Source organism: Cupressus sempervirens, chromosome 3 (assembly GCF_028749045.1).
Source record: "Cupressus sempervirens isolate cs-2001-9-10 chromosome 3, ASM2874904v1, whole genome shotgun sequence".
Classification (NCBI taxonomy): Eukaryota; Viridiplantae; Streptophyta; class Pinopsida; order Cupressales; family Cupressaceae; genus Cupressus; species Cupressus sempervirens.
The window spans coordinates 367,964,382-368,036,470 of record NC_143120.1 but is presented as its reverse complement, the minus strand read 5'-3'; positions in this window follow the sequence as shown (position 1 = coordinate 368,036,470).

Below are 72,089 nucleotides of genomic sequence, written 5' to 3'. Positions count from 1 at the left end.
AAAAATAGACTATTGTAAATCAAATTCTATACTTAGACAATTTTTTGATAACCAAACACTAAGTTTCTTTATTTCTAAGGTTTCTTGTCAACATGTATATCATGTGTTACCATTAATGACAACAATTACATATCACTATTAGCCAATTGTCAACATAAAGTGACTAAAACATCAAAGAACATGGAGGAGGACCCATAGTTAGTTGAGATCTTGGGGGCCAAGATCATAAAGGAGCTAGCTTCATTATGGATCTCTACTTGTTTTGAGTATTTTTTATTTTGTTAATTAGGTCTATTTTTTTTTCTTTTTTCTTTTTTGTTGGTCTCTAGTTTTAGTACATGCTAGAAATTTCAATATTTTATCTTTTGCTACCATAGTTGTAAGTTTGGACTTCGTAATTTAAAACTTTGTATTTTGATATTTTTTAGGTTTTGGGTCCTTGTAAAACTTGCTTTTCCCTTAATCCAAAAACATCAACATGCAACATGAACAAACATAACACAAGACTTTTAGTCTTATACAACCATTGGTTAGAGGGAAAATTTGTGATGGGGATGATACCCACAACTTATCACATTAGTAATAAGGTTGTCATGTTAGGAGTTATGTTGAGGTAACGTTTTCACCTTCTATCTGACTTTCCCTATTAGGAGTGATTGATACCTCATTAAAAGTATCTTCAATCATATTAAAGACTATAATGTTAGAGGATTTACAATTACCACAAAAAAGAACTTTCAGTCCTATTAAGAACTACTTGATCACAAACTTGTTGTAAACTGTTAACTAAGAACAACAAGGGTATGACCTATAATTGCTTCCTCAAAAATTTGAGATCCTTCATCTACATTTGGTTTTCCATGTGTTGCATCAAATAGATATTTTTATTCTTGGGCTAGTAACTAACCTTATTTCCATTCACAAAACCTTCCTCCAAATCATCACTTGAATCTCTTCACCAATCTCAATAAATCATTTCCTTTGATTCCTTAATTTGTGTGAAATGTTTTATATCCTATCCAGATTTAATGTATCTTTCCCCTTCAAGCTCAGACATTGATATTAGCAAAACTATTATTCATTTACCTATTTACTTCATTCTCTATTTACCAATAATACAAGTTTCCCTTTATATTTACATGACTTGTTTTCTAGTTTACTGGTAGCACTTATACGTATTTCCTTTACCCATAGTGTTTGGTGTACCTATATATTTATGTTCATCGATAAGTATATTAGTTTACCTATTGTCTTAGTATGTTTAGTTGTTGGTCTATCTTCTTAGCAATAATATTTACCTCTTGAGTAATTTCCCAGTAATGACAAGCATTCTCCAAAATCTTCATCAATAACCACATATAAGATTCACAATCTACAATCCTCCCCTTTAGCATTGATGGAATAAACTTAAAGTTTTTAAAAATTCTCCTCCTTGACCAATTACTCCCCCTTAGGTCATATTATATCTATTTTACTATACTTATCCTCTTTTATTTTACCTCTCCCTCTAGATCTAATACTCTGGTCTCTGGGGATATCACAAAAACATTGATGCTTTACTTCTCTACATCTTTTTTTGGCAATAATTCTGAAAATGATAATGAAAATTTTATGGCAGGGTATGCACATATTCATATCTTATCAAAGATAGTTTTAAACTTATCATTAGTATGCATCAAAAGTTGACCCCATGATTTCTTTAGTTCAATAAGTGCAATAATTTGTGCATGAAGATTTAGTCCACAATCAACCATTCTCTCTATAATATTATCCTTTGGGGTATCGATAAGATCTTCACCCTTCTTTAACTATTTATGCATTATATCCATAAATGGTGTTATCATACCTTGTAGTTTAAGTAATTTCCTCCTAATTGAAACTTCTTCATCTTGTAGCTCATGTACTGTATGAAATAGTCCTCTTACATTTATGTTTTAGTATTGGTGTATTTGCAGGATTAAATTGATTTAAAATTGTAGTTACTTAAGCATTTACTTTGTCTATCTTGGCATTGATTTCTATAATGCAATGAATAATGATGAATGTCTTTTTGTATGAATTACTTGCATCCAAGAGGTTAGTGATTAATTCTTTACCCAATTTAGAAAATAAATTTGTAGTTATGCAACACTTTACATCAAATTTTCATTCATAATGTTTAAGCTTTATTTTTCTCAATCTTCTTACTTAACTCAATTCTTAAATCATTTTAGAGCTCTTTATTGCATCAATAGATACTTTCAATTGTTCAATCAGTGGCTCATCTATATCAATAGATTTTTTGGCAATAATTTAACAATACTTCAATAGTTCCACTCAAGATTCTTTTATTTTTCTTCTTCCTTCTTAGTCTATCATTTGTGTTCTTTCTCTTCAAATTTATGTGCATATAGGAATTTATCTTTGTACTTTATAGTTTTAGGATTCTTCTTTTAAATCTCATATTGTGGATTATTTTCATCCCCCTCTTCTCTATCATTAGTGTCTTCATTCTTCTTTCATTTTTTAACATTACTAATGATAATTAGTGCTTGTGAGCTATTAATTATTTCAGCTTTTTCTGTTAGGGTCACATGTTTGTCTTCTATGTCTTCTTTGTTTTCCTTTTTCTCGACTTCCTTTTTTCACTAATAATAGATTCATGTGTTGGATCTAGGACCTCTTCATTACTAATAAAGATATCATATTATTCTACCCCTCTTCTAGTGGTTGTTTTATATATTTACGTCACTTTTTTTCCTCTTTCTATTGTTGATCATCACCTTGTGTTTCTTGGCTGAATCAATAATCTACAAACTTTAGTCAACAACTGGATATGATTACTTACTTTAAACCATGCATAACAAAGCAATAAAGTAATGTTGAACAGTAACAATAGCAATGCAAAAAGATAACTCATAACACCATATTTGGTTAGCGAGGGAAACCCTGGCCAAGGGAAAACCCTGGTAGGGATGATATCCACTAGATAATATACTGATATATATGTTCCTTGTTAGAGGATAGACCCTATTAGGAGTCAAAGAGAAAATTCAGTATAAGCAGTCCCTATTAGGAGACTTTGAATCCCTATTAGGAGTTGTATTACAATCTATGCAAGAAAAGCCCACTGCCCAAACATGCAATTTCAATGACAAGAAGAGCTCACTGCTAAAACAAGTAATTTACTATTATTTCTCTTTCGGGTATGTGCAGGATCATGGTGTGCCAAAAAGTGGCGATCTGAAAAATATGTAGTTCTGAAATGCCTCAAAGAATTTCAAAATCTATTCCCACTTTTTTTCCACCCATCCAGATACTAAATGAAAATAATTAATACCTTTATAATTCCTACTATATCTTTCAATACCAACCTTATATGGTCATCTTTAAAACATCCCGAAAATGTGTTTTTGACATGTTCTTATGTGTTTTCTACTTCAAGCATGTAGCTGATGACTTTTTTTTAACCAAAATTTGATGTAATGAAAATGGTTTCTTAAGAATGTTCTTAGATTTTCATAAATGCAAGTTTTGTCAAATTACGAGTTCAGTAAGTAATTATTACTTATTTTCTAATGGAGTTAGCTACAAAGTGTTGATTGACATACTGGTTGAAAAATAGCTATCACTTTCAAACTGTATAAGATTTGTGAAATCCAAAAGATGTGTCACATTCTATGCTTTGACTAGTATAAGAAAAAAAAAAAAACCTTAATTTTGATTTTTTTTGAACTAGTTAAGGTGGTCAGACACGGGAGTTTTTTAATTCTGAAAATAGTATAGTAGAAAATTCATAATTAATTATTTATTTGAAATAAAAATTGCTAAAAATATGCATCACATCCAAGCACGAGTCTACTTTTTATATCTCAAATTATATTTAAAAATATTATCATTTGATTATGATTAAGGTGGTCAGACATACACCTACTTTTTATTTTTGCCCTGAAATTTTTGTAGTACTGCATTAAAATCCAAACTTTTGACCAATCAAAAAAAAATTTCTCCAAATACGGCCTTGTATTTTAGAAACTAGATTCAATTTCCTACAGATTATTTTCTTACAAATTTTTGATATAAAGTCTAGAACCACTTTAAAATTATGTGTCAAGTTGACATAAGCCTGATTTGCTAGTTTTTCACTGCCACTTAAGGCCATAGTTTTGTACACCATGATCCTGCACATACCCTTCCTTGTCTAATCTTCTTCTTGATCTCAGATCACTACATAGCTCATACAAAACTTCACATCTCATACTTCTAATATCTTCACAAGCACATATAAGCACTTTTCTTCCTCATAACATCAAGATACCACACTTCTTATTGCAAGAAGTCTTTACATAAATACCATGCCTTCACATAAATTGTTGTTGGGTCAGCTAAGAACATGATTCTCTTTTCTAAGTTTGAGTAAACATCTAGGTTGTCAGTCCTAATTGGACAAGTAATTATTTTGTAAAAAAAACAATTCCTTCCTTCAATTCTATGTCCTATATCATCAAAACATGATTATATCTATTTGGTACAGTCCATAGTAACTTCTAAGGTTATACAAATCATCATTAACAAGTATACTATCTCCATGTAACATTGCTTGTCATAATATGAATTTTGTAACATGTTATAAACAAAACAATACACTATTGTAAACCAAATTCTGTACTTGGATAATTTTTTGATAACCAAACACTAAACATCTTTATTTTTGAGGTTTCCTATCAACATGTACATCATGTGTTACCATTAATGACAACAATTACATATCACTATTAGTCAATTATCAACATAAAGTTACTGAAACATCAAAGAACATGGAGGAGGACACAAAGTTAGCTAAGATCTTGGTGGCCAAGATCATGAAGGAGTTGGCTTAGTTATGGATCTCTACTAGTATTGAGTATTTTTATTTTGTTGGTTAGGTTTGTTTTATTTTACTTTTAATTCTTTTTTGGTCTCTAGGTTTAGGACATGCTAGAAATTTCAATATTTTACCTTTTCCCAGCATAGTTGTAAGTTTGGACTTTATCGTTTAAACTTTTATATTTTGATTTTTTTGGGTTTTGGGTCCTTGTAAAACCTGCTTTTACCTTAATCTAAAAACATCAACATGCAACATGAACAAACATAACACAAAATTTTTAGTCTCATAGACAACAGTTTGTTAGAGGGAAAATTTGTGATGGGGATAATACCCACAACTTATCACATTAGTAATAAAGTTGTCGAGTTAGGAGTTATGTTGATGTAATGTTGTCACCTTCTATCTAAATTTCCCTATTAGGAGTGATTGATACCCCATTAAAAGTATCTTCAATCCTATTAAAGACTACAATGTTAGAGGATTTACAATTAGTTTCAAAAAGAAATTTCAGTCTTATTAAGAACTACTTGATCACAAACTTGTTTGAAATTGTTAAGTAAGAACAACAAGGGTATGACCTATAATTGCTTTCTTCAATATTTTAGATCCTTTATCTACATTTGGCTTTTTCTGTGTTGCATCAAATCTATTTTTTTATTCTTGGGCTGGTAACTAACCTTCTTTTCATTCACTAAACCTTCATCCAAATCATCACTTGAATCACTTCACCAATCTCAATAAATCATTTCCTTTGATTACTTAATTTGTGTAACATGTTTTATATCTTGTCTAGATTCAATGTATCCTCCTCGTTCGTGATCACACATTGATATTATAAAAATTATTATTCATTTACCTATTTATGCCATTCTCTATTTACCAATAATACTAGTTTCCCTTTATATTGACATGGCCTATTTTCTAGTTTACTGGTAGCACTTATACGTATTTCCTTTACCCATAGTGTTTGGTGTACCCATATGTTTATGTTCATCGATAAGTATCTTAGTTTACCTATTGTCTTAGTATGTTTACTTGTTGGTCTATCTTCTTAGGAGTAATATTTACCTCTTGAGCAATTTCCCAGTAATGAGAAGCATTCTCCAAAATCTTCATTAATAACCACATATAAGATTCACAATCTGCAATCCTCCACTTTAGCATTGATGGACTAAATTTAAAGTTTTTAAAAATTCTCCTCCATGATACATTACTCCCCCTTAGGTTATATTAAATCTATTTTACTATACTTATCCTCTTTTATTTTACCTCTCCCTCTAAATCTAATACTCTGGTCTTTGGGGATATTACAAAAACATTGATGCTTTACTTCTGTCCCTCTTTTTTGGTAAAAATTCCAAAGATCATAATGAAAATTTTATGGCAAGGTATGCACATATTCATATCTTATCAGAGATAGTTTTAAACTTATCATTAGTATGCATCAAAAGTTGACCCCATGATTCTTTTAGTTCAATAAGTGTAATAATTCATGCATTAAGATTTAGTCCACACTCAACCATGCTCTCTATAATATTATCCTTTAGGGCATCGATAAGATCTTCACCCTTCTTTAACTATTTATGTATTATATCCATAAATGGTGTTATCATACCTTGTAGTTTAAGTGATTTTGTCCTGATTGAATCTTTTTCATCTTGTAGCTCATGTACTTTATAAAAGAATCCTCTTACATTTTTTATGTTCTAGTATAGGTGTGGTTGTAGGATTAAATTGATGTACATGTGTAGTTAATTTAGCATTTACTTTGTCTATCTTGGGATTGATTTCTATAATGTAATGAATAATAATGCATGTCTTCTTGTATGTATTACTTGCAACCAATAGATTAGTGATTAATTCTTTAACCAATTTAGAAAATAATGTTGTAGTTATGCAACACTTTACATCAAATTTTCATTCATATTGCTTGAGCTTATTTTTTCTTAATCTTCTTACTCACCTTAGTTCCTCAATTATTTCAAAGCTCTTCATTGCATCAAAAAATACTTTCAATTGATCAATTGGTGGCTTATCTATATCAATAGATTTTTTTAAAAATAATTTTGACAATACTTCAATAGTTCCACTCAAGATTCTTTTATTTTTCTTCTTCCTTCTTAGTCTATCATTTGTATTCTTTCTCTTCAAACTTATGTGCATATAGGAGTTTATCTTTTTACTTTAGAGTTTTAGGATTCTTCTTTTAAATCTCATATTGTGGATTGTTTTCATCACCCTCTTCTCTATCATTAATTTCTTCATTCTTCTTTCATTTTTTAGCATTACTAATGATAATTAGTGCTGGTGAACTATTAATTATTTTAGCTTTTCCTGTTAGGCTCACATGTTTGTCTTCTATGTCTTCTTTGTTTTCCTTTTTCTCGACTTCTTTTTTCACTAATAGTTGATTCATGTGTAGGATCTAGGACCTCTTCATTACTGGTAGAGATATCATATTATTCTACCCCTCTTCTAGTGGTTGTTTTATATATTTACATCACCTTTTTTTGTCTTTCCATTATTGATACTCACCTTGTGTATCCTAGTTGAATCAGTAATCTATGAACTTTGGTCGCTAACTGAATATAATTACTTACTTTAAACCATGCATAACAAAACAATAAAGTTGTGCTAAACAATAACAATAGCAATGCACATATGTTGTTAACTAGGGAAACTCTGGCCAAGGGAAAACCTTGGTGGGGATGATACCCCCTAGATAATATACTGATATATATGTTCCTTGTTAGAGGATAGACCCTGCTAGCAGTCAATGAGAAAATTCAGTATAAGTAGTCCTTATTAGGAGACTTTGAATCCCTATTATGAGTTGTAGTACAATGTATGCAAGAAGAGCCCATTGCCCAAACATGCAATTTCAACTACAAGAAGAGCTCACTGCTCAAACAAGTAATTTACGATTATTTTTCTTCCTTGTCTGATCTTTGATCTTCAACTCAATCTCAGATCACTACATAGCTTATACAAAACTTTGCATCTCATACTTCACATAACTTCACAAGCACATACAATTAGTTCGCTTCCTCATAACATCAAGATAGCACTGTTCTTATCACAAGGAGTCTTTACATAAATACCATGCCTTCACATAAATTGCTGCTAGGTCAACTAAGACCATAATTTTCTTTTCCAAGTTAGAGTAAACATCTAGGATGTCATTCCTAATTGGACAAGTAATTGTTCTGTAAATAAAAACAATTCTTTCCTTCAATTTTGTGTCCTACATCATCAAAACATGATTATATCTATTCGGTATAGTCCATACAAACTTCTAAGGTTATACACATTATCATTAACATGTATACTATCTCCATGTAACATTGCTTGTCACAATATGACTTTTGTAACATGTTATAAACAAAACAATACACTATTGTAAGCCAAATTTATACTTAGATAATTTTTTGATAACCAAACAATAAACATCTTTATTTTTGAGGTTTCCTATCAACATGTACATCATGTGTTACCATTAATGACAACAGTTACATATCACTATTAGCTTATTATCAACATAAAGTGACTAAAATGTCAAAGAACATGGAGGATGACCTAGAATTAGCTTAGATCTTGGTGGCCACGATCATGAAGGAGCTGGCTTAGTTATGGATCTCTACTTGTTTTGATTATTTTTATTTTGTTGGTCAATTTTGTTTGTTTGTTTGTTTGTTTGTTTTTCTCTTGGTCTCTAGAAGGATATGCTAGAAATTACAATATTTTAGCTTTTGCCAGCATAGTTGTAAGTTTGGTCTTTATCATTTGAAACTTTATATTTTTATTTTTTTGGGTATTGGGTCCTTTTTTTGGGACTAAAAATTGCATCGTCAAATTTTAGTCACATATTGAAAATTTAGAGAAATCAAGCCCTATATAACCTTTTAAATGCACATGTTCTTGGCTATACCTTTGAGTCTCATGAAGTGTTTCATGTTTCTAACACCTTTAATTCAATGTGTATACTTGTTCCATGAAGTTAAATTGTCATTCCGAGCCATTTTGTGAAGTCCTATTTTGAGTAATTGCCAATTCTGCATTTTCACCTAAGTGTCAAACAATGACAGGAGCCTATGTTTACAATTGAATATCTCACACACAGTAGTGTTTCATGACTTATCACTTTTGGATATCTAGTGTCCATACCTGAGAGCCTATGTTTTAGATTTTGAGTTGTTCCAAATTTGTTTGACTAGGTTTTGAATCTCTCAAAGTTGGTTATTTATCAATGTCACGCTGATGCATTTTGTTCTAAATTCTGGAAGGCATTGTTTGACGAGTTATAACTTTTGACCAGTTAACCCAAATGAGAAATTTCCTATTGTTCTGCATTTCAAAGGTCAGAGACTTACTATGTTTCAAGTTTGAGCTTATGACGAATCTGTTTGATCAATTTTCAAATGCAATTCCAAATGCAATTTCTAACTTTTTGCTGGTGTCAACATATGTAGATTTGTCAGTACCCCTATTCATGATGTTATATCTTTAAATCCATGATTGGTGAGATTTAATGTATTGTACCACTATGTTGTACTCTGAAAAGACTTTAAGTGTGCCAATTTTCAAGTCTTGATGAATCTGTCTGCACACTTTTCTAGGTCAATTCCATTTGCAAAAAATGTTTTTCTGACATTGTTTCTAGTCTACAAATTCTAAGTAGCTCACTTTGACTGATTTCCATTTGCATCATGTTATTCTTCATGAGCCCAATTCATAGATTTATATTCTCCCCGTGATATTGAACTAATGTCCCAATTTTTGTCTTCCCAAGTGTCAATTTGCCTAGTTTTTGAAGCCATTTCCAAATGAGATTTATTGCTTTCTGACATGCTTTCTTGCAAGCAGTTCAGAAAGGGTAATTTTGATGGTCAATATTTTTTGACTCCAAATTCATCATAATAAGAGATTCAAAAGGGTAAAAGTATGTGGAACAAAGAATCAGTATGCCAGTTTTTAGAGCCCAATGAAAGGTTCAGATTAGTTTTTAAGGCTAGTCAATGGACCTTCTAGCACAAAGTCGAAAAACTGCAAAAAAGTGATAGAATGAGTTTTAACTAGCAATGCAGTGATTGAATTTGAATTCAATTAATGTCGAATGATTTAGTAGGCCACTCTAAGATTCAATTGTTTGAAAATGAAATTTTTTTAGCCAGACCCACTTAGGGCCTGACTAATTTCACCAAGTTATTAGGACATCCAAATTTCTTCAAATATGGACCAGTTTAAGGTGGCATTTGTATGGTTATATGAAATATTTGAATTGATGCTAAGATAAAATAATTTCGCTTGAGGAGAAACTTGTAGAACACAAATGGAAACAAGCATTTGAGTGCCTTTTTACTAGAGAAATGTATGGGAGCAAGAAGAATAAGGTTGTGCAACTCATTACAAACCTTAATTTAGAAGAGGAAAAGAAAAAGTGCTTCTTTGACCAAGTTGAAAAGCTTGATGCTAGTTACCTAGGGGGCTTGCATGCATACATTCATAATGCCAAACAAATTTGGGCAGATTCAAAAGATGGAAAAATCCATTTGATGGATTTACCCCTAGTATACTAGCTAGGAAGGTTTTGTTACATGGTGAAGATGACTTTGTAAAATTTGAAGAATATGGGGTCAGTGAAGTATGCTATGTGGTATTTGTCCTTATAGTAGGTGGACTAGGTCAAAGCCTTGGTTACAGTACATCAAATTGCACATTTGGCTTCTTAGACTATAAAAGTTTAACAAATAAGTTGAGCTTTGCTCATGAACAATGGAGGAACAACACTACTCTATTAATGCAAGTGTCTCCTTGAGATCATTTTGAGGTTCACATTACTCTCTTAATAAAATGGTATATCCAACACATTTCCTCCTAGATTTTGATATTGCTCATAATACAATGACACTCTTGGAAGTGTGAAATCAGAGCCCATGCAAAGCTAATCAAAGGTAGAAGGATTAAAATCATAAGAACATGCAAGCTATGTAGTCCAAGCAAAGTGAAGCTGTGGAGAGACATAGGGCAAAGGCACAAAGCATGAATAAAGACCAACCAGTAAAGGAATAGAGGAACACACCAAGAAGGAATGCTTGAGCACAATGATAAAAGAAAGATGCACGAGTAAAGGAGAGAAGCCGCTGGTTGAAGCAATAGGCTATGGAAATGTTTTAAAAAAAGAGGGCAATCCACATAAGAAAGACCCATGCAAATAGAAAATGTCCATAGCCAATAAAATCCACAAGGATACCCATGAGTGTGAAGCAGAGAGAGATGTCAAAAAAGGTTTCACGTGATGGGCAAGGGAAGTTGTCTAGAGAGGCCAACACGATGAATAAGGAGGATGAATTAATGGAGGCACAGAAAAGGCTCTCAGAGAAAATGAAAATCATTGCCTGTGGTGAACTTGATTATTGGGCTATATATCCCATATTCATCATGGGAGGGATTCCAAGTTGTTTAAATACAAAAACAAATAGTATGTGTTATGTATTAAGGGACACACCTTTTAAAAAGGGCAAGTGTGTGCTAAAGGGCCCCACTCGTAGTGGACAATGCTAGCTGGGAGATTACATAAGTAGTATTTTGAACAAAGATTAATGTGTGATGATGTGGCACCAAAAATGGGGATGCACTAAGATCGTGCCATGTGTCTTGATGCAGTGGACAATGTAAGCCCGCAAAATAGAAGTGCTTGAGATTTAAGAAATGCAGGTATGCGAGCATGCACCATGTGGTAGTGGGTCCTGGCTAGTGGTGAGGTGGTGCCACAAGAGCAGATCAAGAGAAACACACTAGATCATGACATGTGGCCCAGATCAATGGCCAACACATACCTGCATTACAGAGATGCTCACTAGATAAGGAATGCAGGATTTTGGGAGAGTGCTACAGGGCAGTGGGCTTGGGGTGGATGGTGATGTGGCAAATGCAACAGGAAAGAAAATCAAAAGATGACATGTGGCACCTAATGGCAGGGGTCGACCAATCAAAGGCTGCCAGATGGCACCCGATCAAAGGAGGGTGGACCCCAAAATTGAAGGATGAGGCAAAAAATAAAATAATTTTGAAATGTCAATTTAAAAATTTTACCTCAAAGTGGCACGTTCAAACACATGTAAATGCACATAGGTATAAAGCTAAAGTTTATACTTTAGGACATTTTAAATTTTTGAAAAATGAGTTTACAAACCTGAGTCATATAGCAGGGGGGCATATTTTTCAAATTATGATTTAGGGGGCTTCTGAAAGGTGATTACAGGCATATTATATATTGGTGGAATCAGAAGAAGACAAAATTTCTAAATTTGAGGTGAGTTTTCGCACAGGAAGTAGCTTATTCAAGCTATAGGAGGTTTTTTTCCCAGATTCCTAACTTGCAATAACATTCAAGTATCAAAGTTTAGTTGTGATTTCTAGTAAGATAATGACTTGAATATGGGTAAAACATGGTAAGAATGTAGTTGGGGTTGATTTTGGTCACTATTATTCAGTTTAAACCCAAGTTTTTACAAGCATTTCATGATGCAGTTTAGATTTTGGTGACACAAATTTTGTTATCATTTCAGTAGGGATATTTTCAAATCAATTATAGGATGATGATGAAAACCATATCAGGTCAAATGGGAAGAAAGATGAAAGAGGTTTTCAATAGCAGAAGATGGAATTTCAAGTGGACACATGTCATTTGAAGATTAGATCTAGGAATTCATCTTTGTCTATATCTTTCTTTCTTTCATCCATTGTAGGTGTTGACCATTTTCTCTATGATACCAGTAGGGTTCCAGTGTTCTACTATGAAACCAAGGTTGTAGTTGGCTTTGCTTCATGTATATTGAGTTGAGCTCTAGTAGTGAAGGCCACACATCCATTTATGTGTAGATTTTTAGTTCATTTTAATGTTTTGTTATGCTGAGATAAATGGAGATTGATGCTAGATTATGTGAAGTATCTTGAGTTACATTCAATTTTACCAGTTTATGTATTCAGTCTTTTCGTGGATAAATATACAAGGGGATTTACATGTATTATTTGGGTTTTCTTATTCTATCTCCTAATTCTTCATATGCCATTAGCTTTGAGATTGAGTGAATAAGGTTCATTTGATTTAAGACATCTTCGATGAGTTGTGTATCATTTCTATTGTCGCTTTTAATTCAAGGAGTAAAGTAAATGCCTTAGTGTTTTGATAGGGTTTCTGGGCGTATGAAGGGGATATTTCATAAGAATGGGATTTGAAGATTTCAATTAAAAAACTTAATTGTAAGGCAATCAAGTTAGGTCATCCTACCAGTAATGACTCTATGTTTCAATGGATAAGGCACTGATCACTAAGTCAAATGCAAGTTGATATGAATGTCATTTGCAGAAATTATTTTAATCAAATAAATTTAGTATTTCACGTTTTGTAGTGGGTTGAAAAGAATTAACCCTCACTTAGATTATCATTTCATAGGTTATGATTTGTAGCTATTTCATTCCTATGTCATTACATAAGTATTAGAAGATAAAAGGGATTTTATCTACTACTAATAGGTTCAAATTTATGTTTGATTGAACTAGTACCATATACTAGAACTTGAAGGTTAATGTGCCTAGGTATGACAGAGCTTGAAGTGAAGAAGGAGTTATGCCTTATAGTTGGCCCAAAATTGTAGTCGAGTGTATCCATCATAGGAATTTTCTAGCCTTAGATGCATTGGTCTAGCTTCTTGGTTAATTTCACACTTTTAAATCAAGAGCCAACACCTTGTAAAACCTACTTTTACCTTAATCCAAAAACATCAACATGCAACATGAACAAAAACAACACAAAATTTTTAGTCTCATAGAAAACCATTGGTTAGAGGGAAAATTTGTGATGGGGATGATACCCACAACTTATCACATTATTAATAAGGTTATCATGTTAGGAGCTATGTTGATGTAATGTTGTCACCTTATGTCTGACTTTCCCTATTAGGAGTGATTGATACTCCATTAAAAGTATCCTCAATGCTATTAAAGACAACAATGTTAGAGGATTTACAATTAGTTCAATCAAGAACTTTTAGTCCTATTAAGAACTACTTGATCACAAACTTGTTTGAAACTGTTAAGTAAGAACAACAATGGTATGACCTATAATTGCTTTCTTCAAAATTTTAGATCCTTCATCTACATTTGGTTTTTTCTATATTGCATCAAATCTATTTTTTAATTCTTGGGCTGGTAACTAACCTTATTTACATTTACTAAACCTTCCTCCAAATTATCACTTGAATCTCTTCACCAATCTCAATAAATTATTTCCTTTGATTTCTTAATTTATGTAACATGTTTTATATCTTGTCCAGATTCAACGTATCTTTCTCCTTCAGGATCACACATTAATATTATCAAAACTATTATTCATTTACCTATTTACTTCATTCTCTATTTACCAATAATACTAGTTTCCCTTTATATTGACATGACTTGTTTTCTAGTTTACTAGTAGCACTTATACCTATTTCCTTTGCCCATAGTGTTTGGTGTACCTTTATGTTTATGTTCATCGATACATATCTTAGTTTAACTATTGTCTTAGTGTTTTTACTTGTTGGTCTATCTTCTTAGTAGTAATATTTACCTCTTGAGTAATTTCCCAGTAATGAAAAATATTCTCCAAAATCTTCATCAATAACCACATATAAGCTTCACAATGTACAACCCTCCCCTTTAGCATTAATCGAAAAAACTTAAAGTTTTTAAAAATTCTCCTCCTTGACCAATTAGTCCCCCTTAGGTCATATTATATCTATTTTACTATACTTATCGTCATTTATTTTACCTCTCCCTCTAAATCTAATACTTTGGTATCTAGTGATATTACAAAAACATTGATGCTTTACTTCTCTCCCTCTTTTTTGGCAGCAATGGAAAAGATCATAATGAATTTTTTATGCCAAGGTATGCACATATTCATATCTTATCAGAGATAATTTTAAACTTATCATTAGTATGCATCAAAAGTTGACCCCATGATTCCTTTATTTAATGAATGCATTAAGATTTAGTCCACACTCAACAATGCTCTCTATAATATTATGCTTTGTGGTATCGATAAGATCTTCAACCTTCCTTAACTATTAATGCATTATATCCATAAATGGTGTTATCATACTGTGCAGTTTAAGTAAATTCCTCCTAATTGAATCTTCTTCATCTCATAGCTCATGTACTCTATAAAATACTCCTCTTAAATTTTTTTATGTTCTACTATAGGTCTAGTCATAAGATTAAATTGATTTACAAGTGTAGTTACTTTAGCATTTACTTTGTCGCCAATAGTAGCATGTTGTGATGGTTAAGTTATTGCATTGTTATATTTGCCATCAAGGTTCAAATCCCATGGGGATGAGGTCCCCTATTTGTGGCCTCACTGGTTCATAGCTCCAGGTCAAAGTGTTTACCCCTTTCATGTCTAATTTAGCATTTACTTTGTCTATCTTGGTATTGATTTCTATAATGAAATGAATAATAATGCATGTTTGATTTTATGTCTTACTTGCATCCAATAGGTTAGCAATTATTTCTTTAACCAATTTCAAAAATAAAGTTGTAGTTATGGAACACTTTACATGAAATTTTCATTCATATTGCTTGAGCTTATTTCTTCTCAATTTTATTACTCGACTCAATTCCTAAATCATTTTAGAGCTCTTTATTGCATCGACAAATACTTTTAATTGATCAATAAGTGGCTCATCTATATCAATAGATATTTTTGGAAATAATTTTGACAATACTTCAATAGTTCCACTTAGGATTCTTTTATTTTTCTTCTTCCTTCTTATTCTATCATTTGTCTTCTTTCTCTTCAAACTTATGTGCATATAGGAATTTTTCTTTGTACTTTAGAGTTTTAGGATTCTTCTTTTAAATCTCATATTGTGGGTTTTCTTCATCACTGTAATGATCCCATCTTTTGGCCTTCACGTTCTCCAAAGTCTAAGTGGAGGATAAGAAGAAATTAAATTAATTTCTTATAAAGTCATTCAATTTAAAGGTGACTTTGTATTTAATTAATTTAATTATTAATTACAAGGGAGTAGCTTTTAGGGTATGTATTAATTATTGGAAGGACGGAAGCCTCTCGTCATTTAATTAATTATTGCTAGGGAGGGATTTCTAGAGAATGCATTAATTATTGAAAGGAGGAAGCTTCTAGCTCTTGCAATTAATTAATGTTTTAGTTCCTTCTAGAAGGATGAAGAAAAGGATAAATAGGGCTGAAAGTCTCATTCTTGAGCATCGGATTATTGTATTGGATGATTATGACTTGCATTTGATAAGAGCTTGGATGTGTGAATCACACTCCCTTTTGGCAATAGAGGACGTTCATTCTCTGTTGTAACATTCTAGACTTCATTCTCTTAGAGTTTGGCCTTTGGAATACATCTCTTTGTACTTGATTGCAGCATTTTTAGAATTAATATAATTTCAGCAGTTGATTTAGCTTTTGGGCATTCCTGGGTGTCCATTACAGTGGTATCAGAGCTATAAGTCCTGCCATCCTGTGGAGATCATATAGATAGCCGGATAAAGGGAAATGTGTTTGAAAAAATGTATATTAGTCTAGATCAAGATGTGATGTTCAGACAGTCATTGGGTACATTGGAGAAGGGGCAACGTATGCAACAGGAGCAGAATAGGCGAATGGATATGATGTTGCAGCTTATGGCTAGACAGATGGGCATCAACATTGATGATTTGTATGTTGCTCCAAAGCAAAAGGTAGTTGATTCCTCAAGTGGGATCGAGACACATATAGAGTGACCTAGCTATGATGCTAGTGATATGGAGTCCATCGATGTCGAATTAGGAGAATGCGAGGATAATATCATATCAACAACCACTTCTGTATCAATTGAACCATCCAACAAGGAGTTTAGTAGTATGCATGCAGTTGTAGATGTGTGCTTTGATGATAGTACACCTGTTATTGCTAATGAGGTGAGTGATATAGTGACAGAGTCATATTATACTATCAATCAACAAAGTGTTAATGTTCACTCTTGGGATAGTACTATGTTCAACATAGATACAACATTGTCTTATGACAATCTGATGTTTGAGGCTGATCATTCGCCTAAGTGGAGTTGGGCTCAGTTTTCACCATCTGCAAAGATTCAGTTTTGTGTTGCAGCAGTTGGGAGGAAGAGGTTTCATAGATCTTCTATGGAGCTGCCTTCTGGTGACATCGAGACTTATACTTCATTAGCACAAGTTTTGGGAGCTAACTTGCAGGACATGTGGTTTGTCTTAATGATGTTCATTTGCAGTTTGTTTAATATGGATATCACATATTACTTCAATTGGGATCTAGGTGGAGGTTGGAGTTCATTATGTTACTTAATTGCTTGAGGACAAGCAATTTCAAGGAGGGCGGATTTGTAATGATCCCATCTTTTGGCCTTCACGTTCTCCAAAGTCTAAGTGGAGGATAAGAAGAAATTAAATTAATTTCTTATAAAATCATTCAATTTAAAGGTGACTTTGTATTTAATTAATTTAATTATTAATTACAAGGGAGTAGCTTCTAGGGTATGTATTAATTATTGGAAGGACGGAAGCCTCTTGTCATTTAATTAATTATTGCTAGGGAGGGATTTCTAGAGAATGCATTAATTATTGAAAGGAGGAAGCTTCTAGCTCTTGCAATTAATTAATGTTTTAGTTCCTTCTAGAAGGATGAAGAAAAGGATAAATAGGGTTGAAAGTCTCATTGTTGAGCATCGGATTATTGTATTGGATGATTATGACTTGCATTTGATAAGAGCTTGGATGTGTGAATCACACTCCTTTTTGGCAATAGAGGACGTTCATTCTCTGTTGTAACATTCTAGACTTCATTCTCTTAGAGTTTGGCCTTTGGAATACATCTCTTTGTACTTGATTGCAGCATTTTTAGAATTAATATAATTTCAGCAGTTGATTCAGCTTTTGGGCATTCCTGGGTGTCCATTACAATCACCCTCTTCTCTATCATTAGTTTCTTCATTCTTCTTTCATTTTTAAACATTACTAATGATAACTAGTGCTTGTGAGCTATTAATTATTTCAGCTTTTTGTATTAGACTCACATGTTTGTCTTCTACATCTTCTTTGTTTTCCTTTTTCTCGACTTTCTTTTTTTCACTAAAAATATATTCATGTGTTGGATCTAGGACCTCTTCATTACTGGTAGAGATATCATATTATTCTACCCCTCTTCTAGTGGTTGTTGTATATATTTACATAACTTTTTTTCCTCTTTCCATTGTTGATCCTCACCTTGTGTGTCTTGAGTGGTTAATTCTTGTTCTTTGGTGTCCTCACATCATCTTGTTTCTCAATAGGATTAACTTTTACCGATGATCATAATGTCTTATATTCAAGTTCAATGGTGTTTTCTTCAATAGGTGTATTATGTTCTATAGGAACATTGTCAATTTCTTCATCATCCTATTACCTAGTAATTTTGATGAGTACTTCATCTCTTACAGTGTGACTAGATATGTCACCAATCAAGTTGCTCATAGTATACATGTGTCTCCAACTTTTAGTTTTAATGCAATCTCTAGTTCTTGGGGTAAAACAATATTGAAAACTCATTTACAATTTTGTACTTCTCCATAGTCTCATCAATTTCTTTAACATCCATCTTAGGCATTGGAATCATCTTTGTTACTTCTCATCTCTCCTTTTCTTAGATGGATAGAACATCCTATCTTACAATGATTTCGTCATATAACTACTTAGGGATTTTGTTTTTCAGTTGACTAGGAAATCTACAAAACTTGTGAAAGTGAAATATGATTGCATCATCAATAATATTTATGTCATCCTAAGAGATTCTAGAAAACTAAAATTCTATAGTAATTTGAATAGATCCATAGTTCTTTATTACTTCTACAATTTCAATTTCCATCTTTGACAATTTGATATTGTGATGTCAAATTTTCTTACCTCTATTAGTTATACCTATTTTTATTTGATTCTTTCCTCGCCAATTTTGATCTTCTTTGTTTTTATGCTAGTGCTAGATGATATTTTCTTCTAGTTATCCTTTGATATTGTGGTGTAGAAACCTTAGTTATTTTTTCGCTTTCCTTTTTTCATATGTTTTTTCTTATCAAATATTTTTTGTTAATTACATCCAAAAACTTTCACTAAATTGATGTATTATTATGTTTATATTATTAAATATAACAAATTCATTAATATAAAAATGGGGGTAAACTGTTGCATCAATAATCTATAAACCATCCAAAATGAAAATACCAATATATTTCTATTTATTTTATGATCAATTAAATTATAATGATTTAATGATTTAATTGATTTATTACAAGCATGAATGTCACATAAAATATTTATTTCAAAGTAAACATCAGAAACTACAATAGATGAGTGGATGATTTGTACTAATGCATATAAAATTGTACACGTGGGACGGATTGGAGTTCTATCATTACATGCACTACGCTTGGCCTAATTTGAGAATTGTAGGTATTATTTACTTCAATCTTTTACTAATTAAGACAATTATAAGTACTCTTTTGCTTTAAACTTTTCTTCAAGTAAGACATGCACATAATCTTTTAACTTGTACCTTAGGCTAGTGAAAATATTTGAGGATTTTATATTTTATTGTAGCTTGGTTGAATGGGTACATTATAGACATAATGCTACCATTATTTGGCCTAATGAAATTACTTGTAGGATTTTTAACTTAATTCTTGACCAAGCTAAAGAGTTTCTATAGTCTTGCTCCAAAGAAATTATTTTTATGTATTCTCTATTCTTAATCTTAGCCAAGCTAAGGTGTTTGTAGGCATTGTTTCACCTTAATCTTGGCCTATCTAAATCATTCCTTAGTATTCTTTTCTTTTACTTTGGGTATGATTTAAGCATTTATTGGTGTTCTTCTACATAAATTTTGGCCTAAACAATACATCTATAGGAATTCTTCATTGATCTCTCCTAATTAAGTATATATACGCACATTTTACATTAGTTTGGTTTAATGATAATGGTTCTAGACATCTCATTACTTCAATCTTGGCACCAACTAAGAATATGTTGGATTTAATTTACTGAAATTTTGGATTAACTATATTACTTATAGGCATGTTTCAATATTGTCCTAGTAAAATCATCTCTTCACATTTCTTTGGTATAAGATTGGCATCATTAAAGCTTTTTCATACATTATTTTACTTAAATCTTGGCTTATGTAGAGCATTTCTTGAGGCCCTTTCACCTCAAGATGTCTATGAATATATGATGATAATTTGAATGAAAGTTTCATATTCTTTCTTTTCTTTTCTTGAGTTGTTGGAATAGTAAAATTCAATGCACCCAACAAAAATGTTCATGGATACATTGTTTAGGACCATGTTAGATGTCTAGCTTGTACTGAGGACCAGATGATGTAGATGAGTTCATTCTGAAAACCATGTTTAAATTACCAAAGAAAATATATGTATCAATATTTAGAGAGTATATAGATTCACATGATTGGAATTAGAGACATATTAGAAGATAATGACCAATCGTTACTCTATCCAAATCATTCATCAATTATATTTTAAATTAAATAATTATATATTAGTTGGTTTTGTCATGTTGAAAGTATATTTTCCTACATTTTCTCCATTACTAATATAGGATGATAATTTATAAAAATTACTCATATTCTTAATATTATTTAAAAAAATTCAAAGATCATAACAAATGGTTTTAGTTGCTAGAGTTTTTGGAATAGTTGAGTTATGTATACCCAACAAAAATGTTTATTCAAATAATTGTACAAACAATGTTATGATGGAGTGCAAAGAATAAGATGATAAACTATTATATTTTTAATTGCAAGACAATAATATTCATTAAATGAATAATATGACAAAATGTTGTATGTTTAATATTGTGAAGTGTTAAAATTTTGATTTTAGCCTAATATTTATGTTTAATTGTGCAAAAAAGCATTACATGCATGGCCAAATACAATCAAAACTAAAACCTATTTTAACATGAATATTATTCTTGCTAATCAATCTAAACCACTTCCAGCATTGGGTTGAGTTCTTATTTACTAATCTTATTTGCTACCTCTAACAATATTAAAAATACTAGAACCGCAACATATGTGGGACTTGCAAAGTTTTATGAAGAGTTAGAACATAAAACTTTGAATTAAATTATCAACCTTATCCTTTTATAGGCTTGTACCAATTCTTTGATAACTTTCTAATAAATACATGTACATTATAATTAGAAGATTACCTCATTTCTTTCAAAATAAAATATATATATTATGTTTTGTTCCAATTAATGATAGGAATTGATGTTATTTTTTATTTGTGGCATTGTAAGAAATATAAAAGATTTACTTTTTATTGTTCTTTTAATATTTATCTAGATTTATATGAGTAATTGTTCTCATAGTTTTAATTGTATTTTCTTTGCGCGTTTGAATGATATTTTGTGTTTCATTTAGCATTTATTTACTATCAATATTAGGCAATAAATCAATGGCAATTTTGACAAATATTTGAACAAATAAATATAGCATGAAACCTAACAAGTAAGGATTGTTAAACGTCATTTGTAAAATTATTTTTCACATATAATTAATGAATAATTTTTCCCATTTTACAAAAAAACTATGTATGGTTTTTAAAACAAAATGCACCTACAAAAAAAGTGTTAGGGGGTAAAATTTTGCATCAATAATACCCTCTTTAAAAAGGAATAAAGACATTAATTTTCTCTGATTAATTAAAATGGGAAGGCCCTGAGACGATAAACATAAAGTAAAATCAAGTCTTAGAGAAGAAAAACATAATATATCACATGAAGTGACCCTACAAAAGACTAACTAACTAGAACCAGCTACTAACAAAACAACTAAAAACCAAACATCACAACCATGTTGGGTTTTAAAACAAAACCAAGACCAACTAAAACATTTTGAAAAACTAAGTTGCCACAACCTAAAGTAAAATTTAAAATAATTATTAATACGAAGGTCCAAAACATACTAAACCAAAAACCAACACCAAGCACTATGTCACACAAACTAACAACCAAGACAAAACAAAACTAGCATTCAGAACCACTAACATGAACTAGTTGCCTACTTCTACAGCTCTTTGAGCTGGTCTAGTAGGGAGAACTTAGGGTGAGATAGCTTGAACTCACTAAACCCCTAAGGAGTCTCCTCTTGGCCTTCCTCTTTCCTCACAGTCTGGCCATTTTGTTTCCTCTTTGTCACTCTCTCCTCCAAACAAGCCTTCAAACTCTCAATTTTCCCTTCCTTCTTTTTAATGCCCTCCACCCATTCCTCCATTTTTCCCAACAATTTAGCTTGTCTCCCAACTCCCATCCCACTTCCCACTAGACCTCCACCTTGTGGCCAACTATCCAATCCACAAATTTTCTCTCTAATTTTGTAATGGCCTCTAGTTTGTTAATCTTCCTTCAAGAAATGTACATTTGAAATAGGAGCTAGCTAGTCACCACTTTCAACCTATTGTAACATGAAGTCATCTTCATAAAGTGGAGGGTCAAAGTATCCAAATCAATAGTTCCATCCTCATTCTTTTGAACCGAACCAACCAAGGGCTCTCTAGACACCCTAAGGTCATCATGGTACATTAAATCTAGTGTGGGAATGGGTGGGTACATTGTACAACCTAGGAAAATAGGGGTAAAAACCTAGGATGAAGTCTTCGGTGTCCAATCTATTTTAGTCACTACAACATTTGGGGGCAAATTGTGACAACAATTTATGATGACGGTGTAATTTGTGGTGATTTTCATGTTTTTTTACAATTTTCCCCAATATCATCAGAATGCTAACATTAGTGTCATAATTGTGACAACCTCATGAGTATAAACAAAACAAGAGAATGCAATAATCATTTTTCATTTGATTTTGATTGTGAAGAATTGCATGTGAAAGAGGTGGAGTGAGCTAGGCACAAAAGAGATGTAGTGCAGTGAACGTTGTCATGGCCCTTGTGATCAGTACATTTGGATGTTGCGTCATCATGATCTCTGTATTTTGTTGATGTGTCCTTGCTCTATAATTTTATTGTTGTGTTGTACCCTTGCTCTATGATTGCATTGTCATTTTCTTCTAGGGAAAGAAGAGGTACCTATGTAAATTTTCTTTTCCTTTCCTTCTAAAAATGTATGTCTTTATATTTCCTTCTATACATGTATCAATTTATAATTTAGAGAGATCTTTTTAAAGTTTTTTATTACATATTATCTATACAATACAAAACATAATCTAGCTACATACATATTGCAAAATCCAAATAGTAAAACAATAAAACTTGCTCAACCGGTGCTAAGTGACTTACCTCAAGATCTTGCACAAAATAATGTAGATTAGGAAACATGGGTACATTTTGCAAGAAATTTTACAAAAGCATATCATAGTAGATATCTTTATATATTTAGAGAGAAATTTCTAAAGGTTCCTATTACATATTATCTACACAATAGAAAAAAATGATCTAGCTACATATATATTCCAAAATCCAAATAATAAAACAATAAAGCTCATTCAACCTGTGCTAAGTGACTTACCTCAAGATCTTGCACAAAAGTAATACAAATCAAAAAAATGGGCAGAGTTTGCAAGAAATTTTACAAAAAACATATCATAGTAGATATTACAAAGTACACAAAATGATTTTTTTACTATACAAACTCTTCCTATTTTATTTAATAGAAAATTAAATGGAGTTGAAAGAATGAGCTATGCAATAGTTGTTCAATTTTATCAACCCTAAACTCTTTTCTTAGCTCCACCAAATGCTAGGTGATCTTCTACTTCTAAGATATACTTAATTTTTTGTTTTCTTAAGCCTTTGATTTCTTCGGTCATTTTGGGGTATAGATGAGTTCTTACTCTTAGCTTATTGATGTTGATCAAGAAACATATTCACTCCAATAGTTTCCTCTGTAATCATAAAAAATGAATTCCACCATTAATAAAAAGAATTGCAATGATCTCAAAGTTGAATGTAATTGATTCTTCAAAGGCATGTGGGCACTAAGTCTTTTTGCTGATTTAATCAAAGAAGAAATAGAATGTACTTGGTTGACATCCAGGATAAGATAAGGCTTAGAGTACTCATGGGTTGAGCATGATAACCCAAATTCTTATATGATTATTTGAAACAAAGAGATCTAATGGTAGCAACTTTTTAATTGGGTGTTAATGAATATCCACTAGGTCTATGAAGTACAATTTAAGGAGTTGTTTGTGCTTTTCCTAATACTAATTGGATAGAAAACATGCTATTCCCAATTCAAGGGGATTACTTCCCAAATTCATAAAAGAAAATTTGTATTGAGTAACAAAAAGTTTGTATAGTAATTTAACAAGGTTATTTGTTTTGGTGTGGACTGAAAAAAATACACAGAATGATATTACATTATAAACAAGGTTGTATTTGATAGTATGTTTAATTCATAATTATTTTTAGATACTATATCACTCCCTATTTGAATTTTTGCCCTTTATTTTTTGCTGAAATTTTATGTAACAAGATCTTACTTTGTGCATACTTTGATCATTATTAAGTATATGATGATTAGCTAGTTTAGTATTTCATTAAATAGCATCGAACACACAAATTATTTATTTAATTAAACTCCTTTTTGAGTTCTTTATTCATATATTTGCAACCACTTTCCTTAGTGTTATCCTAAGATGATATGGGTTTTTCTATGCATCATAAAAACATGGAGAAAGAAATTAAAAATATATTATAGAATATATAACAATAGAGAAACAATATAGTTGGGACAAGCAAGGATTTAGGTTACTTGAAGATGGAAAAATAGTTTTTCAATTGAAAATAATTTAAACAATTAGCTATTCGCAGTTAGTAGGATCAAATATAGTTTTTCAAGGTGATAAAATTGCATAAGAAGATGCATCACTTGCATGCTAGGCATGAAGTGTATTCCCCAACTTATAACGAATGGTTGGATATAAAGGCTCCATATGTTGGCCCAACAATGGAAGCCAAGGATGTAACCATGCATGTATTGGAATAGTCTCCCTATGAGGATCCCAAGTATCTATTGTTGTTGTTAATTTGGGAATCACTAGATGATCCAAAATGTTTTGAAGTACATAATCTAGTAGTAACTTCTCTAATATCTCTATAAATTTTGCAGAGGTTCAGGATCCCTCAGCTCCCAGGAATTTGTAGTAGTTATTCTCACTACTAGAAGAATAACTTTAGTGAAGAGTTGAGGGAAAGGAGCTGAAGAGGAAAGTTCTACCTCTATGTAAATTTCATAATCATGAGGCTCATTCCCTTGTAGAAGCCTCTACCACAATGACATTACCTCTAAACCATGAAAGGGATGTTGAAGTGGTTGCCAAACTTGAAACACTCTTATAAGAAATGGAAAAGAAAATGTAGATGCAATACATGAAAAATTCCAAGGTGATCATGACAAATCCTAATATCTTAATATCTTAAATGCAATAAATTGGAGGGCAAAAATCTTGTGGGAACTGTGTTTTCTTTAAGGATCCCATGCACACAAGCTTTGAAAGGAGAAAGAAAATAAAGAACATACAGAAAACCTAGAAAAAAGCTTCAAATAAACAAATCAAAGAAACCAACATTTAAGACATTAGGATATGATGGTTTAAGGAAATGCATATGCTATTTCCAAGGTGATCATGATAGAACAAGAATGAATTTAATTCCTACTATAGTGTGGTCAAACAAAGATGAAGTTTTGATACAATAATGACTCATGTTTAACACCATTCACTTGGACATGGATAAACCAATAGATGACTATGTTGAAGGAAAAAAAAATTGATTGAAATATGAACTAATGAGGAATCATGTGAAAATATCCCTAAATGTTCAAGAAAACAAGAAGGCCAAAACAAGAAGAAGAATGGAGGGAGTGACAAGGAGTTACAAACAAGAGGAATGAAGAGGAAGGGGATAGAGGACAAGGGGCATAGGTGTTAGATCCTTGATAGCTTTCAACTTCACACTATGTTGTAACTCTAGCATAGGTGTTTGATCCTTAATAGCTTTCATTTCAACATTCAAGTTTTCAAGATTGGTCAACACCCTCACTTGTAGAACTCTCATATCAAGCACTTTTTGTACTATTTCAACACCATGTTCTTGTTTATGAGCTAATAGTTCTTCAAGTGCATTTTCTTGTAAAACTTTATGTGCTATTTCAGCACCTTGAATGTTTCTTTCAAAACCATATGTACATATATAAACATTAAGTACAACATGTCCAATATTTTTATAGATGGACATATTAATTGCACCAAATGTTTATGTCAAATCCATGTGTGTAGATATAAACATTAAGTACAAAATGTCCAATATTTTTTGTAGATATACACATTAATTACACCAAATGATTCTTTCAAAACCATATGTGCATAAATAATCATTAAGTACAACATGTCCAATATTTTTGGAGATATACATATTAATTACACCAAATGTTTCTTTCGAAACCATGTGTAGATATAAATATTAAGTACCAAATGTCCAATATTTTAGTAGACATACACATTAATTACACCAAATGTTTATTTCAAAACTATATGTGCAGATATAAAACATTAAGTACAACATGTCCAATATTTTTACAAATATACACATTAATTATACCAAATGTTTCTTTCAAAATGATATGTGTAGATATAAACATTAAGTATGTAACATGACCAATATTTTTGCAAATATACACATTAATTACACCAAATGTTTCTTTCAAAACCATATGTGTATATATAAACATTAAGTACAACATCTTTAATGTTTTTGTAGATATACACATTAATTATGCCAAATGTTTCTTTCAATACCATATGTGCAGATATAAACATTATGTAGAACATGTCCAATATTTTTGTAGATATACACGTTAATTACACCAAATGTTTCTTTCAAAACCATATGTACATATAAAATTAAGTACAACCAACTCAATAAGGGTACATGAATAAATCATTCCTGCAAAGAATGATCATGTTAGATAATACAAGGTAGTTTGATCAAAATAGGGAGACAATCACTAGATTTTTGTTTAACTTTCAAAGACAAGGTGATGACATATGTTATTGTCCTTGTAAGCATTATAACAACTTAAAGACAAGAAGAATCAAAATCAAAATAGATAAGAGACATTATTGGGATAATGGTCACATTGAAGGGGGGTTTTTTAGAAAATATAGTCCACCACGATAACTAAGAGGGGGGTGGGGTGGAGGGGGGGTGGGGGGGAGGGGAATCAGTTATCCAACAATTATTATATTTATCAAACTTAAACAATCTTATTCATTCAACCAAAGTAAACAACAACCATAACAAGATGCACATAGACAATTATACCAAATATGATAACTAGGGAAACCCTTGATCAGAGGGAGACCCTAGTGGGAATAGACCCTATTGGGAGTCTATTACAACATTTAGTAAATATGAATCCCTATTAGGAGACTTTGAATCCTTGTTAGAAGATTCTAACCCTACAGGAGTTGTGCCAACCCTATTTGGAGTTGTAGGAGATAGAAAGACCCACTATCCAAATAGCTCCTGGGACAAGATCACCGAACTCACTGTCCAATTGACATCTCAACTATTCTTTGTAGAATAATTGTATGTATTGTACTTTAAATTCTTTCCTCTATCTTGTCAATTGGACCAATCACTGTCAAGACTTGTAGACCAAGTCATGAACCTCGAATCCAAGTATCCAACATTGAATCACACATTTAAACCTTGGCAATGAAGTTTCCTTCACCTTCACTTCTCTTTGCTCAACTTCAAATTCTGCTCTTTGTGTTGCTTATAATCACTTCACTTGCATACTCATGATAAATGAAAATTTCATTCATTTATATCAAATCCATAAAATAATTCCCTAAGTCGTCTATTATACCTTTTCAATTAATTATTTTAGGACCACATTAAGAATACATTACACTTAGTGATAACACTAATTTTCCACCTTGTAACTTGAATATCTTCTTATACATGCGTAAAATTATAACAAGAAAACTTAGCCACATCATCATCAACATGTCTTCTTTACATCTTTAACTTTGGCTTCTCAAAATAACAACTTTGCTAAGAGATATAACAAGTTTACTAGAATATGCCTCTGTAAACTCTATCTCAAAGCAATCTTTACCAAAACTTTTATAAATTCTTCCAAACTTAATATTTTGTGCTTCCAAGGTTAGCTATATATACTAGACACTTAGTATAATATCCCTTTAACCTTGCTACTAAATGTATACAATGATTTTTCTATACCACTTTGATCTTTCTATCGTTCTTTGTTAGATACAATAGAAAACTGCTATGTTGACATCAATGACAAACACAGTCATGAATGTAACATATCATCATGATAATGATCTAATCATGTTTCTAAAATACTCCCTCATAGGAATATCATTAGCATTCATGCTTCCAACAATCTTCCCCTTTGTTATTGATGGAAACATAAATGAAAAACATCTAGTTCCAAGAATACCAACTACAAAAGACTATTAATATTTCTTTTTAAATCCTCTTCATCATTCAATCTCCCATGATGTAATTCTCCCAAATTATTTTCCATGATAAATTTCCCCCTTCAATGTGCTCAATTTTTTTTTCATGCTAAACTTCTCCCCTATTGACATCAATGTCAAAGGTTTTAGAAACCAACAATCTCTGTAATAACTATTTCTAACTAGCTCGAGTGTCCAAAGACACTATTTAAAAACAATATCCAATAAGAGTCCTAGATGACTTTGTCCATCATATATACTTCCTTTTACATGAAGTATTAGTATATAGTCCAAACAAACAATAGTGTTATGTTACACTACACTGATGCACTCTTGCATTATCTACTCTAATGTAGGAAGGGGCATAACCCCTAGCATACCTTGCAAATACTCTAAAGTATCTTTGTGAAGAGGCTTAGTGAAAATATCTACAATCTTCTCTTTAGTGCTCACATGCTCCAATCTAATTTCCTTTTTTGCAACTTTATGTCTTAACATGTGATACTTGACAGAAATGTGCTTAGTCATAGAATGCAACTCTTGATTCTTAGAAATATTTACTATGCTTGTGTTGTCACAATGTATGACAATAGGCTCACTAAATTATATCCTTATATCCTTCAAAATCTGCTTCATCCAAACAACTTGATTACAATTTTTTAATGTTGAGACATATTTTTCTTCTATTGTATTTTATGTGCTACAATCCTATAATCCTACTTCTTGCTTAGCCAACAAACCAATCTTCCTCCAAAAAAGAAGACTCCACCACTGGTGCTCTTTTTATCATCCATATTTCCTTTCCAATCAACATTATAATAAGCATTCAGAGTGAAATCATTCTAGATCTTTCATACCACAATCCAAACTCTAGTGTTCCTTTCAAGTATCTAAATATCCTTTTGACTGCTACATAATGTGTTTCTTTGGGATTGGCTTGGAATATTGCAACAATTCAAAGTGAATTTTATATATTCAGCCTTGTTTGAATTAGATGTTGCACTCCTCTTAACATAGATTTGTGCTTCTTCTATTTAGTACTAGGTGTCTCATCCTTTATAGATAACTTGTGTCCAGTTACCATAAGAGTTTGAACAGGTTTACATGTTTCCAAACCAAACCTTTTTAGTAAATCTTTCAAATACTTAGTCTAAGAAATAAATATTCATTCTTTATCCTACATAATTTGTAATCCTAGAAAATATTCCATCTCTCCTATCATGCTCATTTCAAATTCCTTCTTCGTTTCTTCTGCAAACTTGTCACTTTCATCATCATTTCCTCCAAATATGATATCATCAACAAATATTACCAATATCATTAATCCATCATCAATTTATTTGCAATAGAGATTACTATCTTCCATACCTTTCTTATATCCAAGCTTTGCCAAATGCTTTTCCAACCTTGCATACTAGGTTCTGGGTGCTTGTTTCAATCCATACAACGCTTTCTTCAGTCTACACACTATGTCCTTGTCATATATCAAAGGAAAATCTTTAGGTTTCTCTATGTATATCTCATCTTTGAGTTCTCCATTTAGGAATGCTGACTTGACATCCATCTGATACACTTTGAATTTCTTATATGTTGCATATGCTAAGAATAACCTTACTGCTTCTATTCTTGCCATGGGAGCATAGGTATCATCATGGTCTATTAATTCTTGTTATGAGTAACCTTTACATACCAATCTTGCTTAGTTCCTTACAACTTCACCTTGTTCATTCATCTTGTTTCTGAATACCCATTTAGTTCCTATTACATTCTCGTATGCTGGTCTGGGGACCAATTCCCATGTCTCATTCTTTACAATATTATCCAATTAATCTTTCATAGATTTCTTCCAATAGTCATCTTTACATGCTTCATCTACATTCTTAGGTTCAACTTGAGATATCAGACATAGTTCCTCATTGATTCTTCTACTTGTCATCACACCTTTATCTCTGCTTCTGATGATTTGTTTGGGTGGATGATTCTTTGTCATATTCATACCCAAAGTAGGAGTTTCTATCTCAACTCTTAGCTATGTTGAAGGTTTCAATGTCTATTCCTACCTTGGCTCTCCTTCATTCAAAAAATTATTATTAGTCTCAAAGAATACTTCATCATTCCTTGGTTTAATAACAACATCACCATCTGAATTGTAATCAACTATTCTTTCTTGTATCCTAAATTTCTCATCAATTCTCACATTTTTACTTTCCATAATAGTCTTCAAAGTTATTTCTTCTATTTCTTGCTCTTCATTAACCAATCTAGACTTATTATCATAATCTTTCAAAGATCTTTCCATACTTGCTCTAAATTCTTCAACTTTATCAGAAAGTAAACTCTTTCTAGTTTTTCTTATCCTCTTAGGACATCTAGTCAAAAAATGACCAAATTCTTTACATGTGTAACAAAAAAAAAATTTCATACCTTCTAGTTCACTTTGGATAAGTAGATCAATACCTTCCTTTATATTTATGTCTTCTTTAGATCTGGATTTATCTTTTTTTGTGCTTCTATTATCTTGAATACAATAGAAGGATTTTGGATCTAAAAACTGAATGGTTTTCTCTTTACACAAATTTGATAACTCACCAAGAATTTTCATCTTCTAGGTGTCAAAATTTCCTCTCTTAGATGTAGGACTATCTTTCTTGAACATGTTCAACATGGATCTCCCAAAGTTGTTAAACTTTATCTTCAAGGACATGATGCTCTGATAACAATTGTTAGAAATAATAGTCCACCAAGATAATTTAGAGGGGGGTAGGGCGAATTGATTATTCAACAATTATTACATTTATCAACCTTAAAAAATCTTATTCATTCAACCTAAGTAAACAACAACCATAATGATGCACACAGATAATTGTACTTGATATTTTAACTAGGGAAACCCTTGATCAAAGGGAAAATCCTTGAAGGAATGATGCCCACAAGATGATCTACTAATATAAATATTCCTTGTTAGAGGACGGACCCTGTTAGGAGTCTATTACAATATTTAGTACATATGATTCCCTATTAGGAGACTTTGAATCCTTGTTAGAAGATTCCAACCTTGTTAGGAGTTGTAGAAGATAGAAGGACCAATTGTCCAAATGAGTCCCTATTAGGAGACTTTGAATCCTTGTTAGAAGATTCCAACCCTGCTAGGATTTGTAGAAGATAGAAGGACCCATTGTCCAAATAGCTTTTGGAGCAAGATCACCAAACTCATTTTCCAACTGATCTCTCAACTATTTCTTGAAAAATAATTGTATCTATTGTACTTTAACTTCTTTCCTCTATCCTATCAACTGGACCAATTAGTGTTAGACCTTGTAGACTAGGTCGTGAACCTCAGATCTAAGCATCCAACTTTATATTACACAATAAAATCTCGGCAATAAAGTTTCCTTCACCTTCTCTCTACTCTTCTCAACTTTACATTCCAGTCTTTGTGTTACTTACAATCACTTCACTTGCATACTCATGATAAAGGAAAATTCCCTTCCTTTATATCAAATCCATAAAACAATTCCTTGAGTCAGTTGTTACACCTTCTCAATTAATTATTATAGGACCACATTAAGAATATGTTACACTTAGGGATAACATTAATCTTCTACCTTACAAATTGAATATATTTTTGCACATGTAATATTATGACAAGAAAGCTTAGCCATGGCATCACCAACATGTCTTTTTCACATTTTTAACTTTAGCTTCTTAGAATAACTAACTTGCTAAGAGATATAACAAGTTTACTAGAACATGCCTCTATAAAATCTATCTCATAACAGTCTTTACCAAAACTTTCATAATTGCTTATGGACTTAATATCTTGTGCTTCTAAGGTTAGCTACATATACTAGACACTTAGTATAATATCCTTTTAACCTTACTACTGAATGTATATAATGATCTATCTATACCAACTTGATCTTTCTGTTGTTCCTCTATCAGATACCATAGAAAATTGCTAATTTGACATCAATGATAGACATGGTCATGAATGTAACATATCGTCCTAATAATGATATGATCATGTTTTGACAATATTCCCCCCATAGGAATATCAACAACATTCATGCTTCCAACAGAGTTTGATTATCATGAATTTGAAATTTGTTTGTTATATTTTTTTACAATTAATATACTTATGAAACACAGAATGGGGGTTTTATTATCATCATTTTTATATAGGTTGATCTCCGTAGGGTAGTGTTTGATATGGAAGATGATGACCGTGCACAAAAAACACATTTGAAGATGATTTTATAAATGCATTGATCCATGACACCTTTGGTATTAGTGCTAATACTACTACTATTGAAGATGATGATGATGATGATAATGATGATGATGAGGATGACATTGAGGTCCTCCATGATATACCTCTACTTGAGAAGGCAAACATGACCCTTTATGAAGGATCCGAATCAACTCTTCTCTCTGATGTATTTTTGTTGGTGTAATTAAAGGTTATGAATGGTTTATCCAATATAGCAATGTCACGTATGCTAAGGTTTGTGATATGCATCATTATAGTCTATAAAAGGTGACATTTATACCATTAAAATTGTTTATGCTAATGAATAATATTTTTTTCTATGGATTGATAGGTGACTATTTGTTACCACCATCAAATGTTCTCCCTTGCTTGTACCGATAATTATGTGCCACTATGAGACATATTGGAATGGAGTATCAATAAATATATTCTTCCTCAAGATCATGTAATTTATCAAAAGGAACACAAAAATGCAATAAAATTCCCTAGATTCCATACAAGAAGATATCAAGATGATCAAGTGACAAAAAAGGTGCCTTATAAGGTTCTTCATTACAACCCCATCATTCTATGTCTTAAACAATTATTCAAGTGTAGCAGCTTGCAACAATTTATGGATTAACATGCATGCAATAGAAGTCAATATGACATTATTTAGATGCCTATAGATGGTTCAGCATTTTTAAGGACATAGAGGAAAAGTAGCCACACTTTAATGAAGAACATTGAAAAAGTAGTCTTTCTCTAGCAACTGATAGTGTCACTCCATATGGAGAGATGTGATCTGTTTACTTGGTTTAGCCTATTTTTGTTATCAACAATAACCTTGCTCCATGGATGTCAATAAAGAGGCAGAACATTATGTTGGCAATGATTGTTCTAGGTATTTTATTATTTTATTGTTACCTACATGTAGTTATAAGTCTTGTAGTAAAATGACCATAATAATTATTTGATGTTGTTCATTCAACTAGGTAAGTACCAAGTGAAAGATATTAATGTATATATTGCACTTCTCAGTGATGAGTTGTTGGTGTTATGGAATGGTTTAACTGTGTATGATATCTCTAGACCAATTGGACAAAAACAAGTTTAGTTACATGCAATGCTTGTGTGGACAATTCATGATGCCCCAGGGTTGACACATTTTTGTCGTATGTTATGTTGAAATCTAGTCCTACAGAATAATACTAATTCCAAAAATGATCATATTTAATCCAATTGTATCATTATCTTGTAGGTCTTCAAACAAAGAGAAGATTTGCATGTCCAATGTTTGGTCCAAAGATGGAATCTTGTCATTCCAAAAGTTTAAGAAAGTAGGTGTTTGATGAGAATAGACACTTCCTCCACAAAAAACATAAGTTCCAAAGTGTCAAAAAAAATCTTTTCAATGGGAAAGAAGAGACTACATCAAAGCCACAAAGAATGACACTCACCTATGGAAATTGGAATATAATAGAATTCAAGGTCGTCAAGGCATCAATATTAACCACCTTCCAAAGGGACAAAAATATTATCTCATAGAATTTAGTAGGCTGCCCTACTACATGTAGCTATAAGTTGTGCATTTGTTTGATACCATGCATATTGGAAAGAATGTAACAGAGAAGCTATGGAAAATATTGGATGGAGGGCCTAACAAAGAAAAACTTGATAAAATATGTAGTGAAATTCATGATTCCAATTATGCAATGAAAAATATCATTGAATCAAATAGCACTAGAGACTTGATCAATGCAAGTTCCCTCCATTGGTTATTAATAGAACAACAAAGTAATGTAATAAAAGCATTCATACAAAAAATATGATTTTTCTATAGGATTTGCTATGAATATAAGCATTCTCATCAGAAAAATGAATTTGGCCTAGGGCTGAAAATGCATGGTTGGCATACCTTCATCAAGGTAAGTCACGGTCTTTTGTATTTAGAATATATTTGTGAAACTGCATTCACTTTTCATTGTATTACGTTAGAAAATAATGAAATGATCAGTTGACAATTGTTGTACTTTTTGCTACCCCTATCACACCCAAACAACTTCAACAATATCAAACAAGTGATATATGATCTTGGAAAATACATGGAGTAAGAAGTGAAAAAATTTCAATATATCAAACAAGTAATATATTGTAAAGTCTCATATTTATATGTTTTTATGTCTTGAATCCCTTGTAGGTAGTTTTCATCTAAAGAAATTCATAAAGAAGATATAAAATATTGGAAGAAAAGAATTCGTCTACTAATATGTGAAATGCAAAAGTTTTTACCTTCAATTTTTTTCAATGCACAAGAACACTACCTCATACACCAAGTTGAGGAGATTGAATTGTGTGGACCTATACAACCTAGGTCAATGTGGATGGTTTGAGAGACACTTAAAAATTTTGAAGAGTTTGGTTTGATAAAGAGCATATCACAAGGCTTCTATGATTAAGGGATAAATGACATACTAGATGATGGTGTATGTTACTCAATATCTTCCTAATCTTGCAACAAAGACCCATATAAATTACATTTAGGATCTTGATTCTATTAAAAACTTTGAAGGGGAGTGCTTGGTGGGGAAAGGGAGCTTTAGAAAAGTGAAAGGTAAAAAATTATGGGATGATATCATCCTTAATTAATTTTTAATCTTCAAAACAAATCTGTTCTAAGTGGGATGAAATACTTTTGTTTATTGCAAACAATCAAGATTGGATGACGATATGGATTGAACAATGTCAACATTTTGGTTATGGGTTAACATGGGAATTTGTGTCTTCATTGGTTAAACAAGATCATTTTAATGGAAATCCCAATGTTACACAAAAGGAAATAGATTTAGCATATTGTTTAAGAGATCTCCAGGTACTTAGAGTTTGTTAATGAACCATATGTTTTTGAACTCGTAGTGGAATAATTTATACATGTTTGACATTATTGTAGGTAAAACACAACAAGACTATGTTCTACAATGGTTATAAATTTTGTATCAAATATTTAAATGACACAAAGAGAACATGTGATTCTGGGATAAGTGCAGTCTTTCAAATGACTAGGTTTTCATCTAGAAATGACTTACACCCTCGAAAATCTCAAAATTGATATTATGGCATTTGTGTTGATATACTTGACTGTGACTGTAGGGTAAGTGCACCAAGTTGTGGTGCCAAAAAGATGACAACTTTTTTTTTCTAATTTTGAAAAGTGTGTATGCACTAGACTATGCATGCATTATAGCTTTGGTATCCCAAGCCATAGCTTGTATGCGCTATAGTGTGTACACACTCTAGCACCTATGCGCTTTTCAAAATATTTTTTTTTATAAAGTGCATACACGCTATTAAGAATTAAATTTAAAAAGCTTTAAATAGCATGTGCATGCTACAGCTCGCACACACTATAGGGAACACACGCTATTCAAAGCTTTGCATTCTACCAAGCCTAGGTTTGATTTTTCCTTGGGGATCCAACCCAAAGGTGTGGAGTCTATAAACTGGTCTGAGACGTGTTTTGCTACAAACATGCAAAAAATGATTGATTTTTTCTTGTGTGCTCTCCTTCAAGTTTCCTCATGGTTGAGCATCAATAAAATCAGGTTACATGACATTGTAGGTCTTTGTGTTAGCTATATAACCATATAATTTATTTTTTATTTGAACTATTTGAATCCTTTCATCTATAATTTCTTTTGAATGTATGTCCATTTTTTGTCAAAATCCAACATGTACTAATTAGGTTGTAGATTTTAGCTCATTCATCGAATTTTGTAACAACTTAGTTTTTTATAAACTAGACTCCATTCTACATACTTTGAAAAAATGAAGTTTTTATTTTAGATTAGTTTTCAATCATTTCTAGGGGGAGCACACATATATTTCACATTTTTTGGATGTGTCTAATTAAAAAATTTATTTTAAAAAAATACACATTATAAAATTACCTGAATAATCTGGGATAAACTACATAGTATTAGGTGACTTTTGACCAGAGTGATTAAACAATTTCAAAAAAAAGTTACAAATTTAGGGGGGCCACACTTTGTACTATGTTATGTTTTTTTGGAATAAATAGGACCACTTTCTATGGCCCCCTTTCTTGAGGACCTAAAATTAAACCATTTTGAAAAAAAAACTAGTAGTTTAGAAACTAGATTCAAAGGACTACTACTTTTGTTTTTGTCATAGCTTAAAATTTTGAGCGTAACTATCTTCAAATTCTTGTTGAAGTTCAGAAATTGTTGATTTCAGAAAAAAGGTGTCCACTTATACCCCCTTTTGGCACCACAACTTGGTGCACTTACCCTGTAATTCCTTCAAATTAGTTCTCTTTGTCATCAAATGGTACATAGTATGACTCAATAAAAATGATCCTGATAGAACTATTATTGAGCATGAGAATGGATTTCCAATGATTGATACTAGGTTGTTTGAGCCAGTTGGAGATGAGCCCTATGTTCTTCCAAGCTGATGTGAGACGGTATTTTACTCAAAGGTTCCACATAAACTAGGTTGGTCAATTTTTTAAGAAATGATCCAAAGGGAAGGTCAATAAAGCATATGTGATGGAAGAAGAAGATACCAGGGAAGAGGAAGAAGTGGATCTTGATCAAGAGTTAGTCGATGATGATTTTGAAGAAAATGATATTGCTAGTAATCATGACAATGATTCTTGTACTAATAATCATGAGGAGGAGGAAGAGAAGGAGGATGATGATGATGACAATGATGATGATGATGACAATGATAGTGGTGGTGACAATGTCAATGATAACAATGATCTTGATGATGAGCTGGATGAAGAATAATATCAATGTATATACAAGTAAACATTTTAAATTGAATTTGGTGTAGTAATGGGTAAGTGCACCAAGTTGTGATGCCAAAAAAATGACACACAAAATGAATTTTTTAAATTGTAAAGCACGCACATGCTTTGGCTTGAGCTCCACAAGCCCAAGCCAAAGCGCATACATGCTATAGCATGGATGGGCTTTTTAAAATCCCAACATTTTATATATGGGCTGCAAACCCACAACCCATTTAATTTGTTTTTGTTGTTGCATTATTTCTCCTCAATAGTGCACACATGGGTTGCAAAACTTGAAGAAATTTCTCACCTTTCTCCTCAAAATACCTCCTCATCATCGAAGATCAAGATTGCGATCACATAGTATGTTTTCTACACTTGTTTTTGCATTTTTTTATATGTTTTTGCATTGTCTTGTAAGTTTTTACATTACTTTGTAGGTATTTTAAGTTTTACTTTAAATTTGTTTATTTATTTAGAATGCAATTGGTTTCTTATTAGGAAATGTGAATAATGAACTACCAAATCTCTAGCCTAATCAACAAAATAAAAATGAAAGCTCTCCACAAGATCCAAATCAAAAACCTCACCAAGATGAAAATGAAAACCCTCCACAAGAAGAGAAAGAAATTTTCCAACCTCCACCAATTGAAAGACCTCCTCCTAGCACCCACGACAACATAATGAATGAAATAGAAAGAGGGAAAAATGAATTAGAAGCCCTCATTGGTAGGTTGAAATCTTTCAAAAAAACCAATCCTATGAGAGCACAATTGGCATCCTACCTTGAGTCCATTATCACCCATGTAGCTTATGTTAGTGGTCAGTTGGATATTTGACATGTTAAGAGGGATTAAAAAAGAAGATATTATGCAAACAAATTATCCTATAAAGATGTAAGAAAAAATAAAATAGCAAGAGGTAGCATTTGTGCATTGTTTAAAAATCCTAGAGAACAAGACATTGTTAAACATAGAACTAAAAGGTTCTCTATCCATTGGTGCATACATGGTGATATTAGAAATAAATTTTGGGATATATGGTGGATGCACTTTGATGACCCTCCCTACAATAATCATGAGGTCCCAATGTATTTCTTAAAGAAATTGTATTGTGAATTTGTCCTTGGGGAGATCCATAATTATTTTGATATGTTCGAATCTTAGGGTAGAGGTGGGGGGTCATCATTTGAGAGGTCAGAGGAACATTGTGATCCTAATGTAGTTCAAGCACTTATTGTCAAGCCATAGGGTGAGCATTTGATTATTCCTTTAGTTGTGAAGGAACACGTAGAGACCAGCACTCTAGGGACTATCAATGCTTTGACATAGACCCTCATTCATTGTGCTAGTCCATTAGTTGAGGAACCTTCTATACATCGTGGTCACATGTACACATCATGTGGATCCTTATGCACATTTGGCAATCATGTTGGAGATAGTATGGATGATGGTCTAGTCACTAATGAGTTTTTGAGTGACACAATTGTCATTGACACATAGGTAAATTACAATTATAATAAACTAATTTGATCACATTTTGTATGTATAGTAAAAGACTAATTAATTAGCATGTATTGACATTGTTCAAAATTCAGGGTAAGAGTATAGATTCCCCAACCCCATTTTATATCCCATCGACAAGTCGAGAGGTATGTATTGATTTAATAATTTAAATTAATACATATATTTATTAAGTAATCATATGAAGGATTGACAAAATAATTATCCATGTGAATTAGTTCTCTATTGGACCATGGATATTCACAAGGGACTCTAAGCCTAGGCATGATATGAGCTTTATAGAGGTGCATTTGTTTGATGTTAATTTAATTTATTTAATTATATTTCTTTCATGTTTCATTTTACATGTAAATTGTATTATATGACATATAGTTGTTGACATTTGAGACTCCTCCTCATCTTTGCTAGTCCATCAATCATGGAGTTGCTACCATGATGGCTAGTTCAAAGACATTGACTAAGGTATGAAAGAATTTTCTTAGTTTTAGTAGTTGTTTATAATATTAGTATTGAAATTTCAAATTTTATTTATAGGTGATTATATTGATTGAATTGTTGTAGGGCCCTAGTATACCCGATCATCCACAAGCCTTTGAGGTGGACATATAGATTGACTATTTGATGATAGTAAGAAAATAATTAATTGTATATGTACATATATTTGATTTCAATGTATAATAATTCTTGAATCATATCTACTTTTTTTGGTATTAGCTCTAGTTTAAGAAGAACCTAAATAAGAGGACGAGCAAGCATGTGAGGAAGATCCCATCATCCCCATCATCTCCCTCCACACAATAACCAAAGACCTCTAGGGATTTGTTTTCTCCCCTTGTAGGAAGGAGAAGATATAGAGATAGACACACATGTATAGACATTAGAGGACATATATGTTGGATTTTATCTTAGTGGACATATTCAATATACATTTGATGTATATATGACATTTTATATTTGATGTATGACATATATTTGATGCATGGCATTATTTGAATTATGACATTATTAGTTAATATCTGATATGTTTGTTCATGTATGACATTATTGTTAGAAATGCTTTAGAATAACTGAGGGGGGGGGGGGAGAGGGGAATCAGTTATTCAAGGTCCAAATGTCCTAATAAAATCTTTTTATCAAGTAAAGTAAGCCCATTAAACTATTCATGCATCCAAGCTTAAACTTTCCTACTTAGCAAGTTACTAAAAATCAACTTGCAAGAATAACACATAGAGAATCAACATATAACACAGTGATTTACGTGGAAACCCAATTTGAAAAAAACCATGGTAACATGCTACTCAATTCTTACTCTTCTAAAGTGATGTCCTATAAAAGGCCTGCCCTATTAAAGGCTACAACACACTGTTAAATGTGACTTGGTTAAAATATTTAACCACCCTGTTAGAAGTGAGCCTAGTTAGAGGACTTTAGAACATTCACTTGGAATGCCACCCTATTAAAGGATTTACAAATGGATGTTAAACCAACCTAAGTCCATAGGATTTCACCATAACTAGTACAATTTTTAGAGAGTAACAATAAGGGCTTTTGACCTAACAATAAGGGCTTTTGACTTGATACAACTCACAACTTAACTTGCAAATTTTAGATGTTTGTCCAGCACACAACATTGCCTGGCTGTCAATCTCTTCAGCTCTGACAGCTTGTCCTCCTTTCAAGCTTTGTCTCCTTGATTCTCCATGATCGATGTACCAGTGCAATCTCCTATATGGCCACTTATCAAATCAGAGTCTCTGTGCTCTATTCTTCCTTCTCATCAATACCTTTTCTTTGAAACCCTTCAACAACCTCGACCTAGCAACTCTAACTTCTTGGCCTGCGACTCCTTAAATAGAAGTCTAGAATACTTTTCCTTCTCGAATCTTCCCACTCTTTCCTTTAGACCGAATGGATTAGGTAGGATTCAATGAATCTACCCCATATCTTGCTCCTTCTAAAAATATCATGAAGAATCCTCCTAAATTTGCCCAAAATGTTTACCTAAAAATTTGTGCCTCTAGCTCATCATCCTTATCCTCTATCTGGTTCACAAAATTCAAGGTAAAAAACTTTTCCACTTAGATTTGGTGAATCTTTGACTTTTGAAATAATGTAGTAGCTTAGCACTATTAAAGTTCTAGTGCTCAGCACAGACTTTGTTACTTAGCACCAACTACATTTTACTAATGCTTGACACCTACTGTCGATCCACTTGGCATCCACTAATTTTTTTTATGCTTAGCACCTATTACTTGCTCAACACCTAAACTTTTCTTGGCTCCTTCTGTGTCACTTGACATACACTAGATTTTGCATTTACTCAGCTCTAATTGAAAATGTGCTCAACATGAACTAGCTTGCTCGACACTCACTAATGAACTCAGTCAAGCTTTGCAAATAGCCTTGTTACAACTTATACTTCTAAAGTTTCTAAGTGTGGCTAAACTCTATTTCTTCAAGTATATTATCAATACATCATTTTACCATTATCTTAACTAATCCTTGCACTTCATTACAAAACCATAACTCAACCTTTCCCTTAGGTGTTTTTGTTACATATTGTTGATCAAATCCTCTTTATCAATCAACTAAGTGATAGTACTTGGATCTTATAAGCAATTTTCATTATAGAAAATAGTAGGTTTGACATTAGTGACAAAAAAATGATTTAAAATATTCATTATCAAAAATCTCCCTCTTTGCAAATAATCTTCGTTCTTCAACAATGATCTTTTCAATCAAATTTTCAACAATCTCCCTCTTTGACATTGATGGCAAACCAAACTAATCAACCAAGTTATCAAAATGCTAACTAGGTTAAAAAAGTGAATCAAATGCCAAATAGAAAGTTTTTTTCCATTTTTATTTTCATCAACTTTAACATCTCCCTCTCTGATCTACTATTCTAATTTCTTTACTTCTACTTCTCCCTCTTAGCTGTTGTTTCCTTTTTTCTATTTCTTCTCCTTCTACATGTCTAATCAGGTCTTGTATGACTCCCTCTTTTCTGCAGTTTACTACTTTGATCAATTTTTCTCTTCTTAAATATGATTTCTCCCTCTTACATTTTGTGCCATGCCATTTCTCCCTCTGCACAATATTTCTTCCTCTGTATGAATTGATCAATTTATGCTATTCTAGTATCAGCTACTTCTCCCTCTATCCATTTGATTCTATTAACTTGATCAGTTTTTGCTATTTTTCCCTCTTTGACAACAATTCCAAAGACATATTATTTTAGCATATTAACATGTAAATATAGCATTTAGTAGGTACTCCAATTTCTCCCTCTATCACCTTGCTTGTGACTGATTTGGAACTTCAACACTTTAGTTACTTTAGGAAAAAACCTAAAGTATCCTTTGCATCAATTTATAAGATTTCATCATTTAACTCATTTGATGCAGGGAAATCTCGCTATTACTCAAACAGCCTTAGATAGGGGTATCACCCCTAACTTACCTCTAAGATACTCAAATGAATCTTTAGGTAGTGCTTTTGTGAAGATGTCAACAATTTGTTACTTTGAGCTAACATATTCCATCCTTACTTGCTTGTCTTCCACTAATTCTCTTACATAATGATACTTAATTGCAATATGCTTTGTTTTGCCATGCATCATGGGATTCTTTGATATGTTGATGGCACTTCTGTTATTACAATAGAGTATCATAGGTTCAGTTACCTCTTCCTTCATACATTGCAACAGATGTTTGATCCATACAATATTGGTGCAGTTGATAGTAGCAGCAACATACTTAGCTTCTACTATAGATTGTGAGGTACAACTTTTCTTTTTGCTAGTCCAAGTAACCAATCTTTTACCTAAGAAAAGTGCTCCTCCACTAGTGTTCTTTCTATCATCAATATTACCACCCCAATCTGCATCAATGTAGGTGTTTCACTCCTCTTGTAGTATAAACCAAAGTCATCTATTCCTTTTAGGTACCTCACTATTCTTTTTACTACCATCAGATGATTTTCTCTTGGGTTAGTAGAAAATATTGCCACTATTCCAATAGCTAATGCAATGTTTGGTCTACTATGCACAACATACTACAACATTCCAATCATTGATTTGTACATTATCTAATTTACTTTAGCTGACTCATCATTTTTGGATAACTTAAGTCCTATTACCATTGGTGTACTGACTGGTTTTGAATCTTCTAAGCCAAATGTCTTGAGTATCTCATTGATATATTTTGATTGGGTCACAAATATGCCATGCTTCTATTGATGTACTTGCAATCCAACAAAGAATTTGATTTCTCCAAACATTGACATCTCAAACTGATTTTTTATTTGATCAACAAAATCTTTTCCAAGGGCATCTTTTCCTCCAGATATTATATCATCAACAAAGATGTCAGATATCATAATATAATTACCTTTTTTCTACCTTGATATATAGGATTTTGTTGTCAACTATTTTCTCAAATCCAATCTTCACAAGATATTTGTGTAGTTTCTCATACAATGCTCTAGGTGCTTGCTTCAAACCATAGAGTCCTTTATGCAGTTTCCAAATTATATCCTTGCTGTTGTTATCAAAAAATCCCTCTAGTTTTTCTATGTAGACTTCCACTTCTAGTATACCATTCAGAAAAGTAGACTTTACATCCATTTGGTAGACTTTAAAACCTTTGTAGGTAGCATATGCAAGTAGTGTTCTCACTACTTCCATCCTTGCAATAGGGGCAAATGTTTCCCCATAACCCAATTCTTCTTCTTGTGCATAACCTTTGCAGACTAGTCTAACCTTATTTCTTGTGATCTCACCATTCTCATCTAGCTTATTCCTAAATACCAATTTGGTACCTATCGCATTCTTATTAGTTGATCTTAGTACTAAAATTTAGGTTTTGTTCTTCTCTATCTAATCTATCCCTTCTTCAATAGTTTTATCTCAATTATCATCTTGCAGTGCAGGTTTCACTATTTTGGGTTCAATCTTGCTTAGAAGACATGATTCATTCCTTACTCTATTCCTTGTCATTGGTCTGGCTTCCTTGTCACTAATGATTTTTTCAAGAGGATGATGTCTTCTCGCATACTTGGATAGTCTTAGTTATGTCCTTCTTTCCATATTTGGTCTTTCAACTTCAGAGTCATTGTGCACATCTCTATCTAGTATTTCATCATCCCTCTTATGTGTACTAATTTTGGAATCAGAATGTGCATTATCTTCATTCTACAACTCAACTTCTAAATGCAGCTCAATATTCTCTAGTTGTGACTGAGCTAATACTGAAATTTGTGGTTGATTCCCAACTTGATTGGCAGCTTATTCTTTAGTAGGCATTCCCTCATAGAGGTATACAAGGGATTTGTATTATTTTGATTTCTTGATTTCATCAACTTGAACTTCTATATGCTCATCAAAATTTACATTTGCACTCTCCACAATCTTATTATTGTTAGTATTCAAACACTTATATGCTTTACTCCTAGTGGAGTATCCAAGGAATATGCCTTCATCACTCTTTGCATCAAACTTGCCATTTCTAAAATATTTAAGAATATAGCATTTACAACCAAATACTTTGAAATTTTTTACATTGGGTGAGTGACCATACCATAATTCCAAAGGTGTTGGATTTTTACCTATCTTGACTTGTACTCAATTCAAGGTGTAGACAGTTGTACTTACAGCTTCTCTCCAGTACTTCAGAGCAACATTTTTCTCCATCATTAATGTTCTAGCATAGTCTATCACTAATCTATTCCTCCTTTCTGCAATGTCATTATGAGGTGGAGTTCTTGGTGCTAATGTTTGTCTTTTGATTCCTTTGTCATTGAAAAATGTCTCAAATTCTTTTGATCTGAAATCTCCTCCTCTGTCTAATCTTAGGCACTTCAAACTATTTCCTATTTCTTTCTGAACCCTAGCCAAATACCACATAAACATTTGAAATGCATCAGATTTTTGTTTTAAGAACATGGCAGTCATCATCCTAAAGTAGTCATCCACAAACAACATTATTTATTTGTATCCTTGGTAGCTTTGAACTTCTATTGGCCCACACAAGCCAGTATGCACTAACTCTAGTACTTCTTTGGAAGTGTAGATTTTTCTTTTGAATCTTGACTTAGTCGTATTTCCTTGTTGACATTGTTTACACATTATATTTTTAGGCTTCTTTAGCTTAGGCAAATCTCTGACTTATTTCATTTTGTTGATGCTAATCAGATTATCAAAGTTAACATGACATAGCCTTTTATGCCATAACCACACATCATTAAGTTTAACAACAAGATAGGTTGCATCTTCCATATCTAGGTAAAAAAAATTACTCCTAGTTTGTTCACCTTTTCCAATCTGATTTCCATCAGTGTCATTGATTTTGGTAGATTTGTTTTCAAATTCTACTTTGCAACCTATATTGCCTAATTGTGACACACTCAACAAATTGTAGTTCAATCCTTCAACATAGTATGCATTATCACATAAAATTTTATTTGTAAGTTTAATATAACCTTTCCCTTTGATTTGACATAGAGCATCATTTCCAAATCTAACTCTATTTCCATCATACTGAGTAAAGGTAATAAACTTACTTTTGTTTCCTATCATATGATGTGAGCATCCACTATCTATGATCCATTTTTCATTTTTGTTCATGAACATTACCAATGCTATTGCCTCATCTTCATCTGATTCATCCTTCATGGCTACATAGACCACCTCTTTATCATTTTCATCAGAATCTTCTTCTTCAACAATGTAACACTTTTTGCCTTTATCTTTATAATCTCTGCCATCATCTTCTCTTCTATTCTTGTTCTTGTTGCCTTCTCGATAATTCTTCTTCTGTGTGAATCTTGTTGCAATATATCCTACTTCATTGCAATTAAAACAAATAATAGGAAGTTTACCTTTGAATTTACCTTTCCCTCTATGAAATCTTTTTGCCAACAATGCTTCCAATTGTTCCACATCTTCTTCATCTATGTTGTTGTCACTAGATGCATACTTCACCTTTTTATTCTTCTTGTTTGGTTTCACCTCCTCAGTGTCTTTCAATGATAGCTTGTCCTTGAAAGTAGATTCAAGATTCTTAGGTTTGTAGTTGTTAAAGTGGGACAATTCAAATCCAATGAGTCTTCCCACCATTCCTTCAAAATTTAGCTAGTTTCTCAGTACACACCATAACTCATGGATGGCTAAAACTCTAATAGCATAGATGGGGAGCAAGGTTCTTAAGTATTTTCTATTAACAATTTCATCTTCTAAATGACCACCCAAACTTTTTATTGCACTTACTTCTTTCATTTTAGAGGCATATTGAGCAGCATTCTCACCTTCCTCCATTTTCATGTCACCAAACTTTCCTCTAAGGCTTTCTCTTTCTTCTCTTTGAACATTTTGATCTCCTCAATAGATATCAGTCAAGGCTTTCCACATCTTGAATGTAGAGTCACATCCCTTGATGTCATCAAATTCAACATAGTTGAGGACGAAGGCAATCTCCAGCATTTTCCGATTGTGCTCCTTCTTTTTCTTCATATCTTCTATAGTGGGTACAGCTAGATCAACATGTTCTACTTCAATTGAGGTTTGTGCATGATCACTCATTGATCCGAGGTGCAACTTCATCAACTTTTTCCATGTAGTGAAGTTATCTCTATTGAGCTTGGGAACTACTCTCTTGGACATCTTGATCTTCCTACTTCTAGTACCTTTAAATGAAATCAGCAAATGGCTTTGATACCAATTATTAGAAATTCTTTAAAATAACTAAGATGAGGGGTGAATATGTTATTCAAGGTCCAAATTTCCTAATAAAACCTTTTCATCAAGTAAAGTGAGCCCATTAAATTTTTCATGCATCCAAGCTCAAACTTTCCTACTTAGTAAGTTACTAAAAATCAACATGCAAGAATAACACAGAGAATCAACACATAACATAGTGATTTACATGGAAACCCAATTTAGAAAAAACCACCAGTAACATGCTATTCAATTCTCACTCTTCTGAAGTGATGTCCTATGAAAGGAATGTCTTGTTAAAGGCTACAACACACTGTTAAATGTGACATGGTTAAAGGATTTAACCACCCTATTAAAAGTGGGCCTAGTTAGAGGACTTTAGAACATTCACTTGGAATGCCACTCTTTTAAAGGATTTAGAAATGGCTATTAAACCAACCTAAGTCCATAGGATTTTACCCTAATTGGTACAATTGTTATAGAATAACAATAAAGACTTTTGACTTGATACAACTCACAACTTAACTTGTAGATTTCATATCTCTGTTCAGCTCACAACATTGTCTGGCTTTCAATCTCTTTAGCTCTGATAGCCTATCTTCCTTTCAAGCTTTTTCTCTTGAGTCTTCATGCTCAATGTACTAGTGCAATCTCCTGTATGACCACTTATAGAAGTAGAGTCTTTGTGCTCTATTCTTCCTTATCCTCAATGCCTTATCCTTGACACCCTTCAACAAATTTGACCCAACAACTCTAACTTCTTGGCTTGTGACTCCTTAAATAGAAGTCTGGAATACTTTTCCTTCTTGAATCTTCCTGCTCTTTCTTTTAGATTGAATGGATTTGGTAGGATTCAATGAATCTACCCCATATCTTGTTCCTTCTAAAAACATCATGAAGAATCCTTTTGAATTTTCCCAAAAATAGTTTACCTATAATTTTGTGCCTCTAGCTCATCATCCTTATCCTCTATCTGGTTCACAAAATTCAAGGTAACAAACTTGTCAGCTCAGATTTGGTGAATCTTTGACTTTTCAGATAATGTAGTAGCTTGGCGCTATTGAAATTCTAGTGCTTAGCACATACTATGTTACTCAGCACCAACTATGTTTTACTGATGCTCAGCTCCTACTGTGGATCCACTCAGCATCCACTAAGTTTTATGATGCTCAGCACCTATTACTTGCTAAGAACTTGAACTTTTCTTGGCTCCTTCTTTATCACTTGGCACACACTATATTTTGCATTTACTTGGCTCTAACTGAAAATCTACTATGCATGAACTAGCTTGCTTGGCACTCACTAATGAACTTAGTCAAGCTTTGCAGACAACCTTGTTACAACTTATACTTCTAAAGTTTCTAAGTGTGGCCAACCTCTATTTCTTCAAGTATATTATCAATACATCATTTTACCATTGTCTTAACTGATCCTTACACTTCATTACAAAATCATAACTTAACCTTTCCTTTGGGTGCTTTTGTTACATCTTGTTGATCAAATCCTCTTCATCAATCAACTAAGTGATAGTACTTGGATCTTATAAGCAATTTTCATTCTAGCAAGTAGCAAGTTTAACATCAGTGACAAAACAATGATTGAAAGCATTCGTTATCAACAATCTCTATCTTTGCAAACAATCTTCATTCTTCAACAATGACCTTTTCAATAAGATTTTCAACAATTATGGTTATCATAATACATCATATATTTTTTAATGTATGACATTATTGGTTCTCAAAATATATTATATGTTTGTTCATATATGACATTATTGGTTATCATAATATATTATATGTTCGTTCACGTATTACATTATTGGTTATCATAATATATTATATGTTTCTTCATGTATGACATTATTGGTTATCATAATATATATATTGTTTTTCTTATTTACAATTTAAGTACATTTCATGTATTTCATTTTAATGTACTTTGCATCCAAAATGATGCAGAGTGCTCACACCGAAAGCTAGTGGATTCCCAACAAGAACACTTTTAAGGAAAACTACCTTTCCCACAATCCTAAGTGTCTTCAAAGACTCTTTCCAAGTTGGTTACAACATTGAAAAAAATTCTACCCAACTTCACAAAACTACTTAATCACTTTCCCCATTCAAGACTTGGGAAGCAATATGAGGAAAATGAGCAAATTTGAGAAATGGATCATAATCAAATTCTTGCTTATAACTAACACCTTAGACACTTTAGGGAACAACTAATAACTATCTCACAAGCTTTATTCTATCATCTATTCCATCCTCCCAAGAGATTCTTCAACATCCTATGAGTGAAAAAAATCTTCTAGCATCCTATGACTATATTTTCTTTGCAACAATATGTAATTTGCTAATTTTCAACCAACTCTTTGCAAAGGAAGTGATTATGTTTCAAACCCATGAAAGGGCTATTAATACAACCAAGAAGATCCTTAAAATCTTCCATTAACACCATTTAGTGATAACATGTAGCTAAAGTGGTGTGTCATTCTAAAAAAGTACATTTTATTTTTTCTAAATAGGAAGTAATGATATTTGACAATAACTCAATAATCCTATATACAAATTTAACATCAGTAGTGATTCCTTGCCATATAAAAAGAAATTAATAATCACCAACACCTTATGGCTCCTCTAAATTCATAGAGGGTATTTTCATCATTTTACATATATTCCAACTGATTAACAACTCATTTGATTGGTTACAAGGTTAATTTCAACATTTTTCAATAGATTGCAAAAATTGCCAAAAAGTTGTCAGCAACTTTTATTGCAAAATGCAATTTTTGCACTAACTATTCCTAGAACTTAAAAAGGTAGTTTTTGGTAACACATAGGACCTATATAATGTGTAATGACTCTCAAAACACTTATTGATTCAACTTATTAATAAAAAAACAAAAAGAAGAAAAATCCTTAGGACTAAGGCAACTTGGGTTTATAGGTGACCTCAATTTCCTTGACCTTACAAATAAGGATTACCTTATTACAATAAAAACATAACATATTCAAAATGAGGTGTATGATCACTCCTTTACCTTCTATCAGAACTCTCCATCATTGGATGAGATGACATATCCAGTTGCGACCTAGGTGCCCTGCACCACAAGTTTCAGTATCACCCAAGATGGGGTCATAAAATCAAAACAAAATCCAATCTCAAAAAAGTGAGTGATGCTATTATAGGACTCCAAAAAATGATCATGTAGCACCTAGAATTGTATCCATACCTCACATGAGCTCCAAGATATGCCCTGTCAAAGATTGTTTCCCTATGGCATTTACTGACTCTTAGGGATGATTCATTTCGGCATGCCCAATAAAATTTGAGTGCTCAATAGGATGGAAGAAGATTGGGACTAGGGTTTACTTGGCCACCCAAAGCTAATAGAATAGACAGTTTGATTGCACGATGAATAGTGAGAGAGATTTGGCAGTTGGAAACTTTGTACTAGCCAACACTACTAGTTTTAGCATCACCCAAGATGGGGCTGCAAAATTAAAATAGAATTGTATTTTCAAAGAGAGAGAGAGAGAGAGAGAGAGAGAGAGAGAGAGAGAGAGAGAGAGAGAGATTATTTTAGGTCCTAGAATCATGTCCTATAGCACCTAGAATTGGATTTTCAGAGAGAGAGAGAGAGAGAGAGAGAGAGAGAGAGAGAGAGAGAGAGAGAGAGAGAGAGATTATTTTAGTTCTCCACAACATGGTCCTATAGCACCTAGAATCATGTCCATACCTCACATGAGCTACAAGATATGCCTCGTCAAAGATTGCTGCCCTATGACATTTAGTGACTCTTAGGGATGATTTGGTTTAGCATGACCAAAAATGTTTGAGCACTCAACAAGACCAGAGGAGATTTGGGCTAGGGTATACACACACATTAGACTTTAAAAAATAGATAGTTTGATCCTATGATGAATGGTGAGAGAGATTTGGTAATTGGAAACTTTGTACTAGCCAACACTACAAGTTTAAGCATCATCCGAGATGGAGACACAAAGTCTAAATGGAATTGGATCTCCAAAAAGAGAGAGATTTTATTGTAGGTCTCTACAATATATTCTTGTAGCACCCAAAATCACATCCATACCTCACACGAGCTTCGAGATATGCCCCATCAAAGATTGTTGCCCTATGGCATTTAGTGACTCTTAGGAATGATTTGGTTTGACATGCCTTAGAAATTTTGAGCACACAATAAGATAGGAGGAGCTTGGTTCTAAGTTTACCTAGTCACCCAAAGCTAAAAGAATAGATAGTTTGATCCCATGATGAATGGTGAGAGAGATTCGGTAGTTGGCAACTTTGTACTGGCCAACACTACAAGTTTAAGCATTATTTGAGATGGGGCAGCAAAATCAAAATAGAATAGCATCTCCAAAAAGCCACAGAGTTTATTTCAAGTCTCTGCAACATGGTCTTGTAGCACCTATAATCGCATCCATACCTCACACGAGCTTTGAGATATACCCCATCAAATATCGCTGCCCTATGGCATTTAGAGACTCTTAGGGACAATTTAGTTTGGCATGCCTGAGAATGTTCTAGTGCTCAACAAGATGGGAGGGGCTTGAGGCTATAGTTTACCCAGACACTTGGAGCTAATAAAAAAAATAGTTTGATCCCATGATGAACGGTGAGAGAGATTCAGCAGTTGGTAACTTTGTATTGACCAACACTACAACTTTCAACATCACTTGAGATGGCACTGCAAAATCAAAATGGAATTAGATCTCTAAAAAGTGAGAGAGGTCATTGTAGCTCTCTATGATATAGTCCTACAGTATGCAAAATTGTATCCATATCTCACATGAGCTCTAAGATATGCCCCATCAAAGATTGCTGCCCTATGGCATTTAGCGACTCTTAGGAACTATTTTGTTTGGCATGCTCAAGAATGTTTGAGCACTCAAAAATATGGGAGGAGCTTGGGGCTAGTGTTTACCCTACCACTCAGAGCTGATGAAATAAATAGTTTGATCTCATGATGAATGGTGAGAGAGATTCAATAGTTGGCAACTTTGTACTAGCCAACACTACAAGTTTCAACATCACCTGAGATGGGGCCACAAAATCTAAATAGAATTGAATCTCCCAAAAGAGAGAGAGATTATTATAGGTCTCCACAACATGGTTCTATAGCACCTAGAATCACATCCATACCTTGCACGAGCTCTGAGATATGCCTTGTCAAAGATCGCTGCCCTATGGTATTTAGTAAGTCTTAGGGACAATTTAGTTTGGTGTGCCCAAGAATGCTTGATTGCTGAATGAGATAGGAGAAACTTGGGGATAGGGTTTTTAACTAGCCACATAGAGCTAATAGAATAGATCGTTTGATCCCATGATGAATAGTGAGAGAGATATGAGCAAGATATATATATGCCTAGGCCACTTTTGCAAGATATGAGCAAAAGTTCCTAATTAGGAAAAATTGAATTTTTTTGAGTTTTTGGTCAAGATAACCCAGGATTAGGTTTTTTGGGTTATTTTTAAATAGTTTTTAACCTTTCCCACATCTTATAAGTGAAATCTAGTGAACTTTACAAAAGTTGTAAAAGTTGCTTAAAAATGCAAATCTGACTGGAGACCTTCTAACCTTCAAAAATATGTTTCTCATGCTCATATACTTGAGCATGGATAGTTACAACTTTCCAAACTTCCATTTTCAACTTTTTGCAAAAATTACAAAAGTCGCTCAAGCAACTTTTTGAACAACATTGAAACTTTTGAGCAATTTTTGCTCTTTACATATTTAGGTCAAATGGGTCCATCTACGACAATTCAAGGACCCTAGTTAAGATTTCTAGGACATATTAGATAACCAAATATCTTATTTTCCCATGAATATTCAAAGACAATGAATAAGCAATTGGCTACCAGCTACAAATATTTCAAAGACATTGAAAACAATATATATTATTCTTTCAAGAAAAATGAGGTACCGATTCTAAAAATAAGATTGAAATGATTCCCATCAGTGGCATTGCCAAGAACTACCTTTTTAATACAATGACCAATAGTTGGACTGACTCCTCACGCCTTCTCATTCCGATGGAGGAAAGCTTAATATAGAGAGGAATATATATAGAGGAATTGCAGCTACATCTATTAAAACTATAAAGGAAGATATAGAAAACCTACTTAATAGAGAGATTAATCTAAGAGAAAAAGATATTTTAGAAAAAAATGGTTATCTTGGTGCCATCCAGGGTAAGCCAATTACTTAGGATGAACAGACAAAACCTACAGCTATTGGGAAAGAGTGCACATGTACATAGACACAAAATTTTCAAATAGATAAGTAACAAGTGTTGTAGAAATATCCACAGAGCAATGTAAAGTGAAGCCTCAAATTGCCTCATTCATAGGCAAAGAATATGGTTGGACACTTCATTTTAGTACCATAGATGTTTCAATTAGAAATGTCTATTCATCAATGGCCTTGCATTTATAGGACTTGGGAAGCCAAGATATTCAAGTTGGGCATGATCCCTCAAGTTTCTCATCAAAATATATTAATGATATTAACAAAACAACAAAAAGCTCATTGCCACCTTTAAATTGAGACTTGAGTTTAAATGGAGATTGTTAGTTCCCAAACATGTCCCACTCAAGTAGATGACAAAGATGTTGCTTGAGTAAAGGGGATACTAGTTTATTAAGGTATCTTTATGATCCCACTTGCTTTTAGTACTATCTTTTATTAGCTAGCTAGTTGCTTTGGTGTGGAATTTCTATAGTATATAATGTCCTCATACAAGTACATGCGTTTTTTTGTAAACATTTTCTATTGTAAAGGATTAGTGAGCAATATCTATAATGTCCATTTTTTGGACTAAATAATATAACTATTAAAATCACAAAGCTTCCATGCTATTGTAATGGAGATTATATGCAATATCATTTTGTTAATTCTGATTTGGTCAATAATATTGTATACATATGTAAGACTAATTTGGTATCTATATATATATATAGTTCTTAATTGTCTGACTATTATGAATGAGTTATTTCCTTTGGTTTGAAATTTTTTTTGTTTTATACAATACTCAATATTGGTATTCCATTATATTTTTTATTGGCTAATATTCATAGATGCATATATATATCCTTCAATTATGTTCCTTTCTTTATTGGATGCACTGGCTTTAGATTCTCAAAATGACTATTTATTAAATATTGGAGGGTTTTGTCTCTTTGGTGTTTCATCATGAGTAGCATCTCTTCCATGCATCCCCTACTCTCTCTCTCTCTCTCTCTCTCTCTCTCTCTCTCTCTCTCTCTCTCCCTATATAGTCTAATGAACCAGTTGCATCTACTCTACATTTTAATGTCTCAAGTATTGCCTCATGATCTAACTTGTGAACTTTACAAAGAGTCTTATTATGTGGTTTTTCACAATATTTTATCAAGTGGACATTTGATGCAACAAGGTTTGAATAATGAAGAATCTTCCTCTCTATTTTTTAGATCCTGGAATAACCACAAGTTAGGATTCTTCATAGAATATCGTCTAAGCCATGTGCCAGTTACAACCACTGCACTGATATGGTAATCTAAACCTTCACTAGTTATAACAAAGTGATCCAATCTTTGTTTGGCTTGGACACAACAACACAAATAATAATTTGTCCCTTCATCATTTTCTTCAAGTGCAATAATAACAAAAACATGGTCTATGGTGATAAATGTACAAAATATATTCATTAATTCAAAAAATGCATAGGTAAAAGTTATAAAGTTACATATTGAAATTACAAATATATATATATAGTTTACTAGGTTGCACTAGATCAGACAAGTGGTCAAAGTCAATGGATGAATCTATCTCTGCCATATCCAATGCTTGTGAGGGATGATAGGTGTTAATTGAGTCTAAAACTTATATATCCCATTTGTCCACCCATTCAGTTGACTCACAGTCATTCCAATTTTCCTCTGCACATGATGGATAATAGCATGTCATTTTTTGTGTGTGGATACTCCATGAACTTGCATTAGAGCTTGTAAAAAAGTGCAACTCACTTGATCCTATTAGTTTGCAAAAATCCTCATATGGTGCAATGCTAGTATTATCTATCAATCAAAAAAGCTATAAACCATAGACTCACCTTCCTTACTTGGACCCATTGTAGTGTTACACTATAGAATGATGGATTTTACATCTATAAATATTTCTCCATCTTTGTACTTTAGTTCCTCATGAGCTAAGGCTCTTTTGATGCATGGGCTTCCACCATCATGCTCTCCCTTTGCATGACCAGCCTCTATGAAATTTTACATATATTAAATTCTAGAGAACCTGTGCATCCTACTCAACCAATAGAACATCCGTGCATTCTTGAATTGGGATGTGCAATTGTCTGACCAAATAATGTGCTAACAATATGGTATGCCCCTATTAGCCAAATCTTCATAAAATAGTTGAAAAAAACCATGTACAAACTCTGTATAATGTGATTGATCATTGGTGATGTAAAAATGGTACTCCCTCAAAATCTTCATGTCATCCTCTACACTTTTAGGTGAACGCATGAATGTTATCTGACAAAATGTGGAAACCTATTGAGAAGTATAATATTTTGCTTGCACCTCATTTTGTGGTTGTAGTGTGTAGTTTTTTGTGAAGTCTACAATCGAAATAATGGTATCCAATGGAAACATATCATTGCACAACTTGAATTGCAAATTCGGCCATTGAGCTCTATGTGTATTCCTTTCATACTCATAAATAATCTTTTCACGAAAAAAATTCATGAAATCATACACTGGAATCTTTTCAATGACTAAATCACATCTTTTACCCTATTTCTCATCTTTTAGAGCATATGCCATGGTCTAATATTTTTTGTAATCTACTATTTTATTTCCAATTGCATCTGTACTATCCATATGTTCACAAGTTGATAAAAGTTGTAAAGAACCAAAAAGATAAGCATGTACCATCCAACCATGATGTCCTGTAAATTTTTTGGCCATCCCCTATTTCACATAAAATGTTGTATATGAATTCCCTTAAAGATCTAGGTGGCTCACTCATGTCACAATCATGTAAAACAAACTTAGAATGCAAAAACACAAAAATATGCCTAAAAACATCAAAATGGTTAGATAATTAAATATGTATGCTATAACAACAAGTTGTGTGTGGGATTTATCTTCACATAAAAAGGTTTAGCCATCTCAAAAAATCTTTGACTTATTTGAATTTTAGGATACATACCAATAATTTTTACAAAAAATTGTATCTTAGTTGAGTCCAAAAAATGTTTTGCATGTGGGTTAGGATTTTGGCTACCAATCCTCCTTCTTCCAACATCTCTTTGATTAGGGGAAACACGTGTGTTATTTGTCCAAAAATCTTCAATCAATGATTTAAAAGCTTCACTAATTTTTTTATCCTTTCAAGGTAGTCTATTGATAAATGTTCATAACTCATTTTTTGTTGGATCTTCCAATCTCTCATGCCTTAGAATGGCTCTCCTTAGAGTACCTCTACCGATTTTCATTATTTTTTTGGTCTTTCTCATTAGTCAAGCTTTCTTAATTTGGGTACTTGCTATTGTCGATGTAAGTACTTATATTGTGATATTACTATATTTGGTGCATGATTTAGAACCCACTTTGTCATAAACACTCATTAGATTATTTACAATACTTTTTTCATTTGAATCATCCATAATTTTTAGTCCAAGAATTTTCATTATAGGCCTAAATTTTAAATTTTTTATCATTTCAACAAATAATTGGCATTGAAGTTTAATATTTAATTTTTCAAAGAATAATCTCCACATGCGATTAACTTTTCTTTGACAAGTACACTTGATAATCTTGTCAGGCATTGATTTCAAAATGTTAGTATCAATACCAATAAAATATTTTTGTCTTCTAAAATGAATTCTAGAAGGCATTATAATCTCTTCCATTCCCTCAACATTTTGAACATCAATATAAGGTTGAGTGTTTTGCATTCCTTGAATCAAAGATGATGTGCCTTGGCAATAAGATTCAAAAGATGGAATATCACCTACTTGATATGTTGATGTTGTGCCTTCAATATGACATGATGGAGTGTGTACATCGTCGAATGTATAAATTAGTGTCTCTTCATCATGAGATGATGATATGACTCCAACATTGGAAGATGGTGTAGCTTCACAATTTAATTGTCTTCTTGAGTGTAACGGTCTCATTTGTTCTCTTTGTCTTTCCCATTCTTCCTCTTTATTTCTTTGTATTGCTGGTTCTTGTTCCTCTTGGAAAGACAATTCCTCATTATTGCTTTGCAGTTTTTCTTGTTCATGTAGTAGTTTCATTTTATCTCTTTTAATTTTCAAATATCTCTACCTCTCTTCTATTGTTTCAGTTTCTAGTTTCTTCCTTAGCATGATGATGATTTCTATATATGTCAAATTATTCAAACATCTAAAAATTTGTAAATTACAAATCATTCAAATATATATACAAATTACAATTATTGCAATGAATACACAATATATATTAAACAACTTGTCAAATTTCTTGTCATTTCCAAATAACAATTCATTCAAACATATGTTGGAAATGATTGAAAAGATCATGAGGGAAATTGTTGGAAATGATCATACATAAAAAGTATGGAACTAGTAAAGAATGTTCTTAATCATTGTTTTGTCATTGATGTCAAACTTCCTACTTACAGGAATGATAGTTTCTTTAGTGATCCAAATACTATCAATTGGTTGATTGACAAGGAGGAGGCAATCAATAAGATCTAACTAGAACACCTAGAAAAAGGTTGAATTTATGTTGTTGTAATGAAGTACAAGGATCAAATAAGCCATTGATAAAATAGTGTATTGATGACATACTCTAAGACATAGAGAATGCGCACACTAAAACACATCAAAGATGTAAGGTTTTAGCTAAGTCATTTGTAAAGCCTAATTAAGTTCATTAGAGAGAGAAAGCTGAGCAAGTTAGTTAGTGTCGAACAGATTCTTTATTAAAGTCGAGCAATTTCAACTTGAGTATGTGTCAAGTAGATATCAGATGTTGAGTGATCTTCAGATACCAAGAAAAGATCAGATGTCGAGTGATCTTTAGATGCCGAGTAAAGATCAGATGTCGAGTGAAGATCAAGTGTCGAGCAAATACAAGTGCTGAGTAACACAGAGGTGTCGAGCATCAGTAAACCAATAGTGCCAAGTTGCTGGATTATTTCAAAAATCAAAGATTTGTCAGATCCAAGCTGACAAGGTTGTTATCTAAAATTTTGTGAATTAAATAGAAGATAAGAGTGATGAGCTGGTGGCACAGAACACCATGTAGAATGTTTCTGGAGAATACAACTGGAGACTAGACAAAGTTTCTAGATAAGAGCAAGATATGGGATAGATACATTGTATCCTACCTAATCCATTTGAAACCCTAAAGTTGGAGAGGGAGAACTGAGCAAGAAAGACAATCCAAATTTCTATTTAAAGAGTCATAAGGTCATGAAGCAAAAGAAGAGAGGAGATCAGGCATAAAAGCATAAAATGTTGAAGATGGTGCTAAGCAGTAAGAGAGCACAGTTACTCTGCTTCAATAGATGACCATAGATATGGTTGCATTGGCATGATGAGTAAGAAGATTCAAGGAAATGAAGCTTGAGATGACAAGCTGTCAGAGCTGAAGTAATTAAAGCCAAGCAAAAGATTGAATTGAAGTGTGATCTGAAATCTACAAGATATGTTGTAAGTTGTATCATATCAAAAATCCATTATTGTTACTCTCTAGCAATTGTGATAGATAGTTTAAACCCTATGGACTTAGGTTGGTTTAATAGACATGTTATAAATCCTTTAACAGCGTGACATTCCAAGTGAATGTTCTAAAGTCCTTTAACCAGGCCCATTCCTAATAGTATGGTGAAATCCTCTAACAAGGTTACATTTAATAGTGTGTTGTAAGCCTTTAACAGGGTAGGCTTTTAACAGGGCATTACTTTAGAAGAGTGAGAATTAAGTAGCATGTTACTGGTGGTTTTTTTCAAATTGGGTTTGCACATAAATCACTGTGTCATGAGTTGATCTTACTTGTTTTATTGCTACATGTTGATTTACTGTAACTTGCTAAGATGATTGATTTAAGTTTGGATGGATGAAAAGTTTATGGGTTCACTATAATTTGTGAAAAAGTATTATTAGGGCATTTAGACCTTGGATAAATGATTCACGCCCCCCCCCCCCCCCCTCTCAGTTATTCTAAAGAATTCTAACAATTGGTATCAGAGCCTTGCTGCTGATTAAGTTTAAAGGAGCTAGAAGTAGAAAAAGATCAAAATGCCTAAGACGGAAGTTCCCAAGCTCAACAAAGACAACTTTGTTGCATGAAAAAGTTTGATGAAGCTACATCTTGGATCCATATGAGATTATGCCCAAAATTCAATTATTACTAAACATGTTGAACCAACTGGCACTCCTACTGTAGAAGATTTGAAAAAAAAACTAGAACACAATCAGACAATGCTAAAGATTGCTTCTGCACTCAACTATGCTGAATTAGATGATATCGAAGGATGTGACACTGCATTCAAAATGTGGAAATCCCTATCAGACATTTATGGAGGAGACCAGAGTGTCCAAAGAGGAAAAAGAGAAAGCCTCAGAGGAAAGTTTGATGATATGAAAATGGAGGAAAGTGAGAATGCTGCTCAATATGGCGCTAGAATAAAGGAAGTGGTAAGTGCAATAAGATTTTTTAGTGGTCAATTGGATGAAGATACTGTCAATAGTAAGTTCTTAGGAACCTTGCTCCCTATCTATGCTATTAGAGTATCTACAATACAAGAGCTAAGATGCGTACCAGGAAACAATCTAAGTTTTGAAGGTATAGTGGGTAGACTGATTGCATTTGAGTTATCTAACTTTGATAACTAAAAACCTAAGAATGTTGAATCTGCTTTCAAGGCCAAGCTATCACTAAAAGATGCTAAATAGGTGAAATCAAAGAAAGGAAGAAAAATGAAATATGTATGCCGTGATAGTAGCACTGATGAGGAAGATGTGGAACAATTGGAAGCATTGCTAGCTATAATATTTCACAAAGGAAAAGGAAAATTCAAAGGTAAGATGCCTATCATTTATTTTAGTTGCAATGAAGTAGGACATATTGCTACAAGGTGTACAGAGAAAAAGGATTACAAGGAAGGCAACAAGTACAAATATAAAAGAGAAGATGATAAGAGAGATTACAAAGACAAAGGCAAGAAGTGTTATATCATTGAAGAGAATTCTAATGATAATGATGATGAAGTTGTTTATGTAGCCATGAAGGAACAATCTAATGAAGAAGAACCTATAGCACTGGTAACATGTATGAACAAGAATGACAGATGGATCATAGACAGTGGATGCTCACATTACATGATAGGAGAAAATAGTAAGTTTGTTAACTTTACTTAGTATGATGGAAATAGTGTTAGATTTCATAATGATGCTCCATGTCAAATAAAAGGAAAAGGCTCCATTAAGCTTACAGAAAAAATTTCATGTGATAATGCATACTATGTTGAAGGACTAAACTACAATTTGCTAAGTGTCTCACAGTTAGGCAACGTAGGATGCAAAGTACAATTTGGAAATAAAACTACAAAAACCTATGATACTAATGGTAAACTGATAGGAAAAGGAGATCAAACAAGGAGTAATCTTTTTTACCTTGATATGGATGATGTTTCTTGTTTTTTTGCAAAATTTGATGATGAATGGTTATGGCATAGAAGGCTATGTCATGTCAACTTTGACAATCTGGTCAATATCAGTAAAATGAAGAAAGTTGGAGGTTTACCTAAACTAAAAAACCATGACAATATCATGTGGAAACAATGTCAGCTAAGAAAGATGAAAAAGTCAAGTTTCAAAAGTAAAAACTATACATCTAAAGAAGTACTTGAGTTAGTTTATATTGACTTATGTGGTCCAATGGAAGTACAAAGCTAAAAAGGAGACAAATATATAATGTTGTTTGTTGATGACTATTCTAGGATGATGACTGTTATGTTCTTAAAGAAAAAATATGATGCTTTTCAAATGTTTAAGTGGTATGTGGCTAGAGTTGAAAAGGAAACAAGAAAGAGTTTGAAATGCCTGAGATCAGATAGAGGTGGTGAATTCACATCAAATGAATTCAAGATATTTTGTAATGACAAAGGAATCAAGAGACAAACATCAGCTCCTAGAACTCCCCAACAAAATGGAATTGCTGAAAGAAAAAATAGATTTGTGATTAACTATGCCAGAACATTAATGATCGAAAAGACTGTTGCTCTAAAATACTGGAGAGAAGTTGTAAGTGTAGTTGTTCATACACTGAATCAAGTACAAGTCAAAAAAGGTACTAGTGCAACACCTTTGGAATTATGGTATGGTCACTCACCCAATCTAAAACATTTCAAAGTATTTGGTTACAAATTCTTTATCCTTAAAAATTCTAGAAATGGAAAATTTGATGCAAAAAGTGATGAAGGCATATTCCTTCGTTACTGTACTAGAAGTAAAGCATATAAGTGTTTGAATAATAACACTAACAAAATTGTGAAAAGTGAAAATGTAAACTTTGATGAGCATACAGAAGTCCAAGCCGAAGAACCAAAGAGAATGGATGAATACAAAACCTTTGTGTATTCTTATGAAGGAATTCTTGTTGATGAGGATGTTATCAATCAAATTGGGATTCAACAACATAGAAACAAGAACATAACCAAGATTATCCAAATATGTAAAAAGACTTCACCCTGCTGAATAGATAATTGGTGACAAAGATGCAAGACCAATGACAAGGAATAGACTAAGACATGAATCATGTCTGATCAGAAAATTTGAACCTAAGATAGTATATGGTGCATTACAAGATTATGACTAGTATAGAGCTATGGAAGAAGAGATTGATCAAATAAAGAAGAACAAAACCTAGAGTTTAGTTCCCAGACTAGTTGACAAAAATGTGATTGGCACCAACTGGGTATTTAGAAAGAAGCTAGATGAGAATGGTGAGATTACTAAAAACAAAGCTAGACTAGTATGCAAGGGTTATGCTCAAGAAGAAGGATTAGACTATGGGGAAACATTAGCACCTATTGCTAGGATGGAAGGAGTAAGAACTTTAATTGCATATGCTGCATATAAAGATTTTAAAATCTATCAGATGTATGCAAAATCTACTTTTCTAAATGGTATATTGGAAGAAGAAGTCTATATTGAACAACCAGAGGGATTTGTTGATGAGAACAATAGGGATATGGTTTTTAAATAACATAAAGCACTCTATGGTCTGAAACAAGCACCCAGAGCATGGTATGAGAGACTTCACAAGTATCTAGTGCAAATAGGATTTGAAAGAACTAATGATAACATCAACATGTACATCAAATCAAAAGAAGGTAAGGATATTATTGTATCTGAAATCTTTGTGGATGACATAATTTTTGGAGGAAAGGAAGTGCTTTGTAAAGGCTTTGTTGACAAAATGAAACATGAGTTTGAGATGTCTATGTTTGGAGAGATCAAATTTTTTGTTGGCTTGCAAGTACATCAACTAAAACATGGTATATTTGTGACACAACCCAAGTATATCAAATAGATACTTAAAATGTTTGGATTAGAGGAATCCAAACTAGTCAACACACCAATGGCAACAGGAAATAAGCTATTCAAAAATGATGTATTAGCTAAAGTCAATCAAACAATGTATAGATCCATGATTGAAAAACTACAATATGTTGTACATAGCATTAGCAGTTGGAATAGTGGCTAGATTCTCTACTAATCCCAAAAAAAATCATCTCATAGCAGTAAAAAGAATAATGAGGTATCTCAAAGGAATTGATAACTTTTGTCTATATTACAAAAAGAATGAGAAGTTTGAGCTCAATGCATATACAGATGTAGATTGGGGAGGCAACATTGATGACAGAAAAAACACAACTGGAGGTGCATTATTTTTAGGTAAAAGGTTAGTTACTTGGACTAGCAAGAAACAAACATGCACATCCCAGTCCACTACAAAATTAGAATATGTGGCAGCAGCAGTCAATTGCACAAACATTGTGTGGCTCACACATCTATTGAAAGGAATGAAAGAAGAGGTAACCAAACCTGTGATATTGTATTGTGATAATACAAGTGCTATAAACATATCCAAGAATCCAGTAATGCATGAAAAAACCAAGCCTATTGCAATCAAGTATCACTATGTCAAAGAATTGGTAGAAGACAAACAAGTGAAGTTGGAGTACATTCATACAAAGGAACAAACTGCAGATATCTTCACCAAACCATTGCCCAAGGATGCTTATGAATATCTTAGAGGAAAGTTGGGGGTAATGTCCCTAACTCAAGCAGTTTAAAGCAACAAGGTAGCAGCCCTACATCAATAGGAATGAATCATTGAAATCAGAAGAATGATGCAGAGGATGACAACAGAAGCAGAAACTCCAAATCAATCACAAGCATGGTGACAGAGGGAGAAAACATGAGATGCAAAGCTTATACTTCACATGTTAAAGATGCTACATCTTTGACATTTATGTCAAAGAGGGAGATATATGCAGAAGTTGATCAATACAAAGCAAGAGGTAGATATATATGAAAGAGGGAGATATATGAGATTAGTAATAAAGATGCAACAATCAAGAAAAAAGTAGAAAACATATATAATTTTGGTGGTAACTAAGTTGATCAATTGATCAGTTTGGTTTTCCATCAATGCCAAAGAGGGAGATTGTTGAAAATAATTGAAAAGATCATGAGGGAGATTGTTGGAAATGATCATACATAAAAAGTAATGGAACTGGTAAAGAATGTTATCCAAATACTATCAATTGGTTGATCGACAAGGAGGAGGCAATCAATAAGATGTAACTAGAACACCTAGAGAAAGGTTGAAGTTATGATGTTGTAATGAAGTACAATGATCAACTAAGCCATTGATGAAATAGTGTATTGATGACATACTCTAAGACACAGAGAATGGGCACACTAAAACACATCAAAGATGTAAGGTTTTAGCTAAGTCATTTGTAAAGCCTAATTAAGTTCATTAGAGAGAGAGAGCTGAGCAAGCTAGTTAGTGTCGAACAGATTCTTTATTGAAGCCAAGCAAGTTCAACTTGAGTATGTGTCGAGTAAAGATCAGATGTCGAGTGATCTTCAGATGCTGAGTAAAGATCAGATGTTGAGTGATCTTTAGATATTGAGTAAAGATCAAATGTCGAGTGATCTTCAGATACCGAGTAAAGATCAGATGCTGAGAAAATACAAGTGCCAAGTAACACTGAGGTGCCAAGCATCAGTAAACCAATAGTGCCGAGTTTTTGCATTATTTCAAAAATCAAAGATTTGTCATATCTAAGCTGACAAGGTTGTTACCTAGAATTCTGTTAATTAAATAGAAGATAAGAGTGATGAGCTAGTGACACAGAACACCATGTAGAATGTTTTTGAAGAATACAACTAGACTCTAGACAAAGTTTCTAGATAAGAGCAAGATATGGGATAGATACATTGTATCCTACCTAATCCATTTGAAATCCTAAAGTTGGAGAGGGAGAATTGAGCGGGAAAGGTAATCTAGATTTCTATTTAAGGAGTCATAAGGTCACGAAGCAAAAGAAGGGAGGAGGTCAAGCATAAAAGCATAAAGTGCTGAAGGAGGTGCTAAGGAGTAAGAGAGCATAGTTACTCTACTTCAATAGATGACCACAGATATGGTTGCATTGGCATGATGAGTAAGAAGATTCAAGGAGATGAAGCTTGAGATGACAAGCTGTCAGAGCTGAAGTGATTAAAGCCAAGAAAAGAATTGAACTGAAGTGTGATATGAAATCTGCAAGATATGCTATAAGTTGTATCAGATCAAAAAAACCATTTTATTTAATCTCTATCAATTGTAATCGATAATTTAAACCCTATGGACTTAGGTTGGTTTAATAGCCATGTTGTAAATCCTTTAACAGGGTGACATTCCAAGTGAATGTTCTAAAGTCCTTTGACTAGGCCCATTCCTAACAGTATGGTAAAATCCTCTAACAAGGTCACATTTAATAGTGTGTTGTAAGCCTTTAACAGGGTAGGCTTTTAATAGGGCATCACTTTAGAAGAGTGAGAATTAAGTAGCATGTTACTGGTGGTTTTTCTCAAATTGGGTTTCCACATAAATCACTGTGTCATGAGTTGATCTTGCATGTTTTATTGTTGCATGTTGATTTACTATAACTTGCTAAGATGATTGATTTAAGTTTGAATGGATGAAAATTTTATGGGCTCACTATAATTTGTGAAAAAGTATTATTAGGGCATTTAGACCTTGGATAACTGATTCACCCCTCCTTTGAGTTATTCTAAAAAATTCTAACACAAAGTACACTTGAAGCATGAGTCATTAAAAAGGAATACCACTTCTTTATATAAGTGATGATAAAGTGTTAATATATGATTCAAAAGATCACTTGAATGGAAAGATTGTTGTAAGAAAATTGTGTGTTTTCAATCAATTTTTTATCACTGATGTCAAACCTGCTACATGCTGGTAAGATAATTGCTTATATGTTTCAAGAACTATCACTTAGTTGATTGATGAGGAGGATTTGATCAATACAGCATAACAAAAGTACCTAGAGGAAAGGTTGAGTTATGATTATGTATTGAAGTGTAAGAATCAATTAAGATAGTGATAACATAATAAATTGATGATCTACTTTGAGGTTGCAAAATGATTGGCTACACTAAGAAATTTTAGAAGGAAAAGATTGGACAAAGTTCATTTGCTAAGCTTGACCAAGTTGATAGAAGGTGTCGATCAAGTTAGTAGATGTTGAGTAATTTTCAGTTGATGCTGAGCACCAGTAAAATCTAGTTGATGCTGAGTGATTTTATAATAAATGCTAAGTAACACAGAATGTGTCGAGCATTAGTAAATTGATAATGTCAAGCTACTGCATTATGAAGAAGATTGAAGATTCGCCAATTAAATGCTAACAAGTTTTTTTTCTTGAAACTTGTGAATCAGGAGAAGATAAGATTAATGAGTTGTAGGCATATAATCTTATGTAAACCATTTTGGAGGCAAATTGAAGTGGATTCTAGGAGAATTTTCTAGAGAAGAAATGATATGGGTTAGATAAATTGTATATTACCTAATCCATTGAAAACCTTAATTTTTGTGATGGATAATGAGCGGGAAAAGAGTTCTAATTTCCAATATGTAGGAATGTCTTGTCATGAAGCAAGGTTGGATTGAGGTTAGAGAGTTTTGGAAGCAAAAATCTAACAAGGAGAAGAAAGAGGGTTTGCTTCATTAAGTGACCCAAGAGAAAAAGTCTGAAATGGCGAGCTAAGCAAGAAGGCTTAAAGATGATGAGTGCTTGAAGGGTGAACAAGTTGTCAAAATTAAAAAGATTGGAAGACGAGTAGAGTTGAGGATTGAATAGTGATTTGTAATATGCAAGTAAGGTTGTAATTTGTATAAGATCAAAGCTCTACTATTGCTTTGGAGAAAGGTTGACTTAACAGTCATTGGAAAATCCTTTAATAGGGTGGCATTCCAAGTGAATGGCCTAAAGTTCTCTAACAAGGATCATTTTTAATAGGGTGATTGAAATATCTTAATTGGGTCACATTTAATAGTGTGTGTTGTAACGTTTAACATGGTTGGCCTTTAACATGACATCACTTCAAAAGAGTGAAAAAGGAGTAGCATGTTATTGGTGATTTTTCCAAAATTGGGTTTCCATGTTAAATCATTGTGTCTAGTGTACTAATGGATATGTTGTTTTTTATGTTTTATACTATTTGCATGTTGATGTTACAGTAACATAGCAGTTTAGGTTAACACACAATGAATGCATGCATGGTTGAAAAAGTTTTAAGGGTTCACTGAATTGTGAAAAGTTTTATTTTGTACATCTAGACCTTGAATAACTGATTCATCCCCCTCTTAGTTATTTTAAAATAATTCTAACAATTGGTATCATAACATAGAACTGCTTAAGAGGATTAGTTTTAAGGTACTAAAACCATAAAGGTCAGGATGTCAAAAAGAGACGTGCCCAAGCTGAATAGAGATAACTTTTCTACATGGAAAAGCTTGACGAAGCTACAACTTGAAGGACTTGGAGATTATGCACAATCTTGCATTTTAGTAGAACATGTTGATCTAGTAGGAGCCCTAACTAGTGAAGATTTGAAGAAAAAGAAAGAACATAGACAAGCAATGTTGGGAATTGCCTCTACCCTAAGCTATGCTATGTTTGATGATATCAAAGACCTTAAGAGTGCAAAGAAGATGTGGGATGCCCTAGACACTATCTATGGAGGAGACAAAAATGTTCAAAGAGCTAAGTCAAAGAGCCTAAGAGGTAAGTTTGATGACATGAGAATTGAAGAAGGTGAAAACATTTCTCAATATGTTGCTAGAATAAAAGAAGTTGTTAGTGCAATAAAAGGTGCTATTGGTAAAATAGATGATGATACTATGTTAAGTAAAGTCTTGAGAACATTATTTATTGTGTATGCCATTAGAGTGTTTGCAATCTAAGAGTTAAGATTTATGCCAAGAAATGATCTAATATTTGAAGGTTTGGTAGGAAGACTCACTATTTTTGAGTTATCAAATTTTGATAACTATAGACCAAATAGCATTGAATTAGCTTTCAAAGAAAAATTTCTATTAAATTATTTTGAGGAGGTAAATCCAAAGAAGAAGAAAAGAAAGATAAAGTATGCATCTAGTGATAGCAGTATAGATGAGGAAGACATTGAACAATTGGAAGCATTGTTGGCAAGAAGATTTCACAAAGGAAAAGGTAAATTCAAAGGTAAGATGCCTATCATTTGTTTCAATTGCAATGAAGTTGGCCATATTATAGCAAGATGTACACAAAAGAAGAACTTTAGAGAAGGAAAAAGTACAAAAACAAAAGAGAAGATGATGGAAGAGACTATAGAGACAAAGGAAAAAGTCATGCTACATTGCTGATGAACAAAACTTTGATGAAAATCATGATGAAGTGGTATATGTTGCAATAAAGGATAAATTAGATGAGGATGAAGCTACTACCCTTATGACTTGTGCGAACAAGAATGAAAAATGGATCATTGATAGTGGATGCTCACATCACATAACTGGAGACAAAAGTAAGTTCATTATCTTAACCTATTGTGATGGAAATAATGTGAGATTTGTTAATGATGCATTATGTTTAATAAAAGGAAAAGGGTCTATCAAACTCATAGACAAGATTTCATGTGACAATACTTACTATGTTAAAATTTTAAACTATAACTTGTTAAGTGTGTTGCAATTGAATAATTTGGGGTGCAAAGTTGAATTTGAAAACAAATCAGCCAAGATATATGATACAAATGGAAACTTGATTGGAAAAGGAGATCAAACTAGGAGTAATCTATTCTATTTGGATATAGAAGATGTTACCCTTTTTATTGCAAAATTTGATGATGTATGGCTTTGGCACAAGTGATTATGTCATGTTAACTTTGATAATCTGATTAGTATCAGCAACATGAAAAGAGTTAGAGGTTTGTCTAAGTTGAAGAAACCAAAAAATATAATGTGCTCCCCTACTTTCTCCCTCACTCTCTCCCTTGCTCTCCCTCTCCCACTCTCTCTCCCACTACCTATTCTCTCTCCCATCCCCTACTCTCTATCATTCTCCCACCCCCTACTCTCTCTCTCTCTCTCACACACACACACACACACACACACACACACACAAACACCCATCCCCCCACTCTCTCTCCCTCTATCTCTCTCTCTCTATATCACTCTCCCTCTCCCACTACCTACTCTCTCTCTCACACACACTCTCTCTCCCATCCCCTACTCCCTCTATCTCTCCCATCCCCTACTCTCTCTCACTATCTTTCCCTATAATTTGTATCACTCTCTCTCCTCTCCCATCCCTTATTCTCTCTCTTACACACACTCCCATCCCCCTCTCTCTCTCCCTCTCCCACTCACTCTCTCTCCTCTCCCAGCCCCTAGTCTCTCTCTTTCATACACTTCCATGCCTACTCTCTCTCTCAGTCTCACTCTTGCTCTCTCTCTCCCCCACACCCTCTCCCACCACCTACTCTCTCTCACTCTCTCTCCCCCATCCCCTACTCTCTCTTCAGCTACTCTCTCCCTTGCTCTCTCTCCTCTCTCATCCCCTAGTCTCTCTCTCTCTCTCTCTCTCTCTCTCTCTCTCCCTCGCTCCCTCCCTCTCATACTCCTTCTCCCACCACCTATTCTCTCTCTCATTTTCTCTCTCCCATCCCCTACTCTCTCTCATTCTCCCACCCCCTACTAACTCTCTCACTCTCTCTCTCCCTCCCAACCCCTACTCTCTCTTTCTCATACACTCCCATCCCCTTGATCTCTCTCTCGCTCTCTCTCTATCTCACTCTCCCTCTTGTACTCCCTCTCCCACTACCTACTCTCTCTCATTCACACCCTCTCTCTCTCCCATCCCTACACTCACTCTCTCTCTCTCTCTCCCCCCCCCACAAACCCTACTCTCTCTCACTATCTCTCTCCCACATCCTAATCTCTCTCACTCTCTCTCTGATCCCCTACTCTCTCTCTATCTTCCTCTCTCTCTCTCTCCTCTCCCATCTCCTACTCTCTCACACACACACAAACACTCCCATCCTCTCTCTCTCTCTCTCTCTCTCTCTCTCTCTCTCTCTCTCTCTCTACCATTGCCCACTCTCTCTCACTCTCTTTCCCATCCCCTACTCTCCCTCTCATTCTCCCACCCCCTACTTTGTACTACGTTATGTATTTTCTAAATAAATAGTACCACATTTTGTGGCCCCCTTTTTTGAGGACCTAAAACTAAACCATTTTAAAAAAATTAATAGTTTAGAAACTAGATTCAAAGGACTACTACTTTTGTTTTTGTCATATGTTAAAATTTTAAGTGTAACTATCTTAAAATTCTTGTCAAAGTTTAGAAATTGTTGATTTTAGAAAAAATGTGGCCACTTATCCCTCCTTTTGGCACAAAAACTTGGTGCACTTACCCCAATACAAATTTAACTATAATATGTGTTGAGATTAAGAAAATATCATGTATTGCAGTTGTAGGGGATGTAGATGATGAGCATGTTGAGGTCCAAGCCACTAGGCAAGATGATGTGGTTGGACAAGGTATAGAGTGCTACATTGTTCTATAAAATCTTTAAAGTCTCATTTTAAAAAAAATTTAACCCTTTTATCTGTTATTGTAGAGCACCAACCTTTGTAAATGACAACAAGTGCACATCATGGGTGGGAAGAAATATAGATGACAACTTGGATATGCCTTTGCACAATAATATAGAGGAAAAATAAATAAAACAATAAAAAAGAAATGATTCATGCGAACTTATGTAACTTGTTTGACAATGACTAATGTTTATGTGTGTTTGTTTGTGTGTGCGTGTGTGCGTGCACGTGTGTGTGTGTGTGTGTGTGTGTGTGTGTGTGTTCACATCTGTGTTTGTGTGTTTTATTTATGTTCTATTGAATTTTCATGTGAATGTTGTAATGGATCTTATGTTTCAATGTTCATGTGAATGTTTTAATGAAAATAATGTGTTAATGAATTTTATCATGTGATATTCATGAATATTACATTTATTAATGTAATGAATGCATTTTAGATGTTAATGGGGAATGAAGATGTTGAGAGAGAGGGCAATGAGCTTCTAGCTTCACTTGGTTGGCCCTAATTATAGGATAATATTGAACTATTCTTAAAATCAAGTGAAACTCAACATTAACCTATGATTGCATGACAACTAACTATGTGAATCTCTTGGTTTTAGGCAATATAGAAGGACTCCGTAGTCAAAATTATTTATTTATGAAATTTAGTTGTAGTGTATGAAGTATTCGAAAGAATGACTTTCTATCTAATTGCCTCAATTTATTCCTCTCTAAGGGATTCTATTGTTTTGATTTATCTACGATCATGTTTGATTGCATTTGATAATTTTTTTTGTAAATTGGGAGACATGAAGAAGAATTTGAATAGTGGAACCAAATGATATTAGATCATTCTAAAGTATACATTGATTCATGAACTATTCTCATTATTTCTTTTGAGTGTGGTGATATGTTGAATAATATTATATTGAAGAGAGAGGAGCATAAAGTCTATACATCATGCAACACTTAATGGAGAAAGCATGTAACATTTATAATTTCACAATTTATAATCCTTGTTGCAAATTACAATGTTCAAAAGTCAAACTTCATTGGCTACATCTCTAGCTAGATTTATATATGATATCTAGTGATTTTAATTTTGAATTTTACTTTCAAAATACTTTGGTTAAATTATAATTTATACATGAATATTTTAGTTACTATTTTCAAATGCCAAGTTCACCTTTTCATTTTAATATTTAATGATATTTCATTCTTTTCCGTTGGTCAGTTTGTAGGCCATTCTTAAATGTAGATTAATATCGTTGAAATTTCTACTATCCTTACATAATAGTCAAAACCACAATCTTCAGTAGATTTGAAACCTAATATTCAATGAATTGCTAATGGGGACACTTTTCCATCTTTTTTGTTCTTCCTATAACCCAGTTTATTAGGATGTACAATTTGGAACCTGTCTTTAATATAGTAAAGTATCATATGGTCTCTTCTCTTTATCCATACATTCATTTTTCTTAAAAAGGTTTGAATTTTTCTTAGTTTAGGGACATCTGAGGGAGAGCACAAATTGTTACAGACTAATGCAAATGATGCAGAAAGAAGACATTTCTTCTTTAGTCTTCTAGTAGCACTAAGGAATTAGTAAGTTTTGTGAATTATTCACTTCATCAAGTATCACTATAAGATTATTTTTAGATTTAGTTGTGTACACTTAGTAATTTATAATTATTTTTTATTTTTGTTGATTGAACATCTAACTAGGCTTTAGCTATTACATTCTATAACTCTGTTACACATTTTTACATTCAACTCACAAACTTTCATTCATAGCTTCTGTCTAGAGACTACATAAAAACCATTATAAAGACACTATGGAGGAGACTGAATTCTCATAAAGTATGTTAGATTGCATATGTGATAGTGGATAGAAAAGATGAAATTCATTTGGACCACTGAAGATCTCCTTCAATATAGTGAACATGAAAAAGATCATAGCTACTATATATCAATTTAGAATAATCATTCCACTATATATCAAACTTCCATAATAGAGCTTAACACACACTAAATATTTTTGATAACTAAAACATGACTATTCAACATAAAGATTGATGCAAGGAGGAGGTGTTATTCATGTTGTTATTACCAAAAATCTATAACTAGACTT